Consider the following 70,609-nt stretch of genomic DNA (forward strand, 5'->3'; position numbering starts at 1 on the left):
CCAAATCCTCTTTTCAAGGTGTTTTGGGGCCCCTGTTCAGTCAGGTTAACTAGGAAACTCCCAGCACCATCAAATTTATTTCCACAGATGAGAATGGCACCTATCAAAAGCAAACACTTAAGCAGCCAAGTTGAAGGAATTTGGCTGAAGCAGACATCATCGGACACTCAGACCAGAAGGGAGGAAAGTGCTTTTACTATTTGAATGTTTTTATATCTCATGTGCATTTTTGTATTATTTTGCATTATTTCTCACAGTGTCGAGTAACCCCAGAGTAAAGGCTTTGAAGTCAGCAAGAGCTATGTTTTAACTTGGCTGTTCTATCTACTAGCTGTGTGACCCAAAGCAAATTGCTTAACCTCTCTGGGCTTTGGATATTTTTCTTCTGAAACTGGAGGATAATGTCAGAACTTTCCGCTTAAGGTTGTAGTGAGCGGGTGGGCCTTGAAATAACGTAATCAAGGCAAACCACCTAGCTCTGCGCCTGATACCTCGTGAGCTGCTGTTGTTAGCTGTCGTGGCCTGATTGCTGTTGCTATTGTTGTAGACGTGAGTAAAACATCTGGAATTGTGGCTGGCACATAGCAAATATCAATGGTCTCCTGTTACTCTTTTAGGTCCAGCACAGGTGAGATTCAAACATTTCCCCACCGTGGCACAAGCCGATCAGGGAAGAAGCAAGGCACTGGCCTCTGGGTGGTGGGAGTTCTGGCAAGGAGTGGCTCCCATGGGACACAGGGATGAGAGAGTGCAGGGACGGCTATGATGGTGAAGAGTTGTTTTGGGGGATCTGGGCAGTGGCTCCTTACCAGTCAGAGTGGAAGCCGTTCTGCGGGGAACCCAGTGGCCTCGTCCAGGCAAACCAGGGCACATCTGGCCTGGACTGGCTACTCAGCGGGAGCCTCAGGAGGCTCCAAACCCGAGGGCGCGGCTGATTCTCCCCCAATTAGAAAATCCCCTTTCAGGGCTCACACACGCCACTGGGGCATTGCCAGGCCTCCGTTGCCTTTTCTGGACCCTTCTTCAGGGACTTCCTGCCCAGGAACCGTGAACAGCTGCCATGCCCACAGACTTGCTGCCTCTGCAACTCCTGGGCTGCACGTTGCGGCCTGAGCCCATGCTCTCCTCCCTCCCCACCTGACGCCAGGCAGAGGCAGGAGCCACCCCTCCCCGCCAGCGAGGCTGCAGCTGCCTCCCTGTCCCGTCTGTCACCCCCCAACACTGGCATGAGAGCCTGAGGGGCCCTGAACTTTTGCCCCGTTTCATGCTTTCCAGCAGGGCGGCCAGGCCCTCCAGTGGTCTGAGGCTGCAGGGCTGGGTGGGCCTTCCCATCCCCAGCCGACTCCCACTCAGGAAATGGCCAGTCTCTATTTTGAGCAGAGGAACGTGTCACACCTCCCCGGGCCGGGACACCTCCTCCCTTGCCAAGAAACCACACTCCAACTGTGCTTAGCCAATGACATTTCAGTCCCGGTCTGCAAAGGCCTTTAGGACCTTTCAAGTTGCTTCAATCCTCTGAGCCTCCAAAAAGTGCATCTTATTTTCTCTTTCTTCCCCAGTACTTCCCCCCAGTCAGCTATATATAGTTCTGGGTGCAAGAGCTAACCTTGGAGGGCTGGGCACTTGGACAGGGATGACCTATTGTTTCAACACCCGCCAAAGGATCCCCCACCCCCACCCCGCCCGCCCAGCTGGGAGCTAGAGTGTGCAGGGAGGGGTGTACAGAGAGGGATCGAGTGCAGCCACCTCAGGCCTGACCCTGCCAGGCCCTGCCTCTTCTTTCCTGTACACTTCTGGAGAGCTGACTTGATGTCTCTGAGACTCATTTTTGAAACTGAGAAAATACTACAAACTTCTTGGAAGGGTCATAAGGATTAGCGTGTACATCTATGTCAAGAATCTGACTCCAGGAGGGGGTACAGTTGGTTGATAAGTAAATACTTGCTGTTACTTATGCTATGCAGTGACTTTTGGAAAGCTCTAGGTATCTGGGCAGTTGAGAAGAAGGTCTTCTTTTTTTGTGTCTCAAGGACAGCACACTCACGTGGACACTCAGAAAGGTCTCTTTACTTCTTCTTAATGTTTAATTCTTCTTAATGTCCCATCACAAAGCTTGTTCCTAACATTTGTGGGACAGAAGACAGGACAACCAGGAGGCAGACATTCTATGAGCCTATATACCGAACAGCTCTATCAGGGTGTAACTGACAAACTTCCCACCATAGATGTAACACATGTACACACCCATGCGGCCATCTCTGCAAGCAGAGAGTGAACACGTGTAATGCTCCCCAAAGACCCCTCCCCCTGCACGATTCCACCCTGCCCTACCCCCCACCCCACCTCTGCCATCCCCAGGCAACCACTGTTCTGCTTTCTGTGGAAAGGGGTCAATCTGCGTGTTTTAGAGTTTTATGTAAATGCATCCATGTACTACATACTCCTTTCCTTTGTTTCTGCATCTCAGCATCCTTCTTTGGAGACCCATCGTGCTGATGCCAGTATCATTGTTTCACTCTCCTTTATTGTTGGGTAACGGTTCACCGGCCCGCCGCATAGACATAACACACACTGCTAACCCATTGACTGGTTTTTGACTAATTGTTTCTTATTTGGGGCTATTAAGAAAAGAGGTGTTAGGAATATTCATGCACCAGATTTGGTTTCTACATATGTTTTCTTTTCTCTGGAGGAAACACACAGTACTGGAGTAGCTGGATAGGTTATGTGCATATTTACTTTTTAAGAAACTGTCCAACTTTTCCTTACCCGTGGCTGTACCCTTTTCCACTCCCACCACCAGCAGTCCAGGAGAATGTTCCAGTTCCTTCCCACTCTTGGGTGTGACTAACACTTGGAATGGTCTTTTCCATTCTAGCCGTTCTGACAAATGTGTAGTGGAATCTTATTGTGATTTTAATTTGCATTTCCCTCAAGAATAATGACGCAGAGAACTTTTTATCATGTGCTTGTTTGTCATCCGTGTATCTGCTTTGCTGAAGAGTCTGTTCAAACCTTTGGCCCTTTACTGAAAAATGAGCTCGTTGTTTTCTTGATACGGAGTTTTGAGAGGTTTTCTACTCTGTATATTCTGTACTCTTAATCAGTTGTGTAATTTGCAAAGATTTTCCTCTCAGCCCATGGCTTATCTATTTATTCTCTTAACAGCATCTTTCAAAGAGCAGAGTTTAAAATTCCAATGAAATTCAAATCATTTTCTTTTTCCTTTTATGAATCATGCTTTTTGTTCTCATATCTAAGAACTCTTTGCCTAGCCCAAGGTCATAAGGATTTTCTCCTGGAAGTTTTATGGGTTTGGGATCTCACCTTCAGGCTTAAAAATTTTTTAAGACTCCATTTTATATATGGTGGAAAGTCTGGTCTAATTTCTCTTTGCATATGGCGTTCCAACTATTTCAGTCCTATTTATGGAAAAGAATACACCTTCTTCACCAAATTGCCTTTGCAAGTTTGTCAAGAATCAGTGTCTATTTCTGGAATCTCTGCTCTGTTCCACTGATCTATTTGTCTATCTCTAGGTCAATATCATCATCTTGATGAGTGTAGTCTTCCCATAAGGTAGTATTAGCTTTCCTATTTTATTCTTCTTTTTCAAAGTTGTTGGGCTAATACAGGTTTATTACTTCCTATATGAATTTTAGCATGAGCTCACTGATATTTAATTTAAAAGAAAGCCAGATGGGATTTTGATTAGGAGTACAATAAATCTATAGAACAATTTGCTGAGAACTGACAACAATACCGAGTCTTCTGACCCACTGTTTTTTCCATTTATTTAGGTTTTTAAAAATTTGTCTCAGCAAAGTATAGTTTTCAGTCTATGGATCTTGCACGTTGTTTATCATACTTACCCCTAAGTGTTTTATAATTTCTGGTGCTATTGTAAACTGTGTTTTTAAAATTTCATTTTTGGTTGTTTATTGCTGTCAGTGGAAATACAATAGATTTTTGTATGCTGATCTTTGTCCGGCAACCTTGCTAAACTTGTTTATTAGCTCTGGTAACTTTTCATAGATCCCATCAGATTTCCTGCCTAAATGATTATGTCAGTGGTTAGTAAGAACAATTTTACTTATGATTTGGATAATTTCTTTTTCTTGACTTACTAAACTGACCTCAACTTCAGCATAATTTTAAATCAAAGCGCTAAGAGCCGTCATCACTGTTTACTACCTGATCTTACAGGGTAAAGGCTGTTCGTCTTTTATACTGAAGCACGGTGATAGGTGCAGACCCGCTGTACAGGCCTGCTATCAGGTTGAGGAAGTTCTCCACCATTCCTGGACTGCTGAGAGTTTTTGTTTGTTTTTCATCAGGAATAGATGCTGGATTTTTAAATGTCTTCTCTGCATCTATTATGTGGGATTTTTTTTTTTTGGCTTATTAATATAGTGAAGTATGTTGATTTTCAAATGTTAAACTCACCCTCCATTTCTGTGATAAACTCTACTTGGGTATGATATATTGCCTTTTTATAGGTTGTCGGATTTCTCTATGCTAAAATTTTGTTTCAAAATTTTGTTTCAAAATTTTCCATCTAAGTTTATGAAGGCTATATTGGTCTGTTTTTTTTTGCGACGAGTTTTTCTGGTGTGGAATTAGAGTGATGCTAACCTTATCACAGGAGCTGGTTTCCCCTTGGGCATGGTCTATTCTTGGGAGGATACCCTGAAAAAAAAGCTCACATAGATTCCAGAAGACCCTCAGGGTGATTCTGGCAGGTGACTTGAGTTTTCCAGTTACATGGAATATGATCTAGAAGAGTTCTGCATATGGTTCCTCTGCCACTTCCTTACAGTCCTGGGCAGAGCACTGCAGGCGAGGCTCTTAAAAAGTCCGGACACAGGGTGGGGCTCCTGAAGCCCAGGACCAAGATGCACCGCCACCACAGAGCCGTCTGGAATCCTGACTAGCCATCATCTGGAGTCCTTGCTCAATATGAAACTAACCTCTTTCCCTTTTAGAAGACATGCCGTGGGAATCACCCTGGCAAAAACACTCTCTAGTATGTTTTCAACCTGCCTTGGCTACCACCACCTTCTCACTCAGACAAGCTCCAGGCTCTCATCTTTAAAATCCATGAAAACCAAAGCTCATGAAGCAGGGTCTTCAGGACCCTCACCACCCTTGCCCCCTCTCTTCCCCAGGAAGAGCTGAAGCCCCTCACCCTGTCCCCGCATCCCATCCCACAAACAGCAATCGGCCTCTCACCCTCACCACTCCTGCCAAGGTCACCAACGAACTCCTTGTTGCCAGTCATGTGGGGGCCCTTCTCTGCTTCACGAGTCATACCCTTGGGCACTTCCGGCTGCGTCTCTGCCTTGGTGCATCTCCTGTTGACTTCTGTAATAGCTGGTCGTGCTCCTCCTCTCTCACTGGCCTTTGTGTCTCTCACAGACACCAAACATACCGGTGCTCCCATGATATCTTTCTCCTATTCTTACTCCTTAGACTGATCCCCCAGTTCCAGGGGACATACCCCTTCCTCACCAGCAGCCATACAGATGCGCTCAGACTGTGCACAGGCTGACTCCAGACAGCCTTGTCCCACTGTGCTCATTCCGTGGGGCAGAGACCAGATTTGAGTTATGCACAACCTGGCCCTATATGACTGTTCTACCTCTATACATTCCAGGCACACCACTTGACGCCCTCCACAGCAATGGTCTCTAGGCTGTAAAGGCTTTAAAGACTCAATTCATCCCTTAATCATCTTTGACAGTCCCGGTGCACAGTAGATGATCTTGAAGAGGGTGCTGTCTTCCAAGTCCAACCCCCACTCGTAGCCAGGGTGGGTTTCTCCACCGAGAAAGGCCACCACGTCCCGAGAGTGGGGTTGTCCTTCTTTTGGACTGTGTGTTCTTCTGAACCAGAGGAATGGATAGAGCCCGATGCTAGCTCTGCCTCTCAGATTCTGAGTTTGCTGATTCAGCAAATAATATAGTCGACCTTACAGACTGTGGGGAGGATTGCAGAGGTAAAGTTCTGGAACTGTTCCCAGCCTTCAGTCCCGCCTTGCTCTCTAAGGCACTCAGGACAATACCTCTGAGCAAAGGATACTGCAGGGGAAAATTTCTTATCCCAAAGGAGCCCAAATCTGCCCGACCGCCACTAGCTCTCAAGGTCTATTCCAATTCTGTGTGTAATAGTGCCCTCAATCTAGTCATCTGTCCATTCAGATGACAAAGGCTCAGTGCTTGCTGCTGCCACATGCTGTGGCCAGCACCGGGAGACCAGGACCCTAGGTGACCGAATACAGTCCCTGCCCTCAGGACACTGCACTTTGCCACACTTGGGAAGTGTCGGAGTCGATCTAGGTATATATTTGCTAATGGAGGAAAAACACTGGCTTCTGGGACAAAGCAGTAGCAGGGTGGGAAGTAGAGAGGTGGCCCTTTAGACAGAGTATTCAAGGAAGGGCTCTCTAAAGAGGTAAATGTTCGAGAATGCGGTTGGAGGGCAGGGAGATTTCTGAGAAATGGTGGAGCAGCTGGAAGGGGCAGGCTTGAGCAATCAGGGAAGGCAGTGTGGTAGCCACGAGACAAGGGGAAAAGGGAAGGGCCTTGGGTACCTTTGAAAAGGTAGGGAAGTACCAGATCACACAGGACACAGAATCGGGGCTGGATGCTAAGAACAAGAGGCCTTCTCTCAGGGTTCTGAGCAGGAATGAATAGGATTTGCTTTAGGATTTGCAGGTGGGGGATTTCCTTACTGTCAAGGGCCATCTGCCCACCAGGGGGAGCACCCGGTACGCACCGCCTGAGCCCTCCCCTTTTTGCCGGTCAGTTCTTACTCCTACACCCAGACCCGAAGCCCGAAAGTACCCGCTTCCTCAGACCGGGAGCTGGGAACTGATAGAAGAGAAGAGATTGTTGGCAGTAAACGGAGTTCATTGCTTACGGAGTCCTACACACCTGGCCTGAACGAGGCACACTGTTACACACATAGTCCCCGGCCTCTAGTACACACAATACTATTAATAGCCCGGTTTTTGGATGGCAATTCGGCGATTACAATTTTAAACGTGTATATTAGTGCCGAACAGTTCCACGGCTGGGAATTCATCCTCAAGAAATACTTGTCTATTTCCACGAAGAGGCTTGTGCAAAGATATTCACTGGAGCGCTACTTGTAAACTGGTTTTAAAAAAAAACACAAAACAACAACATAAAAACCCAGAACAGCCCAGAAACAACTTCAATGTCCAATCCTGCCAGGACAATGGCAAAATAAACCATGGTCCATGTACTCTTGGGGAGCTATTATAAATAATGAGAGATCTCCAGACAGTGTTTTGGCATCATTTCCCAGACACAAAGAAGTTTCCCACAAAGCTGGTGCACTGCAGTCTCATCCTAGCAAACAGAATACAGACATAAGCAAAATAAAGCTATTTTTATTTACCTTCTTATGTAAATTTATAGAAAGAAGACTAAGGAGGAGGCAGAGCAACCTTTTTAAAAATAGCTCTTTTCTCTGGGGCAGGGTTGGGATGAGTAGCTCAAATTAGGTCAAGGGTGGCTTTCATTACTTGTACTGGCTTTAATTGCTGTCTCTTTTGGGGGGGGGGATCCATACAAAATTAAAAGAAAACAATCAAACATTTGAGTTTGAAGCTACAGAGCTAGGAAGTGGGAGTGCTGGGATTCAACTCAGGTGGAGGGCCAGCAATGTTCAGACAAAAAGCACTGCTACTCTTCCTAGTCACCCCCTGACTCAGGTTCATGGAGTATCTTCTGAAGACCAGACACCGTGCTAGGCACAGGGAGACCGCAAAGAACAAAACTGAAGATCTCTGTCTAGTGGACCTTACTAATTGTTTGCTATACTTTTAAAGGTATTTTCTTATTTATTTGTTGGAGAGAGAGAGCAAGAGCGGGTGCACACAAACAGGGGGAGCAGCAGGCAGAGGGAGAAGCAGGTTCCCTGCTAACCAAGGAGCCCAAACCAGGGATGGATCCCAGGACCCTGGGATCATGAGCTGAGCCAAAGGCAGTTGCTTAACAGACAGAGCCATACAGGAATCTCTGTTTGAACTCCCTGTTTGAAATATTTTAAAGCAAGACAGGCACACACCCCCTGCAGATAACTCTTCTCCTCGCCCCACCACGCCCCCCCCCCGAGTTTCAAACTTTGGTTGGGCCACTGAATAATTGGGCCACTTTTTAAATTCTTACCATTTCAGTTACTTAAACTGGGAGTCTCTGTATATTCATCTACAAAATGGGCCAACATTACCAATAGGGTTATATACGAGACAGAAACTTAACGGAGGGCTTGGCACAATGCTATATGCTTGGTCACAGGGACATGATTACCCCTGAGGTTCCAGTCCCTTTGTTAATAGTTGTATAGGCCAGGTCTCTATCCAGCTCTTGAATCATCCAAGAGGGAAGAATTGTGAACAGGGATGGGGTGGGGAAAGAGAAGGCTAATTTATCCTTCTCTATCCTTGAGAGCGATTTTCTTAGGAACTATGAGGCTTTAAACTTTTGAGCTCCCAAGATCAAACCTGGGCTTTATCTTGAGGCCCAGTTACCGGGAGAACCCATCATTAATTCAGCCAGGCTCCGTCCAAAAAGCACGTACACATCACAAGCTCTGTTACCAGGGGCCAGCTCGGGGCCTGGCACAGAGATGAACTGAGCTGGTCTCAGCCCTAGGTAAGATCACAGGCGGTAGTGGGAGATTTTATGCAGACTTGAGCTGCCCGGGTGTGCTCAGGGACAATTTGAAAATTATCTAGGCAAGGACTTCTGGAAACCTGACGGCTCCTTACAACCCGCGATCCGCTCACCCACCCCCTCGCTCCTTCCCTCCCTCCAGCGAGTCTTTTCCCTTTCCTCGGGTGGGCTCTGCGGGGAGGCGGGGCGGAGAGACCGTGGATCAGCTGCCCAACACAATGAGCAGGCGGGACCGAAAATGAAGCTCGCAGTTCTGGGGGCGTGGAGAAAGCACAGCCCCGCCCCTCTACGTCAGTCCACTGCAGTTAGAGAGGTAGAAATCGCGCCGCGTCTCCCGGGTCGGCTTTAGCTCAAGCGGTTACTTCGCGTGCAGTCTTCAGACTTCCAATCCCTTCACGGGGGTTCGAGACCCGCGGGTGCTTTCTGACCCTTTTCGTCCTGCTCTTAAGAATTTTTAGTTTTGTCCTCTGTCCCTCTCCATTTTTCCACATTATTTATCTGCTGGTAATATATACTGAGGTAGATATTATGAGAATATGAAGAGGGTCACTCATCAGCCCAGAATCAGAGTTAACCCTATATGACAGACCAGCCTCAGCACCTGCAGCTTTGTCCAATACCCCGGGTGAGGAGTGTGAGGGGGAATCCCCCACGAGAGACTCACTGTCCAGGTCACAATCAGAGCCCTATATTACGGATTTCAAGTCCAAGGGAGTCTCCCAAACTTTAATAACAATAGGTGTCATTTATTGTTATTTTACCATTATAGGCTATTTTGTTTGCGTATGTTAAGCTCCTCGAAGACCTGCTGGATCAACCACAGCTAGTGAGACCTCCCCCTCCTTGCTTGCTCCCAGTTTTTTTTTCAAGTCCTAGAACACCCCCAAAGGGCTCCCTCACAGCCTGTGGCTGTGCTATCTTACCACATGGACTTCTACCCAAGCCTCCCTCCCTACCAACAGGCAATCTCAACTTTTATCTTCCCCTCACCCCTTACTGGTTCCCCTCACAGCGCTAGCACAATTCCTAGACATTTTATGGGAGTTTGTTTAATGCGGGGCGCTCTCTGGAATGCAAACCGCACGAGGGCAGGCACTCGGACCCCCGCAGTACCCAGGGCATGTAGCCCTTTCTAGGTTAGATCGAGCGAATGCATACTGGAAGGGCTTTACAGACGTGTCGCCCAAGTTCCGTCGGGAAAGGTCTGTGGGACGAGGGGCTGGCCTTGGTCGTCCCGGGACACAAATCCCTGCGGGCTCGGGGAGGCCAAGGCGGCGAGCGGCGCGGGGACCCTGACGGCGTCTCGGGCTACAGTTCCGAGCCCCGCTCGCAGCCTTGCAGCCCTTCGGGGACTGCCCACCCGCGGCCCTGCTTGCCTCCCATCTCCCGCGGCTGTGACCGCCGCGCGCGCCACAGATCACGCACGCTTCCGAGGCTCCGCGGGGGCGCTGTTCCGCCGCTCCGCGGCACAGGCTCCCAGGCCTCTGCATCCGCCTTCCCTCCGACGCACGGCCCCTTCCGCCTCCGCCCGGCAGGGGACTCGGGACCGGCCAGCGCTCGGCCTCCGACGGCGCTCCCCGCGGACGCGCGCGGGATCCTGAGAGGGAACTGGGTGCGGCGAACAGCCCGTGAGCAGGCACCTCCATCGGCGTGGAACAGCCCCGGCGCAGAAGGAAGAGCAGGGTGGCCCCGGGCCCCAGCCCCTCCCCCGCTGCCCGGTTCCTGCAGTGGGCCTACCTACTGGCCCTACCATGGCCCACCCCCTCCAAAAACAGAAGTAAAATCTACACCAACAAAAAAGATCCCCCCAACCCAGGTCCTCTCCTAACAAGAGTCCGTTTCTTTGTCCCTTCTTGGCAAAGTACCTTTGTCTCCATTTTCTTAGGGCTTTTCTCTCCACCAGTCCCTGGCTTTTATCGAGGTGTCCTCTGGCCAAATTCAACCATCGATTCTCTTTCCCCACCGTCTTCCAGCCCAGCGAATTCACAGACTCCCCCTCCTCCAAGCACCTGACACCAGGCTCCTCTGTGCCCCCTTGTCTCACAGGCCTGTCTTTTCCGATCTCCTTTGCAGGCTCCTGCTCTGTGGACCCCCAAGAGTTAGAGGCCCCATGGCTGTACCATCTTTGCTGCGACTATCCTACCCCTCTCCTCTCCCTGTCACCGGATTCAGTCCCCAGGCATTCAACTGCCAGTCTGTGATGATTTCCCAATGCAGACAGCTCATCAAGCCCAGGTCTTTTTTGACCTTCAAAGTTTAATATCCAGTTGCTTCCCTGAGGTATAGCTGACATTGCCAACTTGATTAACCCAAACTCTGGAGCCCCTCCCCGAAACCCATCCAAACAAGTTCCTTCCTCCTTCCTGTCAGGAAATGGCAGCACTATCCAATTGGTGGCTTCCATCAGAAATTTCAGTGCTATCTTTGACTTTTCCTCATTCCCCCCCAATTCAACCCATTAATAAGTTCTTGCGATTTTACTTCTTAAAGAAATCCTTAATTGTCTCACTTCTCATCATGGCGACTGCCAGAGTCCCTGGTTCCATCACTTTCCACCTCCACTCCTCGACGGCAGAGAGCCAGGCTCCCTGCTTTGTGTTAGCACTCTCTGCTTCATCCTCCACGTGTAAGAGTCCCCCATCAATATATTATGAAAAAAGGGAGGTAGTGCTCTAAGCTGCTGGGGTCCTCGTAGAAGGATACAGAAGTGAGCTGCTCCAGAGGGGCAGAGAGATGTGACATGAGCCCCTTGGGATCCCTAAACCTCTATCTGGGATGATGACTGGAGACTCTCTCCCATCCTTAATGCAGCAGCTGGGGTGGGGTGGGGGGTTACATGGGATGGTGAAAAATCCATGCATTTGGCAGTGGGTCAAGTACAGACAACGTGATCCTGTGCTCTGCCCTCTGTGGCCCTGGGCTCTTGCTGCTCGCTTTGTTTCAGACCTGAAAGAGTATCACAGCCACATGGCTTCTCTTTGTGAAAAGCTCTCATCCCTCAGCTCTCCAGAGACCTGCAGATGGGGCCATGCTCCACTCTCTTGTTTGGCTCATCTTGTTGGTGTCCTGGTTTTTAAAAGCTTCCACGCAGGGTCAGGCAGAATAGGTGGGCTTTGAAGGACTCTGAAGCCTCACGCTTACCAGCTCAGGGAGTAGACAGTTGGAAGCTGAGCTTGTTCTGCTGGACAGAAGGGGCCACTTGGCCCCCAGGGGCCTGACACCCTTGTTCTCTCCTGTTCCTTCTGCCTGGGGCTGTACCTGGGGCCTCCTCTCTTTGGGGCCCAGGGCTCCAGCTCAGAGAGACATACCTATACTAGACCCTCCTTTTAGAAAAGGGGACCAATGAGAATGCCCCCAAAGACCCTGTCTGGAAGCCAGAAGCTCCTGGGATGCATGGCTGCACCCTTGTAATGGTTACCTGGTATCCTGTAGGGAAGGGAATCCCGGCACCTGCCTCTGGGGTAGGCATGGGGCTGGTGGGATGAGGTCTACTCCTCACAGGACGTGGGATTGCCATTTCTCCCCCACTTCCTAGCCAAGTGCTTGGTATCCCATAGGCATTCAATACAAACCGACCAAAGGAGGACTATGTGAATGTTGAGAATGATAGTCCCACCCCCTCCTTTCAGGGCAATGCTAACTTTCCCTGTATCTTCAGGCTAGGGAAATCCCATTGCTTTCCGGGTAAGAGTGATTAGGCTCCAGAAACTGATGCATTGAGAAGAAAACCTAAACAAGGTTTGCATTGCATCCCCCTGGCAGCTGTTCGTGAACTAATAAACATTTGGAGAGAGAGGGGTCTCTCTGAAATCTTCAAAACAATGGCTTTCCTACAAGAATGTATATTGTTGCCTATCTGCATCACAATTACCTACCTGGTACTCCCAGATCTTCAGGAACTAGGGAATTCTTGCTGGGTTCCTAGTCAGGGCTCCTGGGGAAGCAAAGCTTTTGCCTTTGGAGCCCAAGTGGAGATAACTGACAGCCCTTCCTGGCCAGCCCGGAGGTGCTCTCCCAGATGCGGCCAATTTCTCAAACAGGCGTGCTCCAACTCTACCTTGTATCATAATCACCTGGAAGGCTTAATCAAAACCCTGGCTCCAGCTCCATCATTTCTCACCCAGTAAGGTTGAGGTGGGGCTCTCCCACTTTCATTTCTGCTAAGTTCCCACATGATGCTATCGGTCCCCACACTACATTCGGAGAAACACTGGTCTAGGGCAGTTCTTTCAAGTCTGCTGGGACATTTGCCACTTAAAAGGTAGTCCCTGCAACCAGGACCATTCAGGCCAGCTGGAAGCTTGTTTGAAAGGCAGAAACTGAGGTTCCTGCTCAGGTTTATTGAATTAGAATCTTCATTTTACCAGGTTTAAATAGCACGGACCTGGGCTATGCGTTAAATATGCTAATTCCTGCTCTTCACCCTGCCCCAACTGAAACCATGGGAGGCTGTACTCTGGAATCTGCATATATAACAAGGCTGGGGGTGGGGGGGAGTCTTTAGTGTGACAGTGCTGGAGAACCTCTATTCTGCACATTAAAATCCCCAGGAGGGGTTTTGAACTGCCAATTCCCTTAAAACCAATTAATGTCTGAATGGCTGTTGAGGTCCAGGCCTACGGATTTTAGAAAGTTGCTCCAGCTCCTACCTTGCAGCAGGATTAAGAACCACTGCTCCTGGGGTGCCTGGGTGGCTCAGTGGGTTAAGCCTCTGCCTTTGGCTCAGGTCGTGATCCCGGGGTCTTGGGATGGACCCCCGCATCGGGCTCTCTGCTCAGCAGGGAGCCTACTTCCCCCGCCCCCCGCCTGCTTCTCTGCCTACTTGTGATTTCTGTCTGTCAAATAAATAAAATCTTAAAAAAAGAAAAAGAAAAAAAAAGAACCACTGCTCCTGTGGTACCTGGGTGTTTCAGTCTGTTATTGAGGCTCTACTCCTGGTTCCAGCTCAGGGCATGATCACAAAGCCCCGTGTTAGGATCAGCCCGCAGTCTGCTTGAGATTCTCTCCCTGTGACCCCCTCCCCAACACACACTATCTAAATAAATATATAAATAAATCTTAAAACAAACAGCCACTGCTCTGTGGGTTGTTTCTAAGTGCATACGTCCCCCTTGGCTACCCTATAGGTAGTAGCTACCAGAGTCCAGAGTCAGAGTCAGAACACTGACTTCATCTATTTGTTTTCTTAAGATTTTGAGAGAGAGGGAGAGCAAAGAGAGAGAGCAAGAGAACACGCACAAGCAGGGAGAGAAGTAGAGGAAGAGGCAGAAGCAGACTCTCAGTTGAGAAGAGAGCCCAATGCAGGACTCCATCTCATGACCCTGGGATCCTGAACCTAGCAGAAGGAAGAGGCTTAACCAACTGAGCTGAGGCCCCTGCCCCCGACTTAATCATTAACGACACTTCCTTGAGTAAATCATACGACTTGTCTGACCCTCAGTTTCTTCTTCTATAAACTAAGACACTAAGGTAATAAAAGGGAATGTGAGTATAACCTACACAGCATAAGGCTTTGTATAGTAGGCCTTTGGTGAGAGAGGTCTCTGATTATTATGATTGGCGCCAGAGGGTGGGTTGGTGGAATTCCAGGGTCTTGGTGATTCAATTCCTCTTCCACCAGGCAGCCCTATGGCCACCCATAGATGCTATAGGACAGAAATGTGCAGGCTTTTAAGTGTGTGAGAATGCATAGCTGGGCATGTTTCCGGAAGGCCCTGTGAATAATCAGGTGCTCAGTTGATATGCATCCTAATTTGTCAGTGAAATACAGAGGCACTGTGGGTGTGGACGGCCATGGGCTGAGCTGCCACACAGGCACCAGGACTGTGTGCCTGGGAACACCTCCCGCTCAAGGCAGGTGTTTGGTGAGTCTGGGAGAGATTTGAGGGCCGGGAATTCCCCTGCTTCCTGGAGCAGGTGCACAGAGGGGTCTCGAAGCCTGGCCCTGAATCCCCATCCTGGAGACCCCATCTTGACGCAGGCTTTCCTTGAAACCAGGGCAATCGAGAGACCATTGCAGATGCTGAGTGGAAAAAATAGAACTAAATTCATAGGCTCAGTCCCCAAAGGGTTCTGGTAATATTGAAAATAGAGTCAGAAAGATGATAAATGTGTTTTTCTTTTTAGTCGTTTGTTAGTTTAAAGGCTTATATTAATGTCTAGGGCCAAGTAAGAAGTTACCACAAACCTACTGGCTTAAAACAACACCAATTGCTTCCCAGTTTCATGAATATTCTGGGTGGGCTTGACTGCATTCCCTGCTCAGGCTCTCCTAGGCTGACATGCTGTCAGTGGGCTCTTGCCTGGAGTCTCTGGGAAGAATCCATTTCCAAGCTTTTAGGTGGGTGGTAGAGCCTAGCTTTTGGGGGTTGTAGGTTCAAGGCCCCCATTTCCTTGCTGGCTCTCAGCCGGGGATGGGTTCGCTCCTAAATATTACCTGCTTTGCTTCCCACTTGACTGGCTAGAACTTCAAAGAACAACCCTGTGTCCAGCCCCTCTCAAACACCAACTGTCTGCCTGACTTCCGCTTCCGCCACCAGCTGGAGAAAATTCTGCTTTTAAAAAGCTGTGTGATTAGATTGGATCCACCTGGATCATCTTTTGCCAAAGAGGGAGTAACACTAGAGAGCCAAGGTCACAGAAGCCCCCCTCCAAAATTCCGTCTACCACAGCACCTGTTCTGCTTTTGTTTTGAAGCTTATTAATAATTTATGTTAGCAGAATAAAGGGAAGTTATGATACATCACGTATGCTCACATTTACCTCAAAAACCAAATCTGAAAGAATGTGCTCTGATCATTTGACAAAGGTTGTCCCTGGTTGGTAGAGTTATAGGCGATCTTTACTTTTTCTTTCTGCTTCTATTTTCTAAAACATTTACAAGGAGAAAGTGTTAATTTTGCAAAAAGAAAAAGTTATCTTCAAAAGCAAAGAAATCGGAGACATTAAAAGACATTAAATTAACACCAATTTAAGGGGTGTGGTATGGGTGTGAGCACAGATATGCAAATCAAAGGAACAGAAAATGAGAAAATATGGCCCTGAGACACAAGTTGATATGAATAAAAATCAAATGTATCTCCGAGAAGGCAAACCAATATAACAGGAGAGGAAGTAACTGTTGAATCCCTGGTGCTGGGATAAAAATTGGGAGGTGACATTATTCACAAAGACCCTGAATTCTCGCCTTAGAGTAACTCAAAGCCAAATCGAATTTAAACATTAACAAGAAAATGATGGGTGCATTAGGAAATAAAGATTCACAAATAAGAGTTTCCTAAAGCTAAAAATGGAGTTAGAAAGATAGCCAAAGGGCTTTTATTTTTCATGATTTACTGGTGTAAATTCCGTGATTTCCAAAAAGACATAGGCTATTGAGAATTACCTTCAAAGACTTACTTTCCATGGGGGTTATTCCTCCTGGTGGAACTGTCACAACTGACCAGAGATAAAGGTGTTTCCATGTCACTCAGGGGCTGAAGGGCTCACATCAGTGTGGATTCTGTCATGTTGAAAAGGTTTTGAGTTCGGGGTGAAGATCTCCCCACCCTCCTGAAGTTTGCAGAGCTTCTCACACGTGAGCCCATCAGAGGGCCTCTCGACCCGGTGGCAGCATGCTCTCTCCCCTCTCTTGGTGTCACTGTGCCGTGAGCGGCTGCCTCTGTGCACAGTTAGAGGCTCAGAAACCGGGGGGCTGTGAACTGCCCACTCATTTTATGTTTATGAACGTGTATTTATTGACAGTGTCTCCAAGTGGGATGTTTAAAAGGCAGAGATCTTACTGTGCCCCAGAAACTTGTTGTGTTAGGGAATTCGGGTCTGTATGAAAGGTACATAGAGTGGGGCTCCAGAGGGAGTGGTCCTCAAAACCCTGTACTGTAGGGACTTGGTCCCAAGGACAGGGTCCCAGCTTTTCTGGGAGCTCCTGGCTCAAGGAACATCAGGAACCCCTGCTCTAGGCAGGAAGTTAATAGGACCTGAATGGTGGTGTTTCCTGTGGGAGGAGGGCTGGGATTTGAGGCTGCATCTTGGCAGCTCAGAGACTGTTGTTGCTTTGCTCTCTGGCATGTTCTGAGGAACTGTGCTTGTATGTTGGAAGAACTGAGGATACAGGTATGTGTGTGTCTGCACGCGTGTGTGAGTTTACACCCTAGCCCCCTGTTGTTCCCCTCCCCAACCATGGTGTGACCAGCCACCACCGGGGCTGTCTCCCTCACCCTCCACTTCTTGAAGCCAGACTGAAAGCTGTCACCGGGGAAAGGTCCCTGTGTGCAGATGGCTTCCTTGAGCTCGAATTACTTATGGGCTGTTGCCAGGAAGCCATAGGGACTTAGAGGCCCTACTGACAGGGGAGAGAGTGGTTTTTCCATCTGTTCACTCAAAAACTCATTTCCGCCCAAATGAGGATATTTAATCAAAAGTCTTTCCCCTCTGTCTCTGCTACTCCCAAACCTCAGACCTTCTTCCTTCAATACAACTAGAGGAGGAGGAGCCTAGAAATGGGGGAAACTACCTAAGTGTGATATTTCCTCCCCAGGGGAGTTAGAGAGCCAGGTCACCTGCTCAGGATAAGTCACTTGCTCTGTGGTGTGATTAACCAGCCATTTGTCTGTTCTCTGAAGCAGATGTTTTCCTTCTCCTGGGGCCTGCTGGCCCACAGGTGCCCCCTCTCCAATAAGGGCAGGGGAGGGGGCGAAGGATCTTAGCCAGCGTGGACTGAAGCAGACCAGAGCAGGCCACCCTCTGCTTTGCTGGGAGAGCTCTGAGGAGAGCGCTGGAGCCGGGCTTCCTCCAATCCACATGCCTAACAGCCTTCTGGAAAGATGCTCCAAGTGTCTGGAAAGTTCCCTTTTCCTTTTCAGTGGGCAACAGGGACCCAAGGCCACCTTGTTCAATCAAGGGGTTATTGCCAGTCTGGAAACCAGGCTCTGGGGTAACTTACTGCGGGCCAGACCCTGTGCTCGATGCTGGGACACAGTGGTGCGACAGAGAACAGCTCACACCTTCACAGGGGAAGCCAAAAAGGAAGTAGAGAATGACTCCGAATAAGTTATTAAGACTATGATAATGGGTGCACAAGGGATGGTGGAAGGGCCTTCTGAACCAGGCGTGAAGGATGAAACTAAAAGGGTAAACGATTTTTAGATTTTCTTTCACCTACAGGGTTCTCATTCCCTGAAAATTGTCTCTATTCACACTCAAACCACAAAATGTATCCATTTTGTCTTTGTTCCCTCTCACTCCAGATGCAGTCCTCTTGTCTGCACTGACCATGAGCTTGCTGAGACCACTGATGACATGCACGTGGCCCAATCCAGTGGGCACACCAGTAACTTAACACGGCTGACATGCCATGCCTCTTGGAAGTCTCTCCTCCCTTGGCATCCACAGCTCCACACACAAGTTCTTCAGTCTTTTGCAGCTTTCTCTTCTTCTGCCAGGCCTCCGGGTGCCAGAGAATCCCAAGGCTGTCTTCTTTATCTGTGCACTCTTGCTAGGTGATCTCACCTAGGCACTGTGTGTGAATAATTCTTATATGCAATGACTCCAAACGCCTCAACTCAGTCCTGACCTCTTCCCTGAGCTCCAGGCTTGGATATCGAGGAGCCTCTTTGACATCCCACTCCGATGTTTAAAAGGCTTCCCCAACTCCAAATATCCAAAGTAGAGTCATTAGTTTTCTCCTTCTGATAGCCTCTCCTTCACTCTTCTGCATTTTAGAAAAATGGACACCAGCTTTTAGCCAGCTGTTTGAGATAGAAACATCAGCATCTTTGAATTCTCCTTTTCTTCCACACCAGTCCTCCAACCTAATCCCAAATCCTATCTGTCCTACCTCCGGGATAGACCTTATCCCTCCATGTCCTTCCGTCTCTAGTGAGACCACCCTGGTCCTCCGCCATCTCTTGCCTGCATAGCTCTGACGGCCTCCTGCCTGGTTTCCCAGCTTCCACTCCTTCCTCCACCCTGAAGCCAAAGCAATCTTCTAAACACAAACTGGGAAATCAAGAAAACAATGTCGTTTACAGTATCATCAACAAATTAAACACTCAGGAATTAATTTAACCAAGGTTCTACGAAGGATTTATATGTAGAAAAGAGTAAAACACTGTTGAAAGAAATTAAAGAGGATAAAAATAAACCAAAGACATCCTGTGTTCATGGGTTCAAAGTCTTAATATTGCAAAGATGTCTATACTGTACCACAAAGTGATCTACAGTTTCAGTGATATCCCAATGAGGTCTTTTTGCAGAAATATAAAAATCCATCCTGAAACTCATATGAAATCTCAAGGGACTCTGCATATCAAAAAAAAAAAAAAAAAACCCTGAAAAAAACCAGACAACTCACATTCTTGATTTCAAAACTCACGACAAAGCTACAACAATCAAGACGGTGTGGCTTGACTCATTGAAAAGAGACCTATAGACCAATGAAACAGAGCACAGGCATAAAACCTTGCATATGTGGCCAAATGATTTGCAATAATAGTGGCAAGACCATTCAACAGGAAGGCGACAGTCTTTCCAACAAATGTGACTGTGAAAACTGGATGTTTGCATGAAATGAACACAGACCCTTATACCATACACAGAAACTAACTCAAAATGGGTGAAGGATCTAAACGTAAACACTTCTGGGAGAAAACATAGGGGAAAAGCTTTACGACAATGGATTCAACAATAATCTCTAGCATATGGCACCAAAAGTATAGGGAACAAAAGAAAGACAGACAAATTGGACTTAATAAAAATTAAACATTTTTTCTCATCGATGGGCACTATCAACAAAGTTAAAAGGCAACCCACAGAAAGGGAGAAAATATTTGCAAATCATATATTTCATCAAAGATTAATATCCAGAATATATAAAGAATTTCAGTAACATTCAAGAAGCCAATAACCTAATTCAAAATTGGGCAAAGACTTGAATAAATATTTCTCCAAAGAAATACAAAGGGCTGATAACCACATGAAAAGATGCTCAAAGTTGCTCATAATTAGGGAATGAAATGAAATCAAAACCACATCCATTAGAATGGGTTTTATAAAAACAGAAAACAGCAAGGCAAGAATGACATGGAGAAACTGAACCCCTGTGCACTGTTTGTGGGAAGTAAAATAGCACAACCACTGTGGAAGCGGTATAGCAATTGCTCAAAACTTTAAAGATTTTATTTATTTGAGAAAGAAAGAGAGAGCACGTGCATGCATGTGCCCGGGAGTGGGAGGAGGGGCAGGAGGAGAGGGACAAGGAGGCTTCTCCCTGCTGAGCACAGACACCAACACTGGGGCTCCGTCCCAGGACCCTGAGATCACGACCTGAACCCAAATCCAGAGTCAGGTGCTCAACTGACCGAGACACCCAGGAGCCCCATTTCCTCAAAAAATTAAAGATGGGATTACGATACGATCCAGCAATTCTTTTTTTGGGTATATACCCCAAATAATTGAAAATGGACTCAAATATTTGTACACCCATGTTCATAGTGGTGTTATCCACAATAGCCTGCGGGTGGGAGTAACCCATCCTCCATCAATGGATGAATGTGGCGTATGAGCAATGGAAGATTCCTCAGCCTTGAAAAAGAAGGACATTCGCACACATGCCATCACGTGGACGAACCCAGAAAGTGTCCTAAGGCAAAAAAACCAGTCACCCAAGAACAAGTACTGTACGATTCCATTTAAATGAGGTACCTAGAGTGGTCAAATTCATAGGGACAGAAGGTCAAACAGAGATGACCAAGGCCCGGGGGAGGGGGTGAGCAGGGGGAAGGAGAATGCAGAGCTCGTGTTTAGTGGGTTTCAGTTTCACCCAATGAGATGAAAAGAATCCTGGAGATGATCGCACTACAATGGGAATGTACTTGATGCCACAGAACTACACATTTTTATTAAAATGGTTGGAAAGAAGAACCTGCGTGGCTCAGTCAGTTGTGTGTCTGGCTCTTGGTTTCCGCTCAGGTTGTGATCTTGTGGGTCATGGGATCCAGCCCTCCATCGGGCTCCCCACTCAGCGCAGAGTCTGCTTGAGAGTCTCCCCTCTGCCCCTCCCCCCACTCATGTGTGCTTGCTCTCTTTCTCTCTCTCTCTCAAATAAATGAACAATCTTTTTAAAAAATGATTAAAAAGGTAAATTCCCTGCTGTGTATATTTTACCACAATGAAAATGTGATCAGGACATACTGTTCTTTCCACCCAGAGCCCTCTCCCTGGCCCCCCGCGTTCTTCAGGGTGCTCACTCCATTGTCTCTCTCATCGATAAGAGCTTCCGGATGGGACAGCCTCCTGCTCTGGATGGTCTGTGTGGCCATCTCCCATAGGCCTGAGACCACAGCCTGAAGGTTCCTGGGGAGCAACAAGGACCCCTTCCCCAGGTCCCAGAGTCCTCTCCCCACCAAGAGGTTAGTTGTGCCTGAGGCTCTGTCTGGGGTCCTTTAGTCCCTTCAGGCCTGCAGATGGGTGTGTGTAGGGGGGAGGGGTGTGAGTGTAAATGTGTGACGGTGTGAGAGTGTGTACATGTGAGTGTGTAAGCACTTGGGAGTGTGTGCACTTCCCTGAACCACCTTGGTTCCAGGTTTGGTCACAGGATCCCACAGAGAAGATGTTTCTTTCTTTGCCAGGCAGGCATGGCCAGAAGTGGCCTCATTTGACTTCTCGGGAGAGGGCGCTGGGCCCATCCCTCATTCCATGGCCTTCTCTCCTGGCTTTGGAAAGTTTTCTGAGCACAGTATTCCGGGCAGCTCTTCTCAGACCATGACACTGAATTATGGCTTCAAGCAGAGAGGGAAATTTCCCCTGCCAGGGCCCCTGTGCTCAGGGTCTTTCCAGTGCTCTCTACCCCGAAGGCCTGCCAGCTGCCTAGTGACAGCAGAGAGAGAAGGGAACTAGCAAAATGCTTGGCCTTCCTCCCACTCTTTCCTTTTCCTCACTGGGGCCCAAGGGGCAGGGGTCAGCCCAGCACTAAGCAACCTCCTGGTTGGGCTGCCCTCTGGCCTTCTGTCGGAGGGGAACACAGGGCAGGTGCACACCTCCCTCCAGCAGTCCCCCCAAACATCCAGCCCTGGGCATCCGTTCCCAGATAGGAGCCCCCAATCCTTAGCCTGGGGTCTCCAAGAACAACATAGGTGGGGGTGAGGGGTATCAGGACCCAAAAAAGAGAGCTTTATCTTTTTTGGCTGGGAAGGGAAGGCAGGACCAGGCTGTGTGTGGTGCTCAGTATGTAGGAAGGACACTCCACTTTTTCAGCAAGGAAACCTTCCTTGCCAGGGAGGCTGGGATGGAGGCCGGGCAGCGATCACAGGCACAGAGGGAGGGGCCTGGGCATTTTTAAGGAACTTGTGTTGGTTTTTATTTTAAATGAAGGGATCTTTAAAAGTGATCCTAACCGCTTCTTAGGATTCTGGTGTTTTCTTGGTCAGTCCGGGCTGTGCATTTCGGGTGCTTAAATCAAGTATGGAGGCAGCATATCCAGTAAGAACTAGCCGTCACTGGCAGCCCAGCCAGCACGGCCCCTGGGGCTGGGTGAGCAGGGCAGAGCCGTGGAGCAGGACGGGGAGCTGCAGAAGGCTAACTGTCACCTCTCAGGACACCCCTCCCCGAGCCCTTCACCTCCAGGAGAGCTCCTACACCTGCTCTCATCCCCCCTCACTTCCAAGAGCTCCCAGCATCTCTTCCTCCATCCCTACTTCCGCAGATTCTTCCTCATCTGTCACGGAAGCGCAGGCCACAGTACCATTATCCAATGCGCAGCTCCCTTCCCCATGAGCACGGACGCTTCACGAGACTGAGGCCTCACACAGATATTTGTGGAGGGACCGAGGAGGGCTGTGGAGTGGTGGATGAGTGGCTGTAGGTATGACAGGTAGTGTCTGTCTGCCCCAGACTCAGCGGGACGGGCTCCATCTGGGCTGCCACCGCTGTCCCCAACCATGGTGCTGAGTTCTGTGTCGGTCTCCAGGTCCTGGAGGTAAAATGACCTGTCCCCAGGTAAGGGGGCTCTCTTTGGCAGACATCAAAAAAGGGCTCTCAGCTGCACGGATCCTGAGCAACCCCAGATAGCGGGATAGAAATCAGGATACCTAATGCTATGCTAGGCATCTTGTGGGAATCATCTTGTTTCTTCTGCAGGATGGACCTCAGATGGAGATGCTCTGGTCAGCCCCCTGGGACCATTCTGGGAACAGGCCCTGACAGTTTAAGGCCACACAGGCAGGGTGGTGATGCTCTGGCTGCACTAGGCTGTCAGTGCTGAGGATATTTCAAAATGGAGAAGACCAAAGGAGCCAGGGAAAGGATTTGTGTGAGGGTTGGCACAGGGGGTATGGGCCTGGAAAACCTCGACAGACTCCCATGCCAAATGGTGGTCCCCGGGAGGCAGAATGCTTGGGTGCCGGTCCCGGCTCAGCTATCTGCTGTGCTCCCAGGGCCTGTCCCTTTCCTGAGCCTCGGCCTCCTCATCTGTATAATGGGACCATGCAGGAACCTCTCCACAGGGTAGTGCCGAGCATTCAAAAGTCCAACACCAAGGCAGGGGTCACAAGGCTGGATGGGGGATGGGGACTTCCGGCCAACAAGAAGAGGCAAGGGAACACAGAGGACTCGAACCCCCAGGACCCATAGAGGCTGAAAGGAAAATGAGTTCGACAAAGACAGAGCATGTCCCACAGACCATCCCCTCGGGGCTCCTTGTCACGCTCGCTACTCCTGGGTGCAATCTCCACGGAAAGGACCAGCACAGCCCCAAGAAGCAGACAGCCCCCCGACCTGGTGAATACCCAGGCCGGCCCGCGCTTCCCGTCCACACAGGAATACGTTTCTTTAGTTTTATTATTACAAACACACGATGGCTCTGCCACACCTGGGAAATCCTGGGCTCTGCATGCCATCTCTCTCTCTCTCCCCTCCTTTTCCTACCTGGACAGGGCCACCAAGAAGCGTCCAAGCTGCGTGCAGGCACAAGACATGTCTGACAGAGCGATTCAACTCATAGCTTATAACGATGCCATTTCTCCAGTTGTGAAAGAGCTTTACAAAAACTGTGCCAGGACTCCCCCCCCCCCCACCCCCATGATGCTGGATTCTGTGAGTGCCACAAAACTTCAGCCCCCTTTTTCAGAGCACTTGGCACAGGCGGGAAAGTCCACATTCAGGACAGGTCCTTTTCAGAAGCAACTATCGGGCAGGGACATCCAGGTCTCCACAAGCAGTGGGTTAACAAGCCATGTTTGGGGGGGGGGGGGAAAGACATCTCTTTCCCTCCTCCCTCCACCCACCCAGGGCTCAGATCTCATTCTGGTGCAGCCCAGGTACACTGAAGTGTGATATTTGGTTTCAGAAACATTCAGTCTCTTTGGTAAACTCAGAGAAAGTGGCGGTGAGCTGCCGATGTGCGTTCTTCCCACGTCCTCCGCGCTAATGTTTCATCCTCTCTAATAACCGCTGATACACGGGGGCTGGAAGAGAGAAGTTTCCTAAGTGGAAAGGATGCGTATCTGTCTAGGACAAAGCCACGCGCAGGGCCAGCAGGGCCTCCGCCTGCTACCCTCCCCTGCCCCCCTGCTTTTTGGTTTGGGAGACGTCCTGTCTTACTCCACAATGGAACAAAGATCGTGATGTCTCGGTCCATGATGTAATGGGAACTGGGACTTCTGCCATCTACCAGCTTTGACCTAAACCACCATGTGCCCCTGCTAATGGCACATGCAATATTCCCAGGTTCCCAAAGCCAAAAACTCACAGCAACCTTCAAAGGCTGGTGCTCTTAGTATCTCCACCTCACAGAGATGGGAACTGTGTGTTCTGCGTCTGACCCCAAAGACCATGCTTGTTTTATTGCACCATGACATTCTCATCTATATACAGCGGATGGCAGGTTTGTGCCTGCTCAGGGGGGAAGGCCCGAGCACCTGTACAGAGGACTTTAAACCCAGGCCAGACTTACCTAGTTTCACAGAGGTCCGGGTGGCCTGAAAGAAAACACCAAGTGTCAGGTTTCTAATGAAAGTTGTACCTGCCCCTGCTCGTGGCCCCATGGCTACCCTTACTCAGAAAAAATGCTGGGGGTGAGGAAGAGGAAGGCGAGTGTGTAGCTACTGGGTCCTAGAGGGCCCTCAGGTGGTCTTGGCAGCCCCAAACACAGTGTAAGCCCCAACCAAGTAGAGTCTGGGATAGATATTTCTGGGAGACCCCAAAGCCAGGCTTCCACCGAGAGTGCAGCCTAGAGTTTGGGGAGCTGGGGCAGCATAGTGGGTGGCCCTCGAGAGTAGGAGCTCAAGGCCAAGTACCCTTCTCAAGGGTCATGAAGAAAACCTCTGTCCAAAAGTAAAGGACACATTCCAGCTCCAGGACTCTGGGTAACAACACCTCCAGCAGCTTCTCTCGAAAGGCAAACTTTCTATAAGGTGCTCAGGTTCCTGAAGGGCTCCACCTCATGCAAAGCAGCAAAGGAGACTGAGTGGGGCTTCTAGGCCCCGGGCAAGCTGGGGAGCAGAAAGAGAAGCACCGGAAAAATCGGAAGCAGAGCTGAGGCAAGGAAGGGAGGTTCCCCCAACACCTGCCCTGTATCCAGATCCCACACCACTGGCTCAGAGAGCCCCAGCTTTCCCCAAGACAGGCCATGCCATGAAAAACAGAAGGGGATTTAGAGGTCCAGGCTCAGGCCAGGCAAGGCCCGGTAAGGTGAATTCGGGATGGGTGGCCTTCCTTGGACAGATGAATTCCAGAGCTTTATCTGTCCTCACCAGCAGTGGCTTACCCATGGAATGAGGGTCAGAGACCTCAGTTTAAAGGCCCCAGCATTTGCTCACAAAGGAAATAGGGGCTGCCTGGGCTCTTTCCTCAGAACTCCACTCAGGCCAGTGCTAAGGATGCCTGTATGGAAGAGGGGAGAAGTTTCACAGAGTCCTGGGAAAGCACAAGGAAGGAAGACAGGAACCCGGAGAGCCCCCTGAATGGGCCCAAGCAGAGGACCCACGGCTGCTCAGACCACAGGCAAACCTAGAGGCATCTCACCCTGGAATATGCTGATGCCTGTTTGAAGATTTCAAGTGCAGAGTCTGCAAGTTCATCCCCTCGCTCCTGAGGTTTGATGGCTGGAGACAAAAGAAGATGCAAGACTGGTGAGAGCAAAGCTCTTAGCACAGCACTGACAGCAAGCAGGACTGAGGGGCACTGTTGGGCTTGCTGGTTCACGTTCTCCCATGGATTTTTTCCTTCATAACTTTCTCTAGTTCACAGTGGAATGTGGCCCATGGGGAAAGAACGCAAAGAAAGGTGAGTGTACAGTGCAGACGGAGGCTGGACCCAAGTTCAATCTTGCTGGAGGTAAAGAGAATTCCCATCAGGCACGATGGCATAAGACATGTGGGCTGGGAGTCACGTTCACCACATCCATGGGTGACAAATAAGTGCGCTGTGTCTAAGAGGGGCTAAGACAGGCAATTCAGCAAAAAGAAACGTGTCTTCTAGTTTCTAGTGCAGCACAGTGGAAACCCACACTCCCTAATTCACTTTTCAATCAGCTCCAGCGATACCATCCATGGAGGCCCTGGGTGGCATGTCCCGTGCTCTTATCTTTCGTTTTCCTGTCAAGCACCAGCTGCCATGCGTGCAGAAGGGTCAGCTGCAGGCTGAGGGGGGATGGGCTAGATTAGGACCTTACCTGGAGGCTGCAGGACGCTGGAGATGGCGTAGACCACGCCGTTGGTGGCCATGATGTCAGCTTCCGCAACTGGCTCCTTATTGACATTCACGATGTTGTTTTTCTGGGAGAAAAAGAGACGACACAGACCGCATGGATCTTGCTCACTCAGTGTGAATTTCCTGAGTGCTCCCAGAGGCCAGATCATGTGTTAGACGTGAGGGATACGCTGGGGAATGGAACGGCCTCTGCCAGCCACACGCCTTTAGCTCGGTGGCCACGTTCTAACATCGGCATGTGGCTCAAGTGCAGAGTCATCTACAGAAGAGCGCCCCACGCTGTCACGCTGTCCTCTCAGCACTGTGGGCTGAAGAGGGGGAGATGTTACCACCCCACTTAGCAGAAAAAGGAACCAAGACCCAGGATGGGCCTGGGGTCTCCTTTAAGCTAAGTAGGTGAGATGGCGGGGAACAGAAGCCAAGCCTCCAGCCCCAGTGTAGGGCTCCTTCCACTTGTCCTCAGTGGCCCACCTTTCTTACAGGAAATGCACCCAGGTGTCTACCTCAGTCCTTCCTGAACAACTCATGGTCAGACCCAAAGGGGAAGGGGGAACGGAAGGCAGTGATGGGACCCCAACCCCCCAAAGTAGGAGTCAACAAGTCCTCATGTTCTGTCTCCCTCCTTGCATCCTCAGGCTCCAGAGGGAAAGTGGTAAGCAAAGGGATGGCTGAAGGTCAGGAGAGAGGGGCCCGGCACCGAGGCTGGGCTAGCCATATTCTGGAAGATGGGTGGCTCCACAGGGAAGTCCAGTGACCTTGGCTGGTACAGCCAGGCAGGCTACAGGCAGCTTCACTGAGCTTGGCTGCCCATCTGTTCTCTCTCTCCAGTGAGGATGTCCCCTCAGGCAGCTTCAAAGTGGAACACGTGTCATCAAGGTGCAGAGCCAGGGGCAGCTCGCGACCGCGCATCTGAAGAAAAAGCCGCTAGGGACAGTCTGGGTCATGGTGGGGCTTGGTGAGCCCCAGATTTGAAGGGATGGGGTGAGAAGGGGGCTGGGGATTGATCCCTCAAGATGCATGAGTAATTGCCCATTATCTTCTTAAGGGAAGGAAGACCTACCGGCCTCTCCCCTATGCCAGTCAGACGCTTGATTCCCCAGCAAATCTAGACGTTTCTATTTGTGTCTAAGCACCATCTCGCCTGATTTCCCCGAAAACCCTTTTCTCTTTTCTGTTTTTGGGCAGAATGTCCTCAGAGATCCAAGGTGCACCTTCGAGACTCTATGTGTGTATGTGTGTGTGTGTGTATGTATTTGTGTGTGTGTGTTTATGTGTGACCCTGGCCCAGGGGTTGGGAGGTGCCCTGGGGTCCCAGCGTGCACAGCTGGCCGCCTAGTTCTCAGGCACACTCACCGAGCTGACTTCTAGCTTGTCCCCCTGGAGAGACTTCAGCCGTACCAGGGCCCCGATGCCCCCGCTGACCAGGATCTCGTCGCCAATGTGGTATTTCAGGATGTTGGCCAGCTCCTTGGCATTGCCTGCAGGTTTGTGGGAAAGAAGGGAGAGCAGAGTTCCTTGTAAGCCTGGTAACCAGCTCCGCCATCTAGAAGGACCGGGAGGGGAGGCAAGCGGTGATGGCTGAGACGTAGAACTCTGCGACCAGGTGAGGAGCACACGGTGGCTGTGCTCGGCCCATTGATGGGCTGCCTGCCGGAGGCTCTGGGGACAGAGGCACACATCTGTGGCCGTGAATCTGCCTCTGTAGTGGGGAGGGCGGGAACGGCTGGGTTAAGCAAGAGCTCTCTGTGCTGCCGAGAAGGAGTTAATCCATACTCCTCTGTGAGTATGACTCATTTTTCCATGAGCTAAATATTTGCTTGGAAAGTCAGGAACCTTTCCAGCACCGGCATCTGGGACATTTCATCATCAGCGTGGCTCCCGACGGTTATAACACAGTAGTGAAATATTTACACATTCTGCCCTCAAATGCATATTCTGGGGCAGCCGTTTCCTGCAGGGAGAACTTAAAAGACTCAACAGCTGCCGTCTGGGGGGGCCGTGGAGCCGATGAGGTCAGGGCTAAGGGGGGCATTCCCTCCGCAGCATCCCTCCCTTCACGTCTCGGCATTCCTTCCAGCCCACATCAGCTTCTCCACCAACTGGGGAGACCATCCGATTGCTCATAAAGGTGCACAGGCATTTTCCAAATTAAGTGTGGGAGGCAATTCTTCGAGTTGCCAGCTGTCCTCTCATTTCCATCACGGCTGCCCTGATACTCACATTCCCAGCCAAGTGGCTAGATGTCCCCCAGGGCTTCTGGATGCCTATTTCTAGCATCTTGAAACTAAGAGCGGAGGAAGTTTTGAATGCATTTTGGAGAGTTCACTTAGGTACAGACAAATCCACATTAGTGCCGCGGAATGGAGCCACCAGGTACCATGTGGTTTCCAAACACCTCACAACTTGGCAGATGGGAATTCCCATTCTATAGAAATCCCGCCTGGAAGCAATGAACCATACCAGCCCCCAGGGCAGGGGGCCTCCTTCTTCCAAGACATCTAATACCTGGATTGACCTCTTGCGCCTGGCTGGCCCTCTATCCCCCAGGAGCACTGGGGGTCTTTTCCTGCCTGCAGGCCTGGCAGAGGGCACATGTGGGAAGTTTTGTCCAAGCCTCCTCCTGCACAACTGAAAATGAGAGGGAAGCGAGCAGGCTCACGGCCATCTGGGGAACATTCCACTCCTGCTGGGCCAGGAGAGGCTGGAAAGTTTACGTTCAGAATGAACTTCTCTCCTTTTCTCAGGAACATACGTCAGCATCAAAGACACAGGCATTCGTTTGCAATCAAGACTATTAAACAGGACACAAGTTCGGCCAGCAGCTGCCTGCAGCCTGAACTTTCTGAATGGAAAGTTCCTTCCTGCCCTGGGGCTGGAAGGAAGGTGTAGATGAGGCATGCCCAGAGGGTGGCCCAGGACCTTCCTCCTCCTCTTCTTCTCTAGCTTCCCTCCTCCTCCTCAGGCTCACCTTTGTGGGAGGGCCCAAGTGTGCCCACAGGCGAGCACCAGAGCTCCACACGACACCTGCACCCTGAACCCCGTCACTGCAGCCATCACCGGGGGAGGACGTGTGCCCAGCACTGCCGGCAACACCTCATTGACTCCACACTCCACACAGCAAGGCTCCCTCATTTTTCTAATGGGAAAACGGAAGCTCTGAGAGGTTGAAGGACTTGCTAGACATAACTCACCTGGTGAATGCCAGAGCCAGGAATTAAAACTGCTTTTAGGTGCTCCAGGAATCTAAGCCCTTAAGCACTGGGGTTATCTCTCAAACACCCTCAGCTAAATTTCTCAGGGCCAGGAAGAGCTTCTCTGGTAAAGCGTTGGCCCTGAGGGACATTTCACACAGGTAAATGGCTTCATTATGGCTGTCCTCACAGGTTCTCACGGGGAAGACATGTCTCAGTGACGGGGCTCGTTGTTACCCACTCAGTGTCTCTCTACTCTTCTCTGCCTTGCATGGTACCCAGGGAGACTGACCGCTGTGACGCACGCCATCCAGGGTCCCTTGCCACCTTCTCATGGCTGACAGGAGGCCCACGCAATGGGCCTGTGGGAGGAGAGGGAGGCTGAAGGACTCCTGGCCCCCTTGTCTTGGCTCTGCCCGCAGCTGCATGTGGGCTCTGGTTGCTGTCCTGTGCCCCTCCCCTGAGCTCCGGTTCCCCCTGTTCCCTCCTCCCCCTGGCCTTCCCCAGCCCCGGGCCTGTGGTGGGAAACACTTTTCCCTGGGTGGCCTCATCCTTTGCTGGTCCGTTACTCCTGCCCACACTTCTGCAGTCTCTCCATTAAGTTCCTTTCAGTCAAACCCTTGGTAATGAGCCCCCTGTTTCCTGCTGGTCCCCTGACGATTCCAGTCATGTTAGAAACTATGCAAAATATACTTCGCTTGGTCTTTACCCAAGAGTTTGTTCAGCTCTTCTGGTGGCATGGCTTGGAAGGCCTCATTTGTAGGAGCAAAGACTGTGTAGACCCCTTCCCTGTTGAGCACCTCCGTCAGCCCAGCAGACTGGATGGCGGCCACTAGCATGCTAGGGAGACACACAGAGAAAATGTCACCTGCCTGTGATAGGGAGGGGATACCCACTTTCCCAAATATCTCCCCACTGCTGGGAGGCAGACCCCAGAACTAGAATTTACAACCCCCTTGCTGGTTTTCACCCCTTGCTCATCATGCACAAGGAGGGAAGACTCCATTCTGCATATTTTCTCCATAAATGTTCAGCTCCATCAAACAGTCAGAGGTCAGAGGCTGGGGGTGGGGGGCACAGGAAGGAAGAGGCCAAGCCACCAGGTCCTGGGGATGTGATTCAGGGGAGTGCAGGGGGTGGGGGCCTCCTGGCTCCGGTGTCACAGCACCCAGGGGTAAGCAAGCAGGTCAGAAATGGAGAAAGGGGGCAAGAGAACGAAGTGACACAGGGAGCTTGAGAAGGAGCAGCAAGGAGTCTTCAGTGGCCCCAAGGAAATATTGTGCCGACTGAGACTCATCCCACACTCAAAACGGGGTGCTCTCAGCTTACTTGGGACCTCAATATGAGAGTGTGGTATCTTTCTTGCCCTTCATATGAAAATGCAGCCCCCTCTCTGTTCCCAATGATGTGGGGATTGCAGTCCCAGAAATAACCCTTCTTCTCAACATAAGCTTCCAGCGTGAGCCTCGCCCTTCCCAGATCCCCAGGCTGGAAGGTCACCAGGACACCGCCAGTGTTCATGGAACCCCTCGAGGCAGTAGGGAGCTTGACAGATAGCTGAGACCCAGTGTCCTGACCCTTGGCAGAAGTCTTCCATGGCATGAGGCGGGTTACCTGAAGCGATTGTCCCCCTTCAGGATGTCCATGACAGTCCCCATCGGGGGGGTGAGCATTCGGTCCATGGTGAAGAGCGTCCCATATCTCCCCCTCTTGTCGTGGGCAGCAATGCAGCTGTTCTCGATACACAGGCTCTGTATACCAAAGAGGGGCAGACATAGGTCATCCACCCTAATGAGGCCTCCTGATGTGCTCCAGGCACACGCTGGTGTCTTCAACCGCACAGAGCAGTGAATGTGTGCTAGAGCAGGTCATTACGGGGAGGATAAAATGTCGTGTTTTCTCCAGGAAAGGAAAAATAAAAATAGTGTTCCTTAAGGAGAAAGGGCCACTGGGCCCCACTGGAGTTACAGAGAGGCCCCACGATGAGACTGTCCCAGTACACGTGAGGTCCATCGGCAATGATGAGATCGATAGATCAACTCTACTGAATTGTTGACTTTAACAGATGACAACCGTCTTTAGTCACTGGTACTGGCAGGTCCCAAGGAATACACCTGTGTTGTACTGTGCTTTCTGGCTGAGAGTCCACAGTAACCGTTGAGTTTGGAGATAGAAAACAGACAGGAGAAGGGAAAAGAGAAACTTTGGGACCAGGGAGAGCTGTGTTTCAGTTCAGAAGGCTTCTCTTCGCATAAGCTAAGGATTCAAAATCTCCATCCCTCTGCCCCTGTTGATCACACTGAGCTCGATGTGGACCACTGCCTACCTAGTCAGCTATATGCTACATACCCACATATATAAAATTTTTTTCTTTAATACAGCTTCCATTTCTTAGAGCTGAGGCAAAGAAAGAGCATGATTCAGGAGCCAGAACTTACATTGCGATAAACAAAAACTCTCAGTTTTTTGCCACCCAGAGTGTCCAGGGTCTGTCCATGATACAGATACTTGGAAGCTAGCTGGTCTTTAACCATGTGATTCAGAAGCAAATTCCTTGTATGTGCATCAATGTTAGGGGTTCCATCTGCAAGAGAAGGTGGGTTCAGTCCAGAGGCATGCTCCAGAAAGGAAGAGAATGAGAGACAAATGCAGTGGGAAGCCCAACCCTCCTTGCACTTGAAAATGGGAGATTGAGAAATCCAGGGAGGCTGCCAATATTCCTTAACATCTGGCATCTTCTGAAAATCAACCAAACACAAGAGGGTCTAGATAATCGAGGGTGTCTGGAGTTTTGCCCGTGGAGGGAGGGGGAGGCACGGACACCCCTTGGCCCCGTCCTCCGCCTTCCCCTCGGCCAAGGCTCAGCTGTATCCTCGCTCTGACCTTCTGCCGATCACATGAGCGGTTGATTCTGCGAATAAAAAGGCGCTCTCTGGCCAGCTGCAAACTCTTGGATTGGATTGATTTGAAGACCAGACCCCCAAATGCATTCTCTGCTTTGCCAGATGTTACAGCAGAGCCCCTGAGGTTTCGGGTGAGCCGGTGGAAGCACTAACGCTGGCGGGGTGCTGTCCCTCTAGGAGGGTGCTGTGGAGGTGACCCGCTCCTGGGACTGCCCTCACCACGTTACCTTTGAATACAGAATTCATGGGGGCCAGGAGGGTCAACTGCTCCTTTCCGGAGAGATGAGTGCCAAGGCCAGCCTGTCTGAAAAGGTCAACGGCTGTGGAAACATCAGACTCCGCAGCCAACTCAAACAGCGTCTTGGCTGCAAGGAAAGAGAACGCAGGTTCAAAAGTTACAAGTGCTGTTTTCATTGATCCTCCGTCCACCCCACAGCATGACGCACGCCAGCAGGAATGTCATCTCGTGAGTCAACAGCCCTCTCAGCCCCGCAGCAGCACAGCGGGCTCGTGTCATCAGGCCCCTGGTCCCCTAGGTCTCCCTGGGCAGGACAGGGGGGTGAGGAGCGGGAGGCAGAGGCCAGTCTCTGTCCTTGCCTTCAGCCAGGGTGCCGTCTAAGGCCTGCGGCAAGGCAGCGTGGTCTGTGTGGTGGCTTCTGAGGGTCCCATGATGCCAGTGACCACACCCACAGAAAGCTCACTTCTGGTTTGGTTTTCTTCTGTGAAATTGCTTCACTTCTGGGCAACCGACCTCCCTGGAATTCCAGAATGGGGCTAGCCTGCTGCACAAAGCCCAAGCCAAAGTCCACTCTGTCATTTCTCCCAGGCTCAGCGAGATGGCGGGTGCTCAGAGGCCAGCAAATGGCCCTTGCGCCCAACCAGAGCAGGCTGATCTCCTGAACGGCTTCTGGGATTGAGTCAATCCCTCCCCGGCTCCCTTCAACAGCTCTCTGATGCCTCCAAAGTGACTCCTGGACTCCTAGGCTTGCGGCTCAAGATTCTTCACAGTCTTGCCATGACCTGCCAGCTGCACAGGCCCTCTCCCCTGAGGGGCTGTGAGCTGGGTGCCTGCAAGGAAATGACCCCCACGATCTCTGAATTCCCCCAAGGACCCCCACTGCAGATGGCAGAGGGGCCAGCAGGCCTGGCAGGATCATGGCCTTGGAGGCCTGGCTCACCTGAGTCCGGGATGAGCAGCTCATCAATGTAGTGGATCACACCATTGGTGGCCAGCGTGTCTTTATTGGAGATGATGGCCTTCCCATTGATGGTGAGCATGTCCCCGCTGCAGCCCACCTCCAGGGTGGTGCCCTCCAGGGTCTCCATGGACATCCCTGCAACGATGGCTTCTGCACACATGGCCGACTTCAGGATGTGGTTGTTCAGCAGGTCTGGGGACCAAAACAGACACAGATTAAGGGCCGTGCTGGCTCTAGGCTGATCTCAGAGGCCAGCTCACAGCCCCCATGACTGTGAGGATTCTGTTCTCTCTGACACAGACCTGGAGATGAGGCTGAGGACTGCGCTACCCACGGCCTCCTCTCCTCCTGCTGCTGTCCCGAGTCAGCAGGCAGACTGCCTGAGTCTGAATCCCAGCTTGGCCACTTACCTGCTGTGGGGCCCTGGGCAAGTCACTGAGCCCCTGGGAGCCTCAGCTTCCTCCTCAGGTCGAGATAAGCCTAGCATTCATCTCCTGGGGATGGTGTAAGGAGGACCTGAAGCCCGGAATGTACCGCACCCAGCCCAGTGCCCGACAACACAGTCAACACCCAACAAACATTCGCGACTCCCTTATTAGCACCTGAACTTGAGACTGAATTCTATTAGTGTCTGACCCTCAAAATGAGTTTACCCTCAGACTTTTTATCTACTGACCTTCAGAAAAACCTGAAATTTGATAGGGAAAGACGGAAACTGTAGCAAATGAGAGTTCTAGATTATCTGCGCATTTTACCTGTTTTTGTTCATTTTACCCAAGGGCCCACTAGCTGCCAGGATCTGTCTTCAGGCTCAGGGATGGTGCTCCGTCAGACACGGTCTTTGGCACTCCCCTCACTCTACCCATAAGTCATAAGTAGAGTTTATTTCCTTGTCCGAGTGGCTCTCAGGGACAGGGCAGAGGCTGGGGGTCCTGAGGAAGCTGCAAGGAGCAGCCGGGGGACGTGACCCCCACCAGGCGGGGCAGATTCCCGGACGGCCACTCCCCCAGGTCACCAGGGCCCTTTCCCTTACAGTCTCACCGCAGAGGCAAGTTTCAATCTGTGCTGAGCGTGGGAACCCAAACCGCACCGTCACGGACAGGAGGAAGCTCAGAAGGCCTACAGAGGCACGAGGCACGGGGCTCCCACAGGAGCGTCAGGGGCCTTGAAAGCCATTCGGCTGGCGGGAAGGGAAAGGACAGGCAGGCTGCCATGGAAACGAGGTCTCGGGGATTTAGCTTCTAAGGGAAGGAAGGTAAAGGCTGGGTGGGGTAAGGGTGACCTGCTAGGGCCATGGGGAGGGAGAGCAGGGCCAAGGCTGGAAGCCAGTCTTCAAACAAGGCACGCCAGCCCAAGGCTGCTTCTTGCCTCTCTGCCAAGCCACCAGAAACAGCCGAGCCTGTGAGGCTGGACTCCTGTCCCTCTGCCTTTGAGCCAGCCAGTGACACCCCTATACGGAGGGCCTGGTCTCACAGCAAACGGGTTACTGAGCAGGAAAAGGCCCGTGTGCAAAAGGAATAAATTACGGCTGCCTTTTCTTACAGCAAGAGTTCTGATATCTTCAAAGATGAAAACGTGTTCTGTACAAAAGCAGTTTAAGGGAGAACACAGCTCCAAATAGAAAGTTCAGTATGCGGAGATGCGCCCACGTCCCAGCTCCTTTGGGAAGCCTCGGGACCCCTCTGGCAGCACGTGCCCCACCCCCGCCCTCATGCCCACCACCACGGGGGCGTCTGTGTCATAGCGCTCACCGCTTCAGATCCCACGACCTGTTTTTAATGCCAACCAGGCTTAAACTTCCTTGCAGACAAGCCTGTACCACGTTTCCTTTGGGGACCTGGGTTCATGCCACAGGCCAGGCACGGAGGCACTGTGACATCTGGACACAACGGATCCCCATCTGTGCTTTCAGAAAAGTGCCCTTGCCAGCCCTGCGTGGCTGCAGGGAGAACATTTTGCACTTATCGGGCCTCTGAAATATAGTAGGTATTTTAAATCGCACAGTTTGAAGGTGAGTTGAATAGACTCCAAGGAAACGAAGTCATCCCTAGATTGTATTTGGGAGTAATAAGTGTGTTTGGGGACACAGAGGACCAGGGGGCTGCTCCTCTCTGCAGGAGATGCAGGGGTCAGTGGCCGAGCCTGGCCTTTACTCCCCTCCCCTCTCACATGTGCTGGGTCCTTCCTTCTCCTCCAGCAATAATCAACGTGCCCCTAACCAAGCAGCTCACTGAGGAGGCATGGAAGGACCCAGCTCTGAAGTCAAGTCAACTCTAACTGGTTATTGATTTCATTTTGGATTATCCACGAGGTCCCTGGCCAGACAGGAAGAGTTCAAGGGTCAACATGATGGCCCCATTCTAAGGATGCCAGGACCGGCCATCTCCTCCCCACACTTCCAAGCTGCTGCCCGCCTGGCAGACTTGCTCTGGTTTTGAGCATCTTTAGCTCTTTCTGAGTCTGGCCAGGGCCTGCTTTGGACCTCCAGCCCTGCCTTGTTCCTCAGCACAACTGCTGCCAGACAAATGCTGCTGGGTTCTCTCCTTGTCCCTCTGACCAGGGCTCTGCTCTGGCCTCTGCAGAGACAGGGCCCGATGGGAGCAATGGGACAGGATGGTGCACGGACTGTACATCTTGTGCAAGAGCAGGCCTCGGGCTCAGTCTGGCCGTTCCAACGGCACTCAGGGGTGCTCACCTCTCAGGGCTTCTGGGTCACCCAGGATCCTGTTCAAGGTTTCAGCAGGGATCTTCTCGAAGGCCTCATTGGTGGGGGCCAGGAGCGTGAACTGGCCATCCCCTTCCAGCACGGTGTTGAGCCCAGATGCGGCCACAGCAGCCTGCGGGGCAGGGAGAGGAAGGAGAGTTGCCTGAAGGCTCTGGGAGGCTCTAGACAAGAGGCAGGCGCCGCCTCACCAGGCCTCCTGTGAAGCGCTTCAGACTCCTAGAAGAAATGACAAGACGCCAAAGCTCACCTCTCTTGGTGTCCTCCGGGGACCTCGTCAGGACTGAGCTCCCACCACTCTGGACATTTCTCAATGACTTCCTCTGCCTGCAGCCTTCCCACCCCAGGCTTTGGCCTGGCCATTCCCTCTGCCCTTCCTCCTTTCTTGGCTTCTCTGACGCCTATCCCTTCACTGGGACTTGATTATAGTTATCGCTTTTCTAGGTAGCCAACTTGGCGTTGCCCCCATCACCATCCCCCCCCCCCCCACCGCTGCCCTCAGACCAAAAAGAGAGTCTGAGTCTGTTGTACGAATTTTCAGCTTGTGTCCTCCTTGCGTAATACTTAAATAGCTCTGGGCAGTGCTCCTTCTGTGAGCTCCAGGAGTGGAAGGATAACATCACCCGTTTCCACAGAGGAGTCCTAGGATCTTCTAAAAGCAGAAGGGGCCTCCCGCTGCCCCAGGGTTGGGGATACACCCCTTGGCCCCGTCTGCAGCCCTGCAGGCTCTGGCCCCTGCCGCTCTGCTGCTTCCACGCCACATACTCTCGTTGTGTACATTTCTTCGTTCTGGCCCTGCCCGCCTCCTTCTTACTATGCTTGCCCCGGAGCCTTTGCCCTCCTTGCCTTCTGCTCTGCCCGCTGTGCTCCGACCCTGCCTTTCACGTAACTGGCCATTCTCATCCTCCAGTCCTCAGATCTGAATTCACCTCTTCCAGAGACACCCTCCCTGACCACCCAGTGCCAACGGGGTCCCTCGGCTCACCACTCCCTGACTCCCCAATGCCTAGCCCTGTCCATGGCTACCTCGTGTGCATCTGGTCTGTCTCTCAGGAAGAACGAAAGTGCCACGGAGGACAGAAATTTGTCTGTCTCATTCACCTGTATACCCCTGGCAGGTAGAACACCGCCAGGCCAGGAGCGGGTACTGAAGTATGTGTTAGCGGAAGGAAAGATGGGTGTAGGGAGGCCCCAAGGGGAGGGAGAAGAGAGGGAACATTTGTCAAACCTACAGTAAGAGGATGTTACTCAGTGGCGGGTTATACATGGTTAATCAAGAGGTGCCACCAACTTTGTGGGGACATATCATTTCCTCGAAGACCCCTGACCTTGAAGTGACCCAGAAGGAAAGCAGGGGAGAGCTGAGAGAGCAGGGTTCCCTGCAGAGCCACTTCCTGAGGCCACATCCCTGCTGGGCCAGCCCCAGGGTGTTTGTCTCTGTGTGTTGGAGATCTCCAGGGGAGGAGCCTCCGCAACCCCCCCTTGGTATCCTTTGTGGTCAGGAAGTTCTCCTTGAATCAGGGCAAAAACCCTGACGGGGCAGCCTGTGTTCACTTCCTCTGAGCAGCCACTGCCAAGAGCAATGCCAGCTTGCCTCTCCAGTCTGAAGGCAAACTCATGCTGGGCAGGGCTGAAGGAATGGTGTTCTGTGGCTGCAGAGTGGGTAGAAGCCAGGCCAGAGGTCAAACCCAGACTCTCTTGACCTCTCTGCTGGTCTGGGAACCAAGGAAACCTGAGGGTGGCTGGGACAGGGGTCCCCTGGAGACACACGGTCCAGAAGGTCACGAAGCCTGGCATTATTCTAGTCCTGCATATGGAAAGTGCCCCTGGGGAGTGGGGGAGGGCCCTCTTACTGCTGGAGCCCAGAAGTGCAGGCCCAGGTAGCAGAGGGCTCAAAGGGACCTGCGGTGCTACAGACTTCGGGACTTTTTGGGGGAGTCACAAAAGGACAGCCTTACAGAGAAGAGGATGGGCAGAGGGAGTTTCCCAGCAGTGGATTAAGATGCTCCCTCGTGGTCAAACTCAGTAATGAGTGGACCCTTTGCGTTCATGGGCTCTTAGAAGAACAGACTGTATGTCTCCTAAATGCCCATGAAGAGACACCCTCTGCTTCTCCTGCGGAAGAAGGCCCTTTTGAGAGGTCCTGTGTCCCCAGGCTGGGTCCTCTCCCACGGCAGTCCCTCACCCGAAGGGTCTCAAATGTGTCTTCGATCTCGATGATCTGCTGGATGTTGTTGGTGACGGTGGAGATGACCTTGTCGATAAGGTGCACTACACCGTTGGTGGCGTGGTGGTCGGCTTTCAGCAGCCGAGCACAGTTCACGGTCACGATCTGTGCAGAGAAGAAATGAGGATGACCAGTTCACCTACTGAGGGGTGGGCCCGAAGCCTCAGCAGGGGAAAACAGGGTAGCATGTGGGTTCCACAGCCATGGAACCGGAGGGCCCAGGAAGAAGCAGGTGCAGGAGGTGGGGATGACCTCCAGCCTACCTCACCCCAGAGCCAGCCCCACGTGCAGACTGGGCCTGGGCTCAGGGTGGATACAGGGCAATGCTGGGTCCCTGGGGACTCCCTACCCCGTTGGGATAATGGTGGATCTGGATGCCTGAATTCTGGTACATGGAGGTGAGGGCCATGCCGTGTTTCAGCTCATCTGTCAGGACCCGTCTGTTGACCATGTGGTAGCGAAGGGCATTGAGCAGCTCGATGTTGACGTTGCTCACCAGGGAGTCCAGTACTTCCTGGAAGGAAGGCCAGAGCGGCAGTTAGGGGGCGGTTGACCACAGGAGCAAGAGGTGGCTTCCTGCTACCCTGGGAAAGTTACTGTGGAAACCAAGGACCCCTCCTCAGTGAACACAACGTCTAGACAGTTGGATAGGTGGGCACAGGAAGCCATCTAGTGAGGTATAGTTTAACTCAAGTTCCCTGACTTCATCTGAGGCCTCAAGGAAGAAGCTTCGTGCAACAGTGGGAAACCGCTATACAGTGTCTCGCTTCCGGCCCACCAGCCACCCCTCTGGGAAGTAAGGTGGTCATCTCACAGCTGGCAAGGAAGCCCAGGCCTCGTTGCTGGGGGCGAAGATGGTGAAACTGCCGGGCCCTTCCATCTCGGGCCTCAGCTTCTCTGTGCGGTCCGTGTACAGCTGAGTCGTGGTGGATCCAACGACGCCCAGGGTCTCATAAAGGTTCGAGAGAGGTAGGGCTGCAGGGGCAGAGCACAGAGGTGGGACGGACCTGTGGAGCCTGCCCCAACCAGACCACACCTTCCCTGGTGTGCAGAGCGCATGAGACCTCTGCAGGACAGGTGTGTGGGAAAGCCCAAGGATGGCCACCACGGGCCAGCTGAAAGCCTGTCACTTTATGAGTGACAACCTGCTTTTTTTTTTTTTTAAAGATTTTATTTATTTATTTGACAGGGAAACATAAGCAGGAGGAGCAGCAGAGGGAGAAACAGGCTCCTCGCCAAGCAGGGAACCTGAAGTGGGGCTTGATCCCAGGACCCCGAGTCCATGACCTGAGCCAAAGGCAGACTCCCAACCAACTGAGCCACCCAGGCGCCCTTGTCACATACTCCTTAAAGCAACTCTTTAAAGGGGTCAAATGCCTCCCTGCTGAGACTCTACTAATTGGTCATTTTTCATTATTTTAGCCACAGGAAAATGAAGCTTCTGTTCATAGACATATAAGATTATTTATTTATTTATTTGGCAGACAGAGATCACAATTAGGCAGAGAGGCAGGCAGAGAGAGACAGGGGGAAGTACGATTCCTGCTGAGCAGAGAGCCCGATGCAGGGCTCAATCCCAGGACCCTGGGATCATGACCTGAGCCAAAAGCAGAGGCTTTAACCCACTGAGCCAGGAGCCCCTGTTCACAGACATATAAAAATTTGAAAGAGAGCACAAGTCAGGGGTGGGGCAGAGGGACAGAGGATCCCAGTCAGACTCCCCACTGAGCTCAGAGCCCCATGCTTGCTCTCAAGGACCCAGAGATTATGACCTGAACTGAAATCAAGAGTCAGTTGCTTAACCAACTGAGCCACCCAGGCGTCCCGTTCATAGATGTTTACATAATACCAGCAGGAATATACACCCAAAATAGATATTCTAGTTACAAACTGGGCTTTTTGATTTATCTAGTTGAAACTGGTTTCCTAATGGCCTCTACTGGAATGAAAGAACATTACAAATCTTCCAGGTTCTTTGTCTATTTCCATGCAATAAAATGTTATTTCCTAAAAACCCAGAAGTGGCCCGAAGCATAGAAGGCTTTCCCCTCCCACAGGCCATTCTCCTCTCCCCACCACATAATTCCCACCTGCCCTTCCACCCCCTTATGACCTTGGCACCAACCAAACTGTCCTTTCAAGTCTGTCCCACATTCTCAAGGAATAATTACCAAATTTCAAAGTTTAAACTCCTCCTCCACATAGTCCCTGTGGGTGCGGGGTGGGGGGGGTATGCTTAAAGGAAATCCTCTGATAAAATTCTTAGGTGCCTCCGTCTTTGGCTCCTCTGGCCAGGCGTGGTTCTCTGTGCTGGTTCTGGGAAAGCCTGCCTGGTTGGCCACCCTCCTCCCAATGGACTCCAAAGGCTCAAGTTCCAACAGAGGGAGGAGGGGGTGGCTCGGTGCCCCAGCCCCGCTCTCCAGCTGAGCGGATCAGAAATGCTGGGTGTGGTTAGAATCCCTCCCAGCCCAAGACAACAAGGCCAGAGCCCAGGCCCAGCTGCCTCTGCTCCGAGGCGAGCACGGGCAGGTTGAAATTGGAGTCTGCCACCAGCTACATAAGAAGGTCAGCTTGCACAGAAAGGAGCAGTGCAGGAAGCTCCCTGCTCCCAGCTTCCATCCTCTGGCTCTCGTGTGGCGCCCCGAGCCAGAGAACATGCAGGGAGGGTGTCCCTACAGCCCTGTCACCTGTACCCCCCTGTGGATGGACTCTGCTGCCTGCTATGTGGGGGCTCCTTCCTCCCTGCCTCCTCCCCCTCCCAGCACCAATGCCGCAGGCCTGGCTTACTCACCTGCGGGACAGCCCTTCTCTCCTGGCACCTTCTCGTATCCAGGACAGCACTCATAGCTGATGACTCTGCAGTGAGACAGACAACACACGTGAGGGCGACACAGGGCTTCCCTCCTCTTCGCTGTCCTGGGGAAGCGGTGCCTCCACAGACAGAGGAAGGGAAAGGATGGTAAAACACCCTGCTCTCAGAGGAGACCATTCAATCAGCTGTATTGGTGCATCATGGTGTTTAGGAGCAAGGAGCTTGTCACTCGTCCTCAGCTTTGCAGAATGTTCCCAAGGTTGCCATCCGTACAGCAATCCCGCTGGGACTGCGGCAGCACGTTCCATAGGGGGATTAGAAAACACCCCCACCAGGAATTTGTCCCCAGCGTCACTCACGGTGAACCCCATGGTTGGCGTTCTTGAGAGGCAGTGGGGAGCAAGGGGGGTGCTTCCCTGGGCCTGCTCTGGCTGACGCTGCCACTAACCAGCTGGGGCCTCTGCTGCCAGCCCTGTCTCCTCCCTGGGTCTCCGTGCCCCCTCTGTAAAACCCATGTGTGTATCCCGCAACGGTCATTGGACTAAATCTCCCGTGCTCATCTAGACTTCTGATTTAATAACCAAGAAGGACAGCATAGAGATCATCATCAAGCTTTTCTGTCTTCACAATCAAACCTTAAAACTTTTAAAATTAAGACAAAGCTCCTTTGGGGTGTTTTTTTTTTTTCTTTCATTCTTTAAATTGAAAACAGAATCTTAGTAACAACAATGCTATGGTTTCAAATTGAAAATGTACGAAGGATGACATTGCAGAGTGTGCCCCATTAAACCTCGCAGCCCTCAACCATCTCATCGTCCTCCCAGGAAGGACCCGCGACTACCCGTTTTGCTTAATTCTTTGGTATCTGGATGAAAATGAGACTGGCACTCTACAGTGTTAAACTTTGAAATCATTCGGCAGAAAAACTTAAAACTTTCTCTTCGCCCAACTCAGGCCAGTCCATTATGGAACATCTGCCATCCTCTGGAGGTCTGAAACACACAGCTTCAGTGAACCCACTATTCTGGAAGCCCAAAAGCCCGAGTTTCAAATCGTATGGCAAGGAAGTAAGTGATCAAAAGGCTTACAGCTAAGAAAGACTTGCTTCTTATCGACTCCCCAGGTTCTGAGTAAGGCTAGCCCCACACGGGCAGGGTGGACCTTGGAACCAGGGCCAAGTGGCCACGTCCTGTCCCTTCCCTTCCTGTACAGGGATTCACCCTTTTTGGGACAGGAGACAACTCGGGCTTGAACTGCAGCAGGTTTGCCCACAGAACTGCCTACCACAGGGCTCTCCCAGGATGTTTAATGACCTTGCCGGAAGACAGGCAGGCAGAGGGGGAAGAAACAGGGCTTTGGGGCCAGGCAGGGTGCTCTCAACACACCCAGGACATTCTGCTCTTATTAAATGACTTGGAATCATCTCAGGGGAGCCCTGGTGAGTCATGAGAAGACACAGCCGACTTCATTTATTATCCAGGGGGAGTTTCAGACACTGACTGGCTAGGAGTCTCAGGCTGCTGGGGAGCTATTGGAAGCATTTTGCCAGAAATGGGTCCTCCAGGAAATCGCTGCGGAGTGACAAGTCATGCGCCTCCCTCTTTGCCCTGCTCCTTGCTTCCCTCCGCCTACCTCATCCTCCTGTTCTCCAGCTTTCCCCCATCCTGGTCCTTTCTAACCTTTCATCTCCATACCCATAAGGGCTCTACTTATAAGGGCTAAACAGACTCAGGACTTCCCTTGACTGACCCACAATTTTATTTTTGGAGACTAAAGTCATCTTCTGCCATGAAAGTCAGATTTGACCGACAGGCAACCTTCAAAGGCAACATAGTGTCATGGAAACAATGAGAATTAGGGAACCTGACTTGTGACCCATTGGTAACTAGTAGAGTGACCTCAAAGGTACACTTTTCTCTCAGGGTCTCTGTTGCCTTATCTGTGAAATGGGGTGAGGTTAAACTAGATGGTCTCCAAGGTTCATTCCAAACTCACACTCATGATTCTAGTCACTAGGATTGTTTCTAGGGGGCAGAGAAACTGTTTTTCAAAGGACAGTTTCTGCTGGCTTCTCCCAGCTAATCCTAGGGAGAGCTCCAAGCCTCAGGCCCATAGATCCAGCGGACACCCATGCGTGAGATCCCAGGGCTTCTCTGATAAATACCAGGGCTCTGGGCCTGGAGCTGCAGAGGTGGAATTAAGGTCAAGTCTGCCAAAGCTTAGCATCTTTCTAAAAGTGTCTGCCTGACACTTCATGGAATTGGAGAAGCACAGTTGGAGGATGGGTCTTCTCCTCAAAGCCCTCCTCATCTCAGGGGTCCCCCGTGCATAGGGGTGCTGCATACTCTATGCCTTGGAACTCCCAGCTGGGCTTGCCAACATTTCTTCTTCCAGGGTGTCAGCTTTTGAGTTCCATCTCAAATCAAAACAAAACGAAACAACCTGAAGAGAGCTCCACAGCTCAGGCGGCCTCACCAGAATTTCACTGAGGACAGAGAAAGCCAACTCACCGAGTGTGAACTTCATAGTTCCTGCGGCTGCATGTGTCTGTGCGTGGGGTGGGGGTAACTGGTCGTGGGGTGGTGGGGAGAAGAGGGGTTGAAGGGCTCGAAGGAGGAAGAGATCTAAGCAGACAAGTCTCAGTGTGAAGAAAGATACTTAGGTTGGAAAACTGCAAGGGCTCTCAGGGGCAGAAGGGTTTCTTAAGATCACACCTGGGTAGGGGCAGACTTAGGACCCCCCCCCCCAATTTCATCAGGTCTCATCCCTTTTCCATTGCTCTTGGCAGCATACAGGGGGCAAGCAGAGTAACCTGACACTGAGAGGACACAGGTGCTCTCTTTGGTGTGCAGGACAGAGCCCTCCACCTCGTCAGCCCCCTTTCCATGCGGGCTTTGCACCCGTGTCCCACAGCGGCTGGATGTGGATGGCACAGGGCAGCCCACAGAGGTTGGTCCACCAGCAGAGGGCTTTTCCCTGGTTAATGAAGTGTGGCTCTGCCAGGAAGCTTTCTCCTCGTCCCCCACCCCACTTGCCTCTCTCTCTCTTCTGCCCTCCTCCTGCCACAGTCTGGCATCCTTGGCACTCCCCAGGTACGAGGACATCAGCCATGCCTCTCACCCCCAGCCTGGTAGCCTTCTGGGCTGAGATGCTTCCTTGGCCAGCGGTTTCCCTACTGTCCCCACAAAACCAGGCCTGCTCAGAACCTGTCTGCATGGCAGAGAGGCAGAGGCAACTGCAAATTACAGACTGAGAAGACAAGCCCATGGAGATGATCTTCACCAAACCTTTCTGGACGAGCGGTGCCTGCTCACAGCCCAGTGTGCTATTCCCCTTGAGCTTTGGCTGAGGAAAACATGGGTGCTGTGAAGAGATGGAGCTGGGGGCCATCACAGCCTTCTTTAGGATGAAGGCAGGAAGGAGGGAAAACACAGGAGCCTCCATCTCTGTCTCCCCAGTTCCTTGGCTTCCCCGTGCAGAGAGGACCGATCTATTCCTCTCTGAATCGCATCCCATCAGGGAAAGCTGCTCTGATGAGAGGCTCTGGGCTTCTCCTTGACCTAACACAGTCAGTAAGTAAAAAACCTCAGAAAAAGACTATCTCTAGGACAATGAGATATGACTATTCTTTTTCTGGTTTCCCCCATCAGAAGAACCATTTGAGAAAGAAGGTGAGGGAAGGTGACTAATCTAGAAGGGCCTTTAAAGGAGGAAGGAGAGACAGTGTCAATCCAGGGTCTAAAGATAGAGGTGGCTGGGAGGCTCTCTGCCAATGGCCTCCAGAGCGTTACTCACGATCAGATACAGACAGAAGCATTGCTAGTTCTTTCCTCAAAATGATTTTCCAAGAAGTTAATATAATAAATTAAAACAATCACTCTCTCCAACCACACTTCACAGTTCCGGCCGGTTGTCATGGCTGTAAATGTCTAGGGAGACCCAGACTCTGGAAGTAGGTGGAGCAAGGAATGCAGTCTGAGCGCCAGTTTCCCCAGACAGAAGGTAAACCACTCAGCGGGTCATGATTTCCAAGCAGAGTCGCAGAGCAAACACAGCTCCATATCGTCTAGACACAAAGCCATCCCCCATGGACTGCTGACCTCGCCTGGTTCCTTTTCTGCTCTCCTGGCCTTGGAAACTAAGCTGAGCTTTTTTGAGCCTCCAGCAGAAAGTCCAAATCTTGACCTCTCCGATGAGAAAGGGCTCAATTGGGTACCTGGGTGGTTCAGTCGGTTAAATGGCTGCCTTCTGCTTGGGTCATGATCCCAGAGTCCCAGGGTCGAGCGCCACATCAGGCTCCCTGTTCAGCCAGGAGTCTGCTTCTCCCTCTGACTACCCCCTCTTGTGCTCTATCTCTCTCACTCTCTCTTTCAAATAAATGAAGAAAATCTTTTAAAAAGGTGGGGGAGGGTGCTTGCTTTGACCTCATGGCCAGCACCAAAGGCCCCATCATTAACCAGGGTCCAGCTTGGTTCATGAGAAGACAGAGACTTTAAAAAATGTACTCACATGTTTGGTGACAATCTGTGTGTATGGAGTGGGTGCACACATTGTGGGGGCGCCTGGACACTGACTGTGTCTTCTGAGTTCCCATGCCCTTTTATCTGATCAGGAGTCCCCTTGTAGCAGGGAGCACAACGATCACCAGACTGGGGGTGAGCAACCAGAAGGTGGCTGGTGAGTCTGAGCTAAAGGGCCTCTGTTGCCCCTCACAAGACCTTGTCTCTGGGACCTTCAGGCAGAGATTTTAGGGCTGTAGAGAGCGAGGTGGGACAGGTCACTCAGGCCCTACAGGGCTGCTCGCTTGTGGATCTCCCCATGAGACTAACAATAGCTGCTACTGTTTACTTTCCCTGGAGACATCAGGCCTGCCCCACTTCCCAGCAGATGACTTTGAGCACACTCCTTAGCCTTTCAGAGCCTCAGTCTCCCCATCTGTAAAATGGGCTAATAAGAATACCGCTCTCATAGGGTGACTATGGGAATTTAATGGGTTCACATATGAAAAGTACTTCACAGATGCTTGATATTTACTAAGGGCTCGGTTCTTGAGCTTTAAAAAAAAAAAAAACACTGCAGGTATAAACTTAAAAACTGTAGTTAGATTAATAACTTCATTGAAATCAACATCCTGCATGAGACCACTGTTTATGACGGTGTGATAAACAAATTCCCCATAAAATGCAACCTACAGAATGCAACAGACAGGGCCTACATTGGTTTCCCATTGTTCTGGTAACAAATAATCCCAGATTTAGTGGCTTAAAACAACACAAATTTATCATCTTACAATTCCAGATTACAAATCACAAAGCGGCCTTAATGAGGCTGAAATGAAAGGCTGTATTCCTTATTTCATTTCATTCATGAAAGGCTCTAGGGGAGAATGTATTCCTTGTCTTTTCCAGCTTCTGGAGGCTGCGTGTACTTCCCTGCCTGCAGTCGCATTACTCTAACTTCATCTCCTTCTCTGACTCTGACCTACCCGCCTCCCTCCTACAGGACCCTTACGACCACATACCAGATAACCCAGGATAATCTTCCCCTCCCAAGATCTTTAACCTAATCATATCAGCAAAGGCTCATTTTCCTAGTTCCAGGTTCAGGGATGAGATGTGGACATCTCAGGGAGTTGTCATTCTGCCTACCCCAGGGCAGGACCCCAGATGCTGCATGGATGCGTGGAAACAACAGAACGAATGTCAGCTAAGCTGCCACCTTGGAGTTTACAGAGTGGGACAGAACCTTCAGGCAATCCTGCGCCTGAACACCACTAAGGTGGTGTTAGGTGGGTGTCAAATCTGTTATTCTGAAGCACATTATCCATAGGGTCCCAGATGGCTGCACAAGGAATAGGAAAGCAGGAAGGAAGTGCTGCTCCCGGTGTGGGGAGAGCCTGGCATCCCCGGCTGGCTCCTCACCATGCTCGTGGGAACAAGGCTGTGGGGGACAAGACAGGGAGGAAAAGGAGGGCTCTTCTTCTGCTTCAGAACAGATGTCCCTGGGTGCCCTGCCAGCATGAGACCCTCTGGTAAGGGCTTGGCTGGCTGAGGGACAGGCTCAGCCATACCCCAGTGACCTCTGCCAGAAGTTGAATCTCTACGCTTTAATGTGGAGCTGGAGAAGTATGAATATCGGAGCCCTTGGGCAGAGCAAGGCCGGCTCCTAGAGGAAGGGGTGTGTCCTCCTGCCAGCTCATCTTGGCTTCGCAGAATGGCTACTGAGCTCATGAATGTGTTGCTGCTCATGAAACCACTTCAAGACTTCTGGAAAGGACAGCTACCGCCCCTACCTGCTCACTCCCCAGCTGGCTGTGCCTCTGCCACGTGTCTGATGTCTGAGCCCCAGCGATGACTATTACCTCCCTGTGATGTCAACTCCAACACGACTTGGCGGTGAAGCAGGCCTCCCTCTCGTGGGGCTCACACAAAGGAGGCCTGTCGGGAGGCAGCAAGGCTTCTTGACCACAGTTTCCTGCACCTCGGCTCAAGCTGCTGCACAGAAAGTTTTTATGGTTACCGATCAGACTGGGGCCTGGAATCACAGAATGGGACGCTGGCTCCGGCCAGGCCCTCTTTGCTTGATTAACTATCGTATCACCCTGGAGCTCTTTGGGATCTGGAAGAAAAGCCGATGTGAATTTCCAACTAATAAAATTCACTCGAGTCGCTAAATAGGGGCCCGCTGGTAACCGCTTCCTGTAATAAAATCCATATGGCAGGCTTGACAAGGAGCACCAAAGACTCAGGTTCTTCTCTCTTTGGAAATGCAGAAAAGCCACTGTCAGAGGACAAGCTAGGGTCCTGTGGCCAGCCCCCTCCCTTCCTCCATGGAGTTGGGAATCCAGGGCCTCACCGAAGCAGAGACATAGCTCCAGGCACCTGGATTCTCTGTGGGACTGGACACTGCCAAGTCTTCCCCCCACGGCCCTGGGCTTGGTGCCACTTGTCTTCTTTCAAATTTAAATTCTTCTTCCAGACCTGGGCCCTTAGGCAACCTGTGTTGCCTCCCGCCCTGGGACACTTTGCTTTCTTGTACCCCAGTACACACCTCTGCTCCAGCTTCTTCCCTAGAGTCTTGCTGAGAAAATTCTCACTGCCCAGTGGACCCCATGCAGAGACGATCCTATTTGCTCCAACCACAACTATGCTCCCCATTTCCCAGTCTGGTCTTCACTCCTTCACCCCAATAAATGCACCTTGGGACCCATTTTCACGAGGGTGATGTCAACTCCAGCCCTCCCCTCACTCCCTTCCTGACCACCTGTGGCACTGAATCTCTGGGGGACAGATGGCAGCTTGCTCACGGGCCTCAGGCCCCGTCCATGAGTGAAGGGCAAGGCTGTTCCATCTCAGCTCCCCGACAATGAGGATGAGTTCCCCTTCCCCCCCGAGTCCTCTGGCCCCCTTCCAAGTGAGCTCTACCTTCCCGATACTGCGTGTGATGTTCCAGGAAGGGACCCTCTTGTCCTGGATCATGAAGTTTTCTATCAACTCATGCTTTCCTAGCCTCATTTCCTCTTTTGGAAGTCGCCCAAAGCAATGGCCACCTGGACGAGTTGAAGGTGCCACACCAAGCCCTGGTGGCTTTGTCAGACCAGCTCAGAGGCCCTGACGAGGCTCTGGAGGCTACCTGACCCCACTCAACCGCTCTTTCCCACCCACTGCCCAATCCCCTCTTCACTTTCTCTCCCAGGCTCCCCCTGCGCTTACTGGTGAGACAGCAGCACTCTCTCAAAGCCAAGCCTGCCCAGAGGGAAGAATGGGTCAATACCGCTGAGCGGCCTGTGCCCCCTCCTGGCATCCAGGTGGAGAAGGATGTAGGTGCCAAGAGCCAAGAAGCCAAAACGGCTCGTCACCAACAGCGGTGTCAGCCAGACAAGTGCCGAGAAACATTAACAAGTTACTGTTAACAGGGCAGGCAAATGCTTCCACACAAGGCCACCCAAAATACCACAGCCCGTGCCACCCCAGGGCCAGCTTGATGTCAGAAGCAGGTCTCATTTCTAGGGAAATCAGGACCAACAAAAATGGGCAATTCTTGAAACCCAGGACTCTGAGATGGAGAAGAGCTGTTTGCTTGGTACATGTCTTTGGTCACTTTCTGAGAAGCAATTACATGTGGCCTCGCTCTATGTTTAGTTAAGTAATTAATTAACTGAGTAGATGATATACACACAGGGGGAAAAATTAAGCAGCACTAAAGTCTTTTTATGTGTGTTTAGCTGGGGGCACCAAGACGAATGTATGGTGTAGAATTCGCATAATCTCTTTTTGTCCACAGCAGCAAGAATTACTGCTGGGTGTTGATTCCCGGAACGTAGAAGGTGTGTCCTCTTAGCTCACTCAGCCCTTACCTTTGAGGTTGGGCATGGTCAAGTGGGCCAGCAGTCATGGACCCGCCCTACACGAGCTCCAGGAGGTTGCTGGTCTCTCTCCAGCTCTGCCATGATCCCCAGTTCCTCTTGATTTGTACCCAGATCCGAAGACAATCAGGGTCAGAAGTTGGACTATTTATTTTCTACGTCCGTTTTAAGGAAAGAGCATTTTCCCTTCCCTCAGCAGGTTATGGAGTGGGAAGAGACGTCTCCTCAAAACCCATGTCCCAGGCAATACATTTACAAATCCCTAACAAGGGAAGGAGTTCAAGACAGTGACTCGGAGGCTCTTAACCCTCCTGTTCTGCAGACAAGAGGAAGGTCAAGCCCTCCCAAGTGGCAGAGCACTTTTCCTGTCTGCAGCTGAGAGCCAGCTTTGAGATCGGTTGATTCTTGGTGCCCAAACAGAACTAGGTCACCCAGGAATTCTGTTCGAACATGCACGCCATTCTGTTTCCACCAGGCTGCAGGGCCCCTGGGGTGAATGACACCTCCCCCGATGCTGGCACCAGCAAGGCCTGTGGGAGGCACGCTGGTCCCCATGCCACAGGCACTGTCCTTTGGGTCCACAGGGCACAGATCTACGAGAGCAGCAGGAAGCCCTTACTAAGTAAGCACTTACTACATGCAAAGCCTCTCCTTCAGCCTCGTGGCTGTGTCACTGCATTCAGGACTTGAGGCTATCCTGGATCCCATAAGGAAGTCCTTTCTCATTGGGCACACGAGGCTACAGCTGTGAAGCAACCTGCCCAGCTAAGGGGCAGAGCCAGCACTGGAACCCAGGAGGCCGAGCCGAGGCTTTGCTGTCTCCTAACATGCCTATTTCTAGGCACATCGTCTTTTGGGCGTGTTTACCTTATGACTGCAGAGCGGGAGCGGTGTGTAAGTTTGCCAACGGGCTTTCCTTCCTAGAGGTTCAGGCCGGGGGCACCTCCGCTCACTTGGTCCCACTTAGGAAGGAGAAGCACGTGCACTCACACAAGCGCAACCCCCTGTATCTCACGCTTCTTATAATCCCACATCAGTCCTGAAAACTGTATCCAAGTCTTGTCAGGAACCTTAAAAATACAACCCCCCCCCTGGCCAGCTTACTGAAAAGGCCACTCCCAAGCACACAGCAACCTGACACGTCTGCACAGGCACCCTCATGACTCCTGTTGCGGCCTAACCTTCCAGAAGGCCGGCCCAGGCCCAGGGCCCCCCTGGCTGCCCTCCTCGCAGCGCGGCTACACGGTCTCGAGCGGCCACAGACACTCACGTGGATTTGCCACAGATTTTCCTTTGGTACCACTGCTTGCAGTTGGTGAAGTACTTCTTGTTGGTGCCGATGAGCTTCTGCACAGCACACACGTTGGGGCTGAGATGGAAGCAGCAGTGTTAGCAAACTGGGCAGCATGCCCCCCTACCACCATGTCCTCCCCCCGCCCCCAGTATGGGCCCTCCTGGGTCATCAGAATGTTCTAGACATGAAGAAGGTATACAGTCATTTTAGGGTGTTTTGTTTTTTTTTTTCCAGGGGGTAGCTCAGGGGTAGACACCGTCTCTAGCAATGTCTAGGCCCCCTGCAAGTTTCCTACCATATTAAATACTGTCTAAGTGCATCTCATACGCTGACATGGTTTCACGTAAGGGTCCTTCTTCTACACAGATATTTGGTATGCATAGATAAAAGCATCTCAGAATGTTTAGGACACATGCTCCAGATGGAGACAACGAGCAAAGGTGTATGTCTGCTAAGCAAAGCAGCTTTGAGAGAAAGCTCCCAACATTTCGCTGTACCCCCAACCCCCGAGCCAAAATGTCCACAGGCTCTAACCCAGCCTCCCGGGACATGGCCAGCCTCACGGTCATGAGGGGAGGCCAAGGTCTGGACCTGGCACCTCCCAGGCAGTGCCACACAGACGTACTCTGCGTCCCTAGGCCAGAGGCTTGGCTCTGAACACAACCAAACTGACTGTGGTCAGGACCTTGTTAGGAGATGCTCTTCCACTTGACTCTCTCTGTTATTCATACTCAGGCCCCATTCCGAGTCTGCTGTCCCCAGAAAGCCTTCCTCCAGCGCCCAGGCGACACTCTTCTGTGCACATCTGACCTGGAATATGGCCCTTGTTTGATGCTTGGTACCAAACAGAATCCAACACTGATCAGAGAGGATGTATCTCCCTGCCCTCCAAAGAACAGGGTTCCCTGCCTTGTTCTTTCTTTTATGTCCTAGTTGGGGCCTAGCCCTGCGTCAGGGTGAAGAGAGACTTCAGAAGGACCTTGTTGAAAATACTGCTCCTGGGACCACCCACTCAGAGGAATCCATGGGAACTCTGGAGAAGCTGATGGCAATGTCCACAGTTCTGCTGAGAAGCTTTCCTTCCCATAGCCATGGGGGTTTGTTTTTATGTTTTTTTAATCCATGGACCAAGTCATGATCTGGGCCATGCCCAGGCCATGTGGTGGCGGGATTGTCATTAGGAGCCTGTGGCGAAAGGAGTCAGCTGTGGCTATGTGGTGATATCTGTGGGGGCGGGGGGGGGGGGTTGTCTTCCTGCCTCGGGTCAGGCTCATTGGCCAAAGCACAAGTCAGAGGAAAGCAAAGCAAAGAGCCAGAGGCTTCCAGAAAACCTCTGCGTCCTGAGAAATTCAGGTGTGACTTTTACATCTCAGTTCCTCTGTTACTTTAAAAATGCACTCCGTAACCATACTTGCTGCCAGGAAGACACGGCTCCTTCAGTGAGAGCTGCACCTGCCATCCCTGGCCTGCTGGCTGCGGGAACATGGGCAGTTCTCAAATGTTCAGAGTTGGGTTATTGTGTAGGAGGGCACACTGACACTTTGCTTCTCTGCTGTCTCTCTTCTCCCATGTGGATGTCATCTCTTGTCCAGTTTGTGGCTCAGGGGACACAGGTGAGTGGCCCAAGTAGGCCCACTACGTAGCAGTGAGTCGACGTAGGGGGCAGGACAGGGGAAGTTAAGGGTGGAGAGCAAACCCCAGGCCAGCAGGGAGATAAGCCCATGTCCCCTTAGCCCTAGCTGGGTCCCTCCTGAGGATTCTACCAGAAGCCCCTTTGCCCCTCTGTCTGCTGCCTGAGATTCACAGGTTACAGCCGTCCCCACATAACCCTGGGAGAGTCCCCACTGGCCACACTCCAGCCCTAGGTACTGTTTATTGCTGTACAATCTCAGAAGCTCTTCTATGTGACCGAGCAGGAAACAATTACTGTCGATGAATTCCCTGCAACTTTCCGTAGGCGGTTGGCGAATCTTCAGTGAGTCTCTTGTGGATGTGGTTCCAACATTCCTCTGTGGAGTGAGTTTCCACCGCTGCAGCCCTTTGAGATAGGAGCGGAGGCTGGGGGCAAGGGGGGGGTCTCGCTCTCACAGCAGGGTGGGAGGGGTGGGCTGTATACACAGGAAATCAAGGCTGAAGTCTAATCGAAATGACCTCGCCATTTCTGGGCCTTCAGCCTTCAGCACCACAGCTCTGCTGTTCCAGTTGGATTTGAGAATCAAGTGCTCCAGGAAATCCAGCCCAGCTGGGGAGGCTGGTAGAAGTGCGAACGCATTTTTATTTCTCTGTCAGTATTTTTGTCCCTCTCTATAGCAACATGGGTGCAGCCGGGAGTCAGGAGACCATGTCACAATCTCTACGCTCCCAACAGCTCTCTGCACGGGAACTAAGTCCCTCCCTCCCACTAAGCTGCAGTTTCTCCATCTGTAAAATGGGAACACAAACTACAGATCTCCCATGTGGTGGTGAAGATGCAAGCAAGCGGGGTGGGGGGGATAGAGCGCCGTGCATGGGTGAGGCACACTTGCCAGCTGTGCAGCAGGTCTTGGAGAACACCGCGTGGCCTTAAAACAGCAGAGATTTTTCTTCCCTTTTCACCACTTCTCACTGCAAACGGAGGGTTGGGGCTTGAACAAGGTCATGCGTTTTGCACAGGGCGCCACACCCATGTGCAAGGCCACTCAGTCCCGTGGTACTTCTGGGGGCACGATGGTCACAGTAAATGCAACTGTGCTTACAACCATTTTGTCACAGTTCATCTGCCCACAGGCCCACACTTTACAGGGCAGGGGGTACAGGTGTGACTTCTCAGACCATCCTGCCAATCACAGATCTCTGCAGGCCTTTCCTGAGACACCCCAAGACCAAAACAACAGGATCAGCCTTCAGAGGCACGGGGAGGAGGGGTGCAGAGGAAGTTGGTCTAGTATCCAAAATTCATATTAAGGAGCACTTGCTTTGTATAAATAAATAAATAAATAAATAAAATAATGCAGTATTTTCCAGGTGGTGAGTGTCTCTTCTGGGCTCCCAAGGCAAGGAGGATTTCTGCAGAAGTGATTCTTGGTGGAAGGATGCCAATGCCCTTGGGGAAGCGTCATGTTGGTGTGCACAGAGACACCATTCTGCGGGGGCAAGACCCGCTATCCGGATCCTCTCCTGACTTAGGGCTAAGATACAGAGGGAACAGAAACTTCCCAGGCACACTGTGGCACCCAATCAGAACACGCTTCTTTAGCAAGAAAGGCAGGAAGGTAGAGGTGAGTTGGGCATAGACAGTGAGAATGCGAGGGACACCCATTTGGATTTTAAGCCTCAGAGACCCCTTAACTTTCTGAACTGACCCTCAGCCTTCTGCACACACAGCCCAAGCCCAAGGTGGTTCTTCCCTTGCCCTAAAGACCCCTGGACACTCCCTGGTGCTCTGCTCTTTCCAGGAGGGCACCGAGGCTGCGGCTCACCCTGCAGAATTCCCCCTCCCCACAGTCCTGTGAACCTGATGGGCCAAGTAAGCCCATATATAAGGCCACAGGCACAGGATACAAGGATGACTACCCCTGAAGGGGGCAGCCTGTACACACCCCTGGGGTCCTCCTCAGGGTGGGGGGCCGCGGCTTTGTAAGGCCTCTGAAGTCAACTCTAGTCACCCTTAACAGTGAGTTTTGACTTGAGTACACATCTGCCTAGTCATGTGGCAGTCTGGGCCCTACTGAGTTCAAATCCAGACCCAATGGCACCTGAGCTCCTACTGGGGCCCAGGGACATGTGGGCTACCATGTCCTTTACCCACATAGAGTTTTACCTCATTGTGAAAAAAGAGTTGGCTGGAACTCTTTTCAGGTCGGCTGGAAGCTATAGCCAAGCCTGGTTAAGTGTGAAGCACAAAAGTTTGGGATGTAGAAATACTAGCCATCCCTGTCTGGGTCTGGGCCAGGATCTTTACCAGGTCGGACCCTCTGCCTGGGTTTGCCTCCTAAAGCCAACACATCCTCAGTGTCTCAAAGGACTGTCCACAATGATAACGTCCCACACTTATAATCCCAGCTATTGTTTCAAGGCAGATTCCAATCTTGGTTCCAGGGTCTAGTGCAGGACTGCAGGAAAGTGAAGCATCCTCTCCGGACTCAGTTTCCCAGTCTGCACCACGTGTGTGAGGGGAGGAGATGCCACACTGCCACTGCCTTGCCTTGTGGTGGGTGCGGAGCCTGGCCAGGTGAGCAGGAGCTTCCGGGCTTTGGACACTGCCAGCTTGCATGGCCCTGTGCCACGTGTGGAGACGCTCTCTGGACAAGGACCTGGCCTCACTGGAATCTGCACCCGGCTGGGTGGGCTTCCTCTCTGCCCTGTGGCTACCTTTCCACCGTTATTCTGGGCAGAGCTGCCAACTCCCCCCCTCCCCACCCCCTCCCGGGGAGAGGAGACTGAAAGCCCTGGCCGTCTGTCCAGCCCTCTCGGTCTGATGGGGAGTGTTGCTGGTCAGCTCGTCCGTCCCCTCCTCTGCAAGTAGCCTCTCCTGCGGGCATGCCCTCCAGGTCCCCCACCCCGCTCTGTACACCCCGTGCAGGGCCGGTCCCTCCGGGTGCCGGCGCGCCTCCTGCTTTGCGTATGTGCTTTGTCCCGCGCGCCCCCGGCCCGTCCCGCGGCCACCCCGAGCGCTGCGGCCGGCTTACCCGTGCTGGCGGCCCCGGAGCCGGCTGTGCTGCAGCACCAGCTGGTACGGCGACTTGGCCGGGCCCGCCAGGGTGGCGGCGGGGCCCAGGGCCAGCGCCAGGGCGAGGGGCAGCAGCTGCACGAGGAGCGCCATGGAGCGGGAGGACGCGGACATCGGGGAAGTGAGAGCGCCGCTGCCTAGGGCCAGGTTAAGTAGGCGGCGAGCTGGAGGGAGCGGCCACGAGGGGCGGGGAAGCCGGGCGCCCGCCGCCCCCGCCTCCCGCCCGCCGCCCCCGGCAGCGCGGCACCCACGAGCGGCTCCCGCAGTTCCCGCCCGCCCGCGCTCCCCGCGCGGCGCCCACCCCAGGGGCCAAGGCCCCTCCGGCGGGCGTGGTTGGGTGGTGCTGGCGCAGGGGCGGCGGGCCGGCTCCTCACACATCCCTCTCCTCCAGGCCTGCAGAGCCCCAGCCCTGAGATCCCTCCCTGACCTCTGGCTGCAAAACTCTAGGGGAGCAGGGCACTGGTGATGCCCTCCGCACTCCCTTCACACTTGTCTGTGTTTCTGGAATGTTTCTGGAACTGGCCTCACCCTGGCTAGCTAACTGAAAGACAGGAAAGGAGTAACACTTGGATTGACAGAAACCAAAAAACTAAGCTACCCTCAGAACCCCCAGAATAGGGTGTTGGGGGGTCCGCTCATCTTGGTGCACACTCATTCGCTTTCCTTAAACCTCTCTTCAGTACTCTGGGCCTGAAGGACTCTGCAAAGAGATGGAAGGGACTAGATTTCTGCCCTGGAGGAGCTCAGAGCACCTCTGCAAATAGTCACAGGGGAGGGGCCGTCAGTATTCACCCAAGCACCTATTAATCATCCACTAGTTGCTCCCCCCACCCCCAGCGCTGTTGGCCCTGGGGAGACAATGAAGGCCTGGTGATTGACATCTGGGCTCTTTCTGAAAAAGCTCACAGTTGGGAGATCCATGAGCCAACAATGTGCCATGGAGAGTGGCAGCTGGAGCCTTGGGAGCCCCAAGGAAGCACCTGGCCCTGTGGAAGTGACATCTGGTCTTAGACCTGAGGGTGAGAAGGAGCTGGTCAGCAAAAGGGGGTACGTGTTCAGGGAACTCAAGTTGTCCTGTTGGCTGAACAACGGGGAGGTAGAGTCAAGGAGAGAGGAAGCTGGAAGACTGTGCTGCAGGGCCCAGACCCAAGCTAAGTGCTCGTGGTGGGAAAACGGGCAAGTGACATGATCAGTGTCAGGAACAGGCTGAGAGACGCTCAGATAAAGCAGGGCCACCCTGGAGGCAGGACCGTCAGGTGACTAGGAAGGGGGCACATGAGAGTGGGACCATCCATGGTAGAGATGGGTATGCAGAGAGGGGGGCCAACTCGAGGGGTGTGGAGGAGGTAACCGACCCAGCAGAACCTGGAGGCTGTACGTAAGGAGGGGAGGGGGAGGAGGCAGGATGTCTAAGGTGCTCTTGGCACACACATCTTGATGGGTGGGGACGCCGTTTGTACAATAAGGGACAGGGATGGAGTTGCAGGTTTGCCAGGAGAAGGGAGGTCTGACGTGCTTGTGACTGATTGAGGTAGAGCGTCCCACGGACAGCAGGACGTAGGCTGTGGCTCTCCAGGAGGGTGGGGGTGGAGAGTCACATGTGGGAGTCACCCTGGGCACACATGAAGCTGAGGCTGTGGGAGAGCATGGACTCTTGGGGAGGGCAGAGAGAGCAGGAGGTGGGTGATGGCCGTGACGGTGAGGGCGCAGAGCAGCCACAAAGCCGGTGATGGAGTGGAAGGAGATGGGGAGCGCGGGGCTGTCCCTGGGGAGGGGGGCCGTCAAGGAGGGGCTGTTCGCAGTACTGCTGCCCACATGACAGACCCAAAGAGCCTGCAGTGTTGCAAACAGAGAGCCACTGGGGACTTGGCTGTGGGCAAGAGGATGGCTGAAGCCAGATGGGGTGGTTTGATAGTGAGCGGGTGGGGTGGAGATGCGAGTACAGAGCATAGACAATTCGCTTGAGAATCTTGTCTGGGAAGGGAAAGGGAGAGTCAGGATGGGGGTCAGGGGAAGACAAAATCAAGAAAGGCTCAGACATGTTAGAATGCTGATGGAAAGGAAAAAGAAAGAGGGATAATCAGAGTAGGAGGTGCAGGGAGAGTCATGGAGCAGAACAATTGAGGGGATGGGGGCAGGGGCACCTCCTACTTAGGACAGTAGAAGCTATTGGGGGCCTGACTTGGGAGTAGGGAGAAGAGGACAGATTTCAGGGAGACTTCAGGGTAGCACTGACTAGACTTGGAAACCCCATGGGCACTAGAGAGTAGTAAGGAGTGAGGCACGTGAAGAGGCAACCAAGGCTTGTAGCTGGAAGGACTGGGTGTATGAGGAGCACACGGGGAAGGTGCATTGGGGTGCCAGTGGGGAGTGAGGCGTGACCCCGGGTGTGTTCACATCGTGCCCCCTGAGTCACCTGCATTTCCAGGTGGAGAGGTCCTGGAAGGAGCTGCCTTCACAAGGCTGGAGTGCTGGGGAGGGCAAAGACAGGAGATGCACCTTGAGTCACCACACTAGCAGGTGGTGGCCAAAGCCAAGGAGTAGACGAGGTATCTGGGGGAACCTCCGTTGGAAGAGAGAAGGAGGAAAAGCAAGGAGAGGGGAAAAGAGGAAGCAGGTCCAAGCCCTGGGGAGGATGCATTTGAGAGGCTGAGGGGCAGGCAAAGAAGGAACCCAGCAGGGAGGCCAAAGGAGAGGAGGGTTTCAGAGAGCACCATCATTGCCAGGTGGGGCGGAGAGCTCCGGCTGGATCCTATCATTGAGTGGGTTCTAGCCTATCACTGGCACTTGGGAAACCAAAGAATGGAAGGCTGTAGAGAGTTTCCTGGAACCCTAGTTTGTATCTTCTGCATTGAAGACTAGGGAATGAGGTGGGGTGGTCTTGACCTGATGGCCTTTCTCCCCACCCCCATCTCCCCAGAATGAAAGGGTGGGACACTCACTGTCCTGGCTAGCTCTGGGAGGGAAGGCTCTGTCACTTTGAGGAAAATATTCCTTTGCCTGTTTCTACCCAGATGAGGCTCAGTCTGCTCGCTGGTGAGCACTGTCAAGCACATACCTCAGTCAGGAATAAGTGAACTTTCCCGAAAACAACCTTCTGAGAGAGGAGAATGTCTCTCCTGCTGCCTTAGATTCTGGGTTCGAGTCTCCAGGGTTTAGCTCCACTTGATCTGTGAATTCTTTCCCTCATCGTGGGGTTTATTACCATTTCCTTTTTTTCCCCTGCAACTTCTGGGAAAAAATCCAGAGAACAGGATAGGAAGAGCTATTTTGATGATTTCCACATCAAGAAATCCTGTGTGCTGACTCTCTGCTCAGCCAGGGGTCACACAAAGAGAGAGGTGTCTTTGGCAACGACCCCACTCAGTGAGTCAGTCTGGATGGCTGCTCGGATCACCGGCTGGGAAGGCTGCATTGGCTGGGCTGAGGTCTGAACACATGGCAGCCTCCATTAACAAGCATCTGAGCCTGACCTACTGGAAAATAATTCCTTTGTAAATGTGGGGTAACAATAGGAAGTTTTGGGGAAGGAAAGCGGGGAAGTAGCCCTTGGCGATCTTGCTTGACGGTTCACCTTTGTCGCTGGAGTCCCCACACCAGGTCCCCCAAGTAGATAGCCAGCCTTGCCTGAGTAATGGCATCGGGACAGCAGAGCTGTGGAGTTCAGGTGCTGGAGGCAGGTGGCCTGAGTTCAAATCCCAGTCCTCCTACTTATAAACTGTGTGGCCTTGGGCAAGTTATTCAACTCCTCTGAGCTTAAGTTGCTACTTATCTCATAGACATGCTAATAAAATCTGCCTCACAGGACTTCAGCGTAGATTACATTACATAACTCAAGTAAAACGGCCAATAAATAGGAGTTGCTTGTTCTCCCTGGTAATAGTTCTATATAATAGAAGCCACTGATTAGCAAGAATAGGAGCAATCATGTGAAAATGATCATTTAATTAATTTCAAGAAGAATATTTCTCTGTTTCAACAAGACTGCTTGGCCGAGGACATGAGGAAGCCTTCAAAGAGATCCAAGCTAAGGCTTGAAATTCCCCCTGGGGGGCCAGAGCCCTGGCAGCATGTGGATTGTAGGGAAGATGCCTCCTGTGTATAAGGGCCCCAGGACCCCGCCTTCCCGGCCCAGCTCTCCCTGTAGCAAGATTTATGGGCTTTGGAGCAAGCCAGGTAATCTCTGTAAAACTTCCCTCATCTGTAAAACTAACATTCGATGACTTGAGTTTTTCCATGAGCTCAGTAAGAGATTACAGCGGTATTTCATTTACTGTTTAGATGTAGGAAAAAAAAAATTCACCTTCATGCCCACCACTGTCCCCTCCAGAAAACCATAAAACACAGAGCCCCGCGAATGTAAACATGTTCTCCCACCAGAGATAGCTGCTCTGGGGGTGTTTTTGTTCTACCGGACAACATGCAGCCGGCGGGAAAAGCAAGGGTCCTCCATCCCCGCCGACCTGGAGCCAGCCAGGGCTCACACAGCTCACTAAGAGACCGCTCACTTGGAAAGGATTTTCTTTTTCTTTCCATGTCAGAAAAACCGAAGAGAAAGAGCGGCTTGTTTGGAACAATAATTACTAGACTTTTTCAGGCACTTTATAAAAATGACTACTTTCACATTCTGTGGCTCATGTAACATTCCCCCCAAACGGTTTCGTTTTTGAAAAATCACTCTGTTGTGCTTGACAACAGGCCTTAAACATCGGGATGAATTCGTGGTTTCCAACAAGTTGGCCACAAAGAAAACCGACAGAAACTGGTTTGGGGTCTGCCGGTGGGAGAGCTGGCGTTGGCACCCTGGCCAAATTCATGCCTACCTCTTGCCATCCTCCCCAGGGTCCCTGGTGATGCCTGTGCATCAACGGGGACAGACGAGATGGTCAACATAATGTCCAGAGGACACTCAGCCTTTCTAACCTGCGAATCAGCGAATCAGCTCTTAAAATTCAGTACCCTTGGACTTGCTGGGGAGAAGGAAGGATGGGTTTTGGCACGAGATATCTCACTTAAAAGAGTACGCGAATCGCATTTTGAGGAAAGTTTCCATTCTTTGTACAACACACAGCATTTAGAACAGTACTTTACACACAGCAATTATCCATCCCCCTAACAAACAAATGCACAAAACAGCCCTGTTTTCGAAAACTAAGGGGTGACTGCAGTGCCATTTAGGGAATTCGGATTTGGGTTGTCAAGGGTTTTCCACGACCTTGTCACTGAAAATGTGTGCATCTTGTTGGTGCACGAGGATCTTAGAGCCCCTCTCCCACTCCCACCCTCCCGCCCCCATCCGACTCTGCCTTTTAACAAGATCACCAGGTCATTTGTGTGCACAGCCAAGTCTGAAAAGCACAGGCCTACAGGGTTTTGGGTGAAACAGGTAAAGCTCAGATAAGTTTCAACTACAGTTCAACTTATGGAAAGCTTTTCAAGAAATACGGACACTGACCAAAAGAAAGAAACCTGAAAATGTTTACCAGTGACATGAGCCCATTGAAAATGTGGCCAGGTGCTGCACCGAGGCCCAGGTGACTTTGTGAACGAAAGTCAAGGTGCTTGGGTGACTGGCAGGTGTACCCCCCTCCCCCCACCTCCAGCATCGTCCAGCCATTGGATAGTCAATGTCTTCCACCACTGAACAGGGAAAAACAATTGTGTTCTGCGGGGTCACTTGCAATTCTTCTTGCCTTTCAGAGCCTGCAAAGGGCACCCAGGTGGTCCACGGGTTTGCCACAGCCAGCACTGAAAACAAACCTGCGGCTTCAGGCTCTACATTTGATGGGGGCAGAAGAGCTGTTGCAGCCCTCGAATGGCATGAGGCCCCCAGTGTTTACTTTCCTAAATGACTTGCTGTTTTCACAACTTCTCCAAACACTGGCTTTCTTAATCAGGGCTTGCCAAACGCTACTTGTTGGTTAGAACCCAACTTCATTTTCCAGGGAAATGGATTTTTCACAAGAGAGTTGCTCTGATTTGGCTCGGATAAAAATGTCCTGGAAAAATAATCCACAGGCACTTTTGAGGTTGCTTCAATCACCTGACCTCAAATACTTTCGAGGATTGTTGCCCACAGTAGGGAACTTGAGACAAAGCAGACCCATGCCTTTCCTCGGTGTCCCTCAAGTTTTCCTGCTTGGAGGACAAAGGCCTCACGGAACAGACACCACCCAGTGGCGATGCATTCCAAACTCCAGCGAGCCCCCACGGCTCTGCTTCACTACTGTGCTCTTGCCAAGGGCACTGCCCAGGGCTGGAAGCCCAGCAGGCACTTTTGCCTCTCTCCTCATCCTGCCCCTCCATGTGCAAACGTCCCCCAGATCCTCCAAGCCTTTCTTCCACACCTCTCCCAGATGTCTCTATTCCTCCCATCTAGCGCTCCAATACCCCACTGCCTCGCCTCCCACCAGCGGCAGCCCCTAGCCAGCACCCCAGCTATCTGTCTTTCCCAACACTGCCTGTCTTATCTTCCCCAAACATCCCTTCTCCCAAAACATTGCTCTCCTAGGACACTCCCAATGGCTTCCAATGTTTATGAGATAAAATCCAGACTTCTCTGCCTGTTTTCTTTCATTTTAATGGGCATTTTTTCCTTTCATTTTAATGGACCCCCCCCCTTTTTTTTCTGGTTAAAAAAAGAATGCACGCTGATGATACAAAGTTTGGAAAATACTGAAAAGGCTAGATCATAGAATAAAACGGATCCATCCACCATCTCTACACCGAAAGGTACTTTTGATGCATTGCCCTTCTTCAACTGTGCCTGGCCTCTACAGGTCTCTGTAGAATTCCTCCTTCTGATGGACTTTGCCTGCTTTCCCACCGTCCTGGCATGAGTCCTGGCTCCTGTGGGACACGCAGCCCACACAGCCCCACTTCTGCTTTCCCTAGGCAGAGCACTGGGCTCCTCTTGACCCACTTTCCTGTACCTGTATACTCCTCTGCCTTTAAGAACAGCATTGCTACTGAGAAGCTGTGTGCCCCCAGCAGTTCCTTAACCTTTCTGAGCTGTTGTGTAATCATCAGGTCTTCCTTCCTTGGCCTTCTCACTTGAGGGAGGCTCTTCCTTCCCATGTCGACTGGCTGTTAGCCCTTGGGTCTGCCGTGACACTTATTACCCAAGTGTTTACATATGCGCTTCTTTTAGAACTTCAGAATAACTCAGCACAGTCATCATTTACAAATTCATTAATTGACTGCTGTCTATGTTTTGGAAAGTCCAGGCTGAATCCCTTCTGGTGCAATTCCCACCCATTGCAGTTGACTGGTCTGGGGAAGGCGGGGACTGACACCGCTCCACGTGGCTGCTCCCCCTCCACACCTAAGATTTGCCTGTCTTCTGTGGCCCTCTGGGTCAGGCAGAGACCCAAGGGGCTAAAAAAACAGTGGTCCTGGCTCCCCTCCCCATCTTCCCCAGACGGGGTGGGTGTTCAGTCCCCACAGGAAGGACTCAGCTTCTCTGGGGCTGGGTGCTCCCAACATCACATCCTGATTCTCTGACTGCCCCCCCCCAACACCCATGGTAAATACAGAGAAAGCCTCCACTTCCTCAGCCCCATGCTGTGCAAGCTTCAGAGACAGAAAGGGGAAGAAGTTAGAGCCCGGGAGGGACACGGCTCTACGGCAGCATTTCTGAGAGCATGTTAAAAGCACCTAAGAAGGGGCACCTGGGTGGTTCAGTGGGTTAAAGCCTCTGCCTTTGGCTCAGGTTGTGATCCCAGCGTCCTGGGATCGTCCTGGGATCGTCCTGGGATCGAGCCCAGCATTGGGCTCTCTGCTCGGTGGGGAGCCTGCTTCCCCCTCTCTCTCTGCCTGCCTCTTTGCCTCCTTGTTATCTCTCTGTTAAATAAATAAAATCTTTTTTTTAAAAAAAGTGCCTGAGAAATGCTCTGACCCTGATACCACCCTGCCTCAACAAAAATGACTCTGGACATTGGAATTCATGGTACAGAGGGTGATTCTACAGGCCAGACAGCCTGAGAGATAAGAGACACAACATTCTGCCTGCTGGTTTGCACACGTTGGAACATGCCCCTTCTCAAGATCAGCACCTTCACCCTGGTATGAAAGGGCAAAACTTTCCCCCACTCGAGTGCTCCGTGATATACACCCTGACTTCCCTGGACCCTCCACTCTGCTCACGCAGCAGTCGGGCTCAGGGCCCGTCCCAGAAGACGCGGCCAAGAGCACACCTGTCAGCCCCAGCCGCCCCTCTCTGCTGCTGGCTTCCCCGCCTCCCCCAGCCTTGCCCCAGCATCTCCTCCTCAGCCTTCCACCCTGGGGGCCCCTGACCTTTCCCTGGGGTGGGATGGCCTAAACGCTGTAATTAGAGGAGCCCTGGAAAGAGGCTTGGATTGCTGCTTCTAAAGACAGCAAAAGTAGGGAGGAGCCTGGGGTTCCTCCAGACGAGGCTGTGTCTGGGAATGACCATGAGCTTCCTGGCGGCAGGGAGGCAGTCCGAGGAGGAAAGCGTGTCCGAGCATGCATGCACCACACGGAACACGAGCCCACAGACGCAGCTCACCGAGGGCAGGTACTGCTGTAATTACTTTCCACCCATGAAGTCATTTTGTCCTTAAAATAATCCTGTGGGGGGCGCCTGGGTGGCTCAGTGGGTTGAGCCGCTGCCTTCGGCTCAGGTCATGATCTCAGGGTCCTGGAATCGAGTCCTGCATCGGGCTCTCTGCTCAGCAGGGAGCCTGCTTCCCTCTATCTCTCTCTCTCTCTGCCTGCCTCTCCGTCTACCTGTGATCTCTCTCTGTCAAATAAATAAATAAAATCTTTAAAAAAAAAAATCCTGTGGTTTGGGTATTTTTCTTGTTTTACCGACGAGGAAGGCAAGGCTGGGAGAGGTGAAGGGACTTGCGGGAGCAGCGATGGAGCTAGTAAGCTTTGAACAGAGGCAGCCCCGTTCTTGGCACCGGCCCTGCCTACACCGCCATGTGCTGCCCCGTGTTCGGCAGGGTGGGCTGCACACTTTTTGAGAGCCCTTGAACCTTCTTTTCTCTCCCTTGCACAGACGTTCATTGAGCAAACCCCTGTGGGTTTCTGGTGAATGAGGCTGTTTGGGAGAGGAAACTAGTGACCCTCGACCACTCCCCTCCTGCCCCAGGGACGGAGACACAAGGGCCTGAGCAGCTTGCACCGCTGTTTACTCTCACGGGAACTTTAGCGTTCCTTTGAGTGGATCCACAAGAATTCTTCAGCCGTCCTCCGCAAGCTTACTGTTAGGCCCCTCCCCACCTGCAAAAAGGACCATCTGTATTTACCGCTGGGTGAATCTAAGTGAGCCGAGATACAGGCCGGGGGATTCTCAGCCGGCTTCTGCTGTGGCAACTTTCGGCTCCTCCAAATCACCCAGTGGCACAGTCCTCCTCTGAGGAAGTCTCCAGAAGGGAGGGAGTTAAACCAATAAAAATGCTACTCTGCCGGCATGGGCAGGAGGGGGGCTGCTTTCTTGAATTTGGGTGAAGCACATCCCTGTCTTTTCCCCCAGGGTCTAGACCTGTCTGCAGCACTGACTTTGGGCTCCCAATGGCCTGGAGCAACCCAGATGGGACATTCTCCAGCTGCACCCCAATTTACCCTGGGGTATTCTCTAGGTTCCCACTGCTAACTTAGGGTCTCAGCTCACGTGGATTCTTAAACGTACTGCAGCAAGCACTTTACTTATCCAGACCCCTCTTTGCAGCCTTCTGTGCTTCGGCAATGACCTCTGCCTGACTCTTTGGTTGGCAAGACGGATCATTTTCTTTCCTAATATATTTCACACTGAGGATGGACTGTGTATACTGAGCAGTCATTGTTTCTCTTAAAGTACGGTAAAAGTGGGTAAAATAAGAAGTGAGAGGTAATTTTTTGGGTTCTTGGCACAACCCGCCACGTGACAACACTTCATCCAGGCTCACTGAAAAAAGAAAACAAAACAAAACACCCCAAACTTCCCTTTGATACCTTTTTAAATTAGTGCTCAAACCAAATCCGTGCCTGAGAATTCTTCAGACGAATGGCACAGTCCCTTGAATTAACATTTAATATAACAAAATCCCAGGACAACAGAAGAATTAAAATGACCCCAGCATCTGTACAAAAGATTTGTCTAGATTAATGGGCACATTTCTGAAGTCACAGTTGAGCCACAGTTTGAGTAAGTCCTGTCGTTCGACCTCATTTACCAAAAAACGCTACTGCCGGTGTATGGACAATGGTGTTGCTCCAGAAAATGGTCTGGGACTGATTCTCCACTCACAGAACTCAGGCTACAAGTTCAGCAACAGGTTGCATGTGGCAGTTCCAGGAATGACTCAGTCATTCTCTGTCCGTGAGGCACTCAGTCTGGTGGGGGAGCTAGGCGTATATACAATGAAATAACAGCTTAATACATGGACCCATGGACAGGAGTTCCAAAGGAAAGTACCCAGCCACACAGGGTGTGAGGGGGTGGTGGTGGCTAGTCAATGGTGAGGGAGTACGGCAAGGCAGTGGGGGTGGGGGGGGTTGGGATACTTCCCAGAAGAGGTGATTCATCATTTGGTCGGGAGGGAAGCCAAGTCAGCAAAGGTAGACTGCAACTCATCAAACCAAAAACCAGAGGCAGGGTTAGTACCAGCGACATACATATTGCTAGTCTAGGTTTCTGGTTCTCGTCAGAGCTCTACAGTTCCCGGGACATACAGGAGCCTAGAAGAATTGCTTTCTCATGTATTCATTCTTAATGGCCAAGGAAAAGGCCATCTTGATTATTCTATTTAGAACCACCCCCACCACTGTATAGAAATCTACTATATATCTTAAGGCTTGATATTTGGTCCTTTTTACAGAAAACCATCTTCTGTGCAGACACTTTCCAAACTTCACAACCGATCAGCACTCTGGAATGGGCCCCTAAGCCTGGGGAACATTTTGTCTTCAGGGTCCCATCCACCACTAAGGGCATAGTACGCCAGGGCCATGCAAAGACAGGTCAGCCGCCTTTGCAGTTTAAAGGAGGTACGTGGGGGAAGCAACAAGCATGAGTGTGAGTGTGTGTGTCTGTGTGATGTGCAAACAGCAGACTCTATCTGTGTGTCCAAATCCTATGAGCACAAATCCTAGTGAGCCCTGGAGACAGATGTGGCTGGGTCTGGCCAAGTCAGGGAGAAGCACGAAGCTCGAGGCAGAGCTTAGAAAGGCTTGGCTTGCTGATTAAAGTCCAATACACTCTGCAACTTCAAAACATGTTTATTTAGATGTAAAGTCTTTCCAAGACCCCATAAATAAGATCTTGGCCCGTTTTCAGAGCGTATTGTGACTGTCGTGGCCTCTTTGTAACTTTGGTGCCTGTAACTTTCTGCTGGGGACCTGAGTGGATCACCCCACACCAGTAAATTAATAAATAAAGCAGCAGAAAGGAAGACGTCAGGGTCACGAAGTCCAGGCTTTCATGCCTTTTCTTTCTTCATAACCGTTTCCAGATGTGGGGCTTGGCGCCATGCCAGCTCAGTGACAAGAACGAATGAAAGTCCTTCCTCCCCAGCTAACAGCAGGCGGCTACTGGTCCCGGCAGGATGGCCTGTTTGTGTTTGCGTTTCAGAGGGACTCCCTTGGCTGGAAGCATGGCCCTTGTTGAGTGGGGTTGCCTGAGGCTAAACACGAGCACCTCGGTGCAAGGCGTCTCCTGAAAAAGGTGGCGGGGAAAACTGCACACTTAGAAGAGCAGTCCTGGACCATGGGGAGAGACAGGGCCTGGATTTCGGGTCCCACATCCTGGCAGTAAAGAAATGGCATACATTCGATCCATAGCATGGGACCCTGGGTTTACCATCGATGAAATGCTTCCTCCAGAGCTGCCGAGGAGACGGGAGCTGCTGTGCTCCCAGCTTCAGGGGGCTCACCGGCTGAGATGGGGCACACACCCACCCTTGAAACCTAGCCAAAGGAGTAACCCAGGCCAAAAGAGAATTGTCAGGAGAGACATCCTGGAAAACACGTTTGGGGTCTCGTAAAGGACAGTCAGGACTACTTTCGGGAGCAAAAAGAAGAGCTCCTAGAAGTGGCAGGCTCCAGCATGGTTCAAGTGGCCAGTCCCTGTGTGTGGAGGAACTTCTCCCTCAACCTCAGACCTTGGTCCATGGAGCAGTCAGGCTGCCAGGGGTCCCAGGCCTGGAGGCCAGGCCAGTAGAGCTGAGGGCTCTGGCCTTCTGCTTCAGTCTTCTTCTGACTTTTGGGGAAGTCTCCTTCTATTGATTTTTTATTTGCTAGCTAACCTGCTCATCACAATTACAAGGAAAATAAACTGAATTGCTCAAACTGGAAACATATAAATTAGTCGGACATCAACGTGGCCTTCTCTAGCACACAAATAGGGAGTCTGTTTGCCTGTGTGATGGTATCATTGAGCACTCCAGAGCCAACCATAAGAATGCACTTCATTCATTCTAGAACACAAGTAGCTCTTTACTTGTGGATTTCCAAGAAAATCTTGCAACTGGGAATGCTCTGAAAAGTCGCAGAAAATCTTGGCTTTCATGCCTCAAAGGACATCTGACCTCAGCTGGTTTGGCCTTGCAGAGAGCAGAGCTTGTTTCTTGTGTCACTTGCAGGAGTTAATTTTGCAGACTGGAACAGAAAGCCCCAGAAAGTGCGAGGGTGAGAGAGTGGCCAGGGTCACTTTAGGGAAGCAACAAAGGAGGCTGCGTCTGTCTGCTGGGGATGGAATCTTTTTGGTCACAGAGCGAGAGTGTAAATGGACAATCCTGTTCTCCCGTCCTGGCTGCTGACTCTGTGCCCTTCTCAGGTCTTGGAATGGAAAGGCAGGCTGAGACAAGCCACACATATCCTCCATTCTACAGGCCCAAAACCCCAGCCCCAGGGCTACTGGGTGTGTATGCCACTTGCAGGTGAAATGCTGCTTACATAATTTGGATTTGGGAACAATGCATGAAAAGATATTTTAGAGCATGGATTCCTGGGGACTCATATCTTAGGGGCCAGCAGACAGGGTTCTGTTAGCCCCTTTTCTGGCCCTGGCTAGACTGGGTTCCATGCAGTGCTGCCCAGACCCAGGGATGCATGAGATGAGCCCCAGGAGGCAAGAAATGAGCAAATTTGGGGATAAATACAAAAGATGTAGAGAATTCTTTGTGTTTTCCAGAAGCATACCATCAACTGGGAGGGCCAAAAAAGGCAAGAAATCATGCTTTGGACTGGGAAATCTTCAGCTCTGTGGTCAAGTTTACTAAGCTTTCCTGTTCTCAAAGCTCAGCACACTCTGTCTTACCTCCACGATGATGGACATGTTGCTCCTGCCGTCTGGCTTCTACTTGTCCATTTGATTTTAGTTTGGATGACATCTCCTCCAGGAAACCTTCCCTTCTTCAATAACCCTTTTCTGGGCTGGCATTCACCCTGATTTCTTCTATACTATGGCACTTGTCAGTGTTGCAATCTGGTGATACGTAGACTGCAAGTTTGGTGAAGACAAGGAAGTGCCTGCCTCACTCATGTCCCTATTCCCAGCTTTCCATCACTGATTCACGGATCTCTTCGTGGTGACCTGGTATGTAAACCAGTCAAATGATCAAAGGAAAGAGATGTCATTGTGCAGCTTTATCCCTCAGAAGCGGCATGCTGGAGGGGGTGCACTGTGATGTCTTCTTCGAGGAAGCTGGGACAGGGAAGACAAGAGGAGGCATGGAACCTAGTTGCATCAGGCTACCACCCCGCCCCCCATCAGGGTGTTCTATTCCATGGGAATACAATCTGCGAATCATTAATGAGGCGGAAGGGCGCTTCTATTCAGGGAGCTCCCACCACAGGCCAAGATGGTTTTCCAGATGCCAACCATGTTAATAATATCTGCCATTCATCCAGAACTGGCTTCAGGCCAGGCCACTTCTTGGGCTCTCTCAACAACCCTGCTGAGCAGAGATGGCTGTTCCGTTTTTGCAGATGAGGGACTGAACCTCACAAAGGTGGGATGGGACCAATGCTGCATGGCCACTGAGTCAAACGTTAAAGGTGATATTTAAAGATTTTAATTGTACATTTAAATAACTGCCAAAGATGCCAGAGTTTTGTATTTTGAATATGGACATCCCATTATATTTTTGTCAAGTTTGAAAATATAGATTTAGTTCATGCAATTTATGGAAAATGCCTGCTTTCTATCACTCTACCCCTTACTAGCCATGTGACCTTGGGGTAGTTATTTAACCTCATCTAAGTCAGGGCTCTCTATAAATTGGGAATAATAGTGGTACTGAATTATAGGGCTGTTGGGAGAATTATAATAAGCTGACGCATATAAGGTGTTTAGAATAAGGATCGGTCCATACTGCTAAACAAGTGTGTGCTATTATTATTACTATTATTTAGATTTTTTACATGATCTAATTGCGAAGTCATTTCTCATTGTCAATATTAACCAAAGCTGACTTAATTATGGTTGGAAAAGTATCATTTCATTTTCTTTAAAGATTTTATCTATTTGAGAGAGAGAGCATGAGCAGGGAAGAAGGAGCAGAGAGAGAGGGAGAAGCAGACTCCCTATTGAGCAGGGAGCCCAACATGGGGTTTGATCCAGGACCCTGAGACCATGACCTGCCCTAAAGTCAGAAGCTTAATGGACTGAACTACTTAGGCTCCCCTGATTTCATTTCTTTAACTTGAATAAACACATTGCTGTGGGCCCTCCTGAGAACCATCTCCCTTATGGTTCTGACTCTAGCAGAGACAGAGAAGTCTCTATGCCCATGAAGCCAGGTGCAATATCGTCACTACTTCTTGCTTTGATCTTG

General features: G+C 51.6%; 1 protein-coding gene across 1 annotated transcript; it reads right to left on the minus strand.

Moving 5' to 3' along the window:
* Positions 1-23,519: 23,519 nt before the first annotated feature.
* Positions 23,520-55,996, minus strand: TGFBI (transforming growth factor beta induced). The gene is made up of 17 exons (XM_032336647.1): positions 55,789-55,996; positions 51,098-51,196; positions 41,442-41,506; positions 39,465-39,625; positions 39,000-39,164; positions 38,609-38,755; positions 36,397-36,538; positions 33,681-33,893; positions 32,730-32,867; positions 32,038-32,183; positions 31,214-31,350; positions 30,309-30,439; positions 27,762-27,886; positions 26,371-26,473; positions 25,722-25,801; positions 24,652-24,676; positions 23,520-24,163 (listed from the first exon to the last, which is right to left on the minus strand). The coding sequence occupies exons 1-17, from the start codon at positions 55,941-55,943 to the stop codon at positions 24,123-24,125; spliced, it is 2,073 nt and encodes a 690-aa protein (XP_032192538.1). The 5' UTR covers positions 55,944-55,996; the 3' UTR covers positions 23,520-24,122.
* Positions 55,997-70,609: the final 14,613 nt, after the last annotated feature.

Source organism: Mustela erminea, chromosome 3, assembly GCF_009829155.1.
Source record: "Mustela erminea isolate mMusErm1 chromosome 3, mMusErm1.Pri, whole genome shotgun sequence".
In the NCBI taxonomy this organism is placed as follows: Eukaryota; Metazoa; Chordata; class Mammalia; order Carnivora; family Mustelidae; genus Mustela; species Mustela erminea.

Excerpts from the sequence above, each read along its gene's own strand:
- TGFBI (XM_032336647.1), bottom strand. The coding sequence starts at position 55,943 with ATGTCCGCGTCCTCCCGCTCCATGGCGCTCCTCGTGCAGCTGCTGCCC. Across the intron at positions 51,197-55,788 it reads CTCCGGGGCCGCCAGCACGG|CCCCAACGTGTGTGCTGTGC; the intron begins GTAAGCCGGCCG and ends CTTCCATCTCAG. Across the intron at positions 30,440-31,213 it reads AAGGGGGACAATCGCTTCAG|CATGCTAGTGGCCGCCATCC; the intron begins GTAACCCGCCTC and ends GTGTCTCCCTAG.